Source organism: Halictus rubicundus, unplaced genomic scaffold (genome assembly GCF_050948215.1).
Source record: "Halictus rubicundus isolate RS-2024b unplaced genomic scaffold, iyHalRubi1_principal scaffold0039, whole genome shotgun sequence".
NCBI lineage: Eukaryota > Metazoa > Arthropoda > Insecta > Hymenoptera > Halictidae > Halictus > Halictus rubicundus.
This window is the reverse complement of record NW_027488580.1, coordinates 1,085,872-1,157,960: the sequence shown is the minus strand read 5'-3', so window position 1 is coordinate 1,157,960 and position 72,089 is coordinate 1,085,872.

Below are 72,089 nucleotides of genomic sequence, written 5' to 3'. Positions count from 1 at the left end.
TTATCCCCATGATGTTGTAGAGGAGAGATACCGATAGTTTACCTAAGGAGCTGTGGAGCCCCTAAAAACATTTTTTTTGTGCCATGCACAGCAGGGAACGTGTCAACGTGCTCTCGAAAGGCCATCTGGACGTTCAAAGTTATGGCCCCAACGACGTCGGGGCGACCCCGGAAAGATTTCGAGCACGAAGACCAATTCCTGACCGGCAAATTTCTAGCCCGTGTTCTTGAATCTGGCCGCCCAAACAACTTCGGCATCTTGCCCGTCTTGTCTGGGGCGACCTTTAACGACAGTTTGTTCGGACGGTGATCGAACAGTGATTGTAGCTTTTCAAAAATTCCCGAAACGGATAGCGATACGTTAGTTGATCGTGCTCGAAACCAGTTCAACGCCTTCCCTCTTAATCGTTGGTGGATCAACAGGCGCGTCGAATTTTCGTCTAATTCATACGTTTGCCTCAACAATTCTACTTGCCGCTTCCAATTGCCAAAATTGTCGCCATCACCCGAAAACTCATTCAGCAATTCGGCAATGTGGCGTATATTCACGGATCGTCCTGAAACATTACCGACTTCGGGTCGCGAAGGTTGGATCAAAAGTTCTTTTTCCCGTCGGAGGAGTTCGAATTCGCGAGCACTAACGGCATTGTTCTCTTGAACTGTTGCTTCCCCAATTAACAAAGATGTATTTTCCACTATATCGTCTCGTTCTGTTAAACCGTCTTCCCGCAATCCTTGGAGTTCTTCTACGTATTCTTGCAGGTGATCGTCACAATCTGGAATTTCGGTTTGTAGTCGTGTGAGCAGATCGTGCTTCCAACCTCCGCTTGCCAGATTTCTCGAACGTAGTAAGATTCTTAATTCCGAAACCGTGAAATCACTGATGGATTCTTTCAAAATTGGCAGTCTTGGCATTTTCGAAATATTCTCAATAACCAAAATAAGGCAAAGTCAAACAAAAGATGAAACACGCGAGAACACTGTTTCTTAAACAAAATTACCAAACGGATAAAAATTTCACAAAAGATTCTTTGTTCTAACCAGTCCAAAATATCCTGAAAATGACTATTGAAAACTTCCACTACTAACGAAATCAATACTAAACGGATAGCCCAAAATTTACGGACGCGCTAACTAAACTCGCGAACTGTTTCCAAAAAAAAAAGTTCAGTTATCCCACTTCTGATACTGTAGAGTGGAAGGGTCTTTTCAGGAAGTTAAATCGTGTAATTTAGAAAGATGCTTTATTAAATGTTCTCTGCCAAGTCTGAACGTGAACTGAACTCGCTTAACGGACAACTCAAAACGAAAACTAGTGTCGGTGGTTTTTCACTCTGACCTTATAGCTCGAGTCGTCGTCGATCAGTTATTGTGTCGAAAAACACGGGGCGACGACCGCGCGCCACAACATTGTCTGAGGAACGACAATCCTTCCTCGCGCAACGGACACACGCTTGTATACAAGGCAGCGCAAGGTGTTTCTTTTACAGTTGGTAGGATAGGATAGGATAGAGGATAGGATAGGATACAGGATAGGATAGGGTAGGATAGAGGATAGGATAGGATAGAGGTTAGAATAGGATAGGATAAAGGATAGGATAGGATAGAGGATAGGATAGGATAGGATAGAGGATAGAGGATAGAGGATAGGATAGGATAGACGATAGGATGGGATAGTGAATATAATAGATTAGATGATATTATTGGATAGAGGATACAATATGATAGAGGATAGGATAGGGGATTGGATCGGATAGAGGATAGGAGACGATAGACGATAGGATAGTATAGATGATATTATAGGAAAGAGGATAGGATATGATAGAGGATACGATATTATAGAGGATAGGATAGCATAAAGGATCGGATAGGATAGGATAGAGGATAGGATAGGGGATTGGATAGGATAGAGCATAGGAGACGATAGAGGATAGGATAGGGAATTTGATAGGATAGATGATAGGATAGGATAGAGGATACGATAAGATAGAGTATACCATATTAGAGGGGATAGGATAGTATAGAGGATATAGTCGGATAGAGGATAGGATAGGGGATTGGATAGGATAGAGGATACGATAGAGGATTTTATAGTATAAAGGAGTGGATAGGATTGTGGATAGGATAGGATTGAGGATAGGATAGTTAGTGGATAGGATAGGATAGAGCAGACGATAGAGGATAGGATAGGATAGAGGATAGGATATAATAGAGGATAGGATAGGATAGAGGATAGGATAGGATAGATGATAGAATAGGAAAGAGGATACGATAGGATAGTGAATAGGATAGGATAGATGTTAATATTGTATAGAGGATAGAATATGATAGAGGATATGATATTATAGATGATAGGATAGGGGATTGGATCGGATAGAGGATAGTATAGGATAAAGGATACGATATTATAGAGGATAGGATAGGATAGACGATAGGGTCGGATAGAGAATAGGATAGAGGATTGGATAGGATAGAGGATAGGATAGGATAGAGGATACGATATTATAGACGGTAGGATAGGATAGAGTATAGGATAGGATAGAGGATAGGATAGGATATTGGATGGGATAGGATAGGATAGAGGATAGGATAGAGGATTGGATAGGATAGAGGATAGGATAGGATAGAGGATAGGATAGGATAGATGATATTATAGGATAGAGGATAGGAGACGATAGAGGATAGGTTAGGATGGAGGATAGGGTAGGATAGACGATAGGATAGGATAGAGGATAGGATAGGATAGAGGATAGGATTGGATAGAGGATAGGATAGGATAGAGAATATGATACGATAGATGATATTATAGGATAGAGGATAGAATATGATAGAGGATACGATATTATAGAGGATAGGATAGCATAGAGGATCGGATAGGATAGGATACAGGATAGGATAGGGGATTGGATAGGATAGAGGACAGGAGACGATAGAGGATAGGATAGGATAGAGGATAGGATAGGGTAGAGGATAGGATAGGATAGAGGATAGGAGAGGATAGACGATAGGATAGGATAGAGGATAGGATAGGATAGAGGATAGGATAGGATAGAGGATAGGATAGGATAGAAGGTACGATATAATAGAGGATAGGATAGGATAGACGATAGCATCGGATAGAGAATAGGATAGGGCATTGGATAGGATAGAGGATAGGATAGGATAGAGGATACGATATTATAGACGGTAGGATAGGATAGAGTATAGGATAGGATAGAGGATAGGATAGGATATTGGATGGGATAGGATAGGATAGAGGATAGGATAGAGGATTGGATAGGATAGAGGATAGGATAGGATAGAGGATAGGATAGGATAGATGATATTATAGGATAGAGGATAGGAGACGATAGAGGATAGGTTAGGATGGAGGATAGGGTAGGATAGACGATAGGATAGGATAGAGGATAGGATAGGATAGAGGATAGGATAGGATAGAGCATAGGATAGGATAGAGGATAGGATAGGATAGAGGATAGGATAGGATAGAGGATAGGACAGGATAGATGATAGGATAGGATAGAGGATAGGGTAGGATTGAGGATAGGATAGGATAGTGGATATGATACGATAGAGCAGACGATAGAGGATAGGATAGAGAATAGGATGGGATAGATGATAGTATAGGATAGAGGATGGGATAGAGTATACGTTATTATAGAGGATAGGATAGGATAGAGGATTGGATAGGTGATTGGATAGGAGATAGGATAGGAGACGATAGAGGATAGTATAGGATAGAGGATAGGATAGGATAGAGAATAGTATAGGATAGATGATATTATAGGATAGATGATATTATAGGATAGAGGATAGGATAGGATAGAGGATAGGATCGGATAGAGGATAGGATAGGGGATTGGATTGGATAGAGAATAGGATAGGATAGAGAATAGGATAGGATAGAGGATAGGATCGTATAGAGGATAGGATAGGGGATTGGGTAGTATAGAGGAGAGGATAGGATAGAGGATAGGATAGGGTAGAGGATAGGATAGAGAATAGGATAGGATAGAGGATATGATAGGATAGAGGACAGGATCGGATAGAGGATAGGATACGATAGAGGATAGTATAGGATAGAGGATAGGATAGGATAGAGAATATTATAGGATACAGAATAGGATAGGATAGAGGATAGGATAGGATAGAGCATAGGATCGGATAGAGAATAGGATACGATAGAGGATAGTATAGGATAAAGGATAGGATAGGGGATTGGATAGGATAGAGGATAGGATACGATAGAGGATAGGATAGGATAGGATAGGATAGAGGATAGGATAGGGTAGAGGATAGGATCGTATAGAGGATAGGATAGTTGATTGGATAGGATAGTTGATTGGATAGGATAGAGGATAGGATAGGATAGAGGATAGGGTAGGATAGAGGATGGGATAGGATAGGATAGAGGATAGTATAGCATAGAGGATAGGATAGGATAGAGAATAGTATAGGATAGATGACATTAAAAGAAAGAGGATAGGATAGGATAGAGGATAGGATCGTATAGAGGATAGGATAGGTGATTGGATAGGATAGAGGATAGGATACGGTAGAGGATATTATAGAGGATAGGATAGGATAGAGGATAGGATAGGATAGAGTATACGATACAGAATAGGATAGGATAGAGCATAGGATAGGATAGAGGATAGGATCTGATAGAGGATAGGATACGATAGAGGATAGTATAGGATAGAGGATAGGATAGGATAGAGAATAGTATAGGATAAATGATATAATAGGGTACAGGATAGGATACGGTAGAGGATAGGATAGAGGATAGGATAGGATAGGGTAGAGTATAGGATACAGAATAGGATAGGATAGAGGATAGGATAGGATAGAGGATAGGATAGGATAGAGGATAGGATACGATGGAGGATATTATAGGATAGAGGATAGGATAGGATAGAGAATAGTATAGGATAGATGATATTATAGGATAGAGGATAGGATAGGATAGAGGATAGGATCGGATAGAGGATAGGATAGGGGATTGGGTAGTATAGAGGAGAGGATAGGATAGAGGATAGGATAGGGTAGAGGATAATATAGAGAATAGGATAGGATAGAGGATATGATAGGATAGAGGATAGGATCGGATAGAGGATAGGATACGATAGAGGATAGTATAGGATAGAGGATAGGATAGGATAGAGAATATTATAGGATACAGAATAGGATAGGATAGAGGATAGGATAGGATAGAGGATAGGATCGGATAGAGAATAGGATACGATAGAGGATAGTATAGGATAGAGGATAGGATAGGGGATTGCATAGGATAGAGGATAGGATACGATAGAGGATAGGATAGGATAGAGGATAGGATAGGGTAGAGGATAGGATAGGATAGGATAGAGGTAAGAATAGGGTAGAGGATAGGATAGGATAGGCTAGGATAGAGGATAGGATAGGGTAGAGGACAGAATCGTATAGAGGATAGGATAGTTGATTGGATAGGATAGAGGATAGGATAGGATAGAGGATAGGGTAGGATAGAGGATAGGATAGGATAGGATAGAGGATAGTATAGCATAGAGGATAGGATAGGATAGAGAATAGTATAGGATAGATGACATTAAAAGAAAGAGGATAGGATAGGATAGAGGATAGGATCGTATAGAGGATAGGATAGGTGATTGGATAGGATAGAGGATAGGATACGGTAGAGGATATTATAGAGGATAGGATACGATAGAGGATTGGATAGGATAGAGGATACGATATTATAGAGGATAGGATAGGATAGAGGATAGGATCGGATAGAGGATAGGATAGGGGATTGGATAGGATAGAGGATAGGATACGATAGAGGATAGGATAGGATAGAGGATAGGATAGGGTAGAGGATAGGATAGGATAGGATAGAGGATAGGATAGGATAGATGATAGTATAGGATGGAGGATAGGATAGGATAGAGGATAGGATCGGATAGAGGATAGGATACGATAGAGGATAGTATAGCATAGAGGATAGGATAGGATAGAGAATAGTATAGGATAGATGACATTAAAAGAAAGAGGATAGAATAGGATAGAGGATAGGATCGTATAGAGGATAGGATAGGTGATTGGATAGGATAGAGGATAGGATACGGTAGAGGATAGGATAGAGGATAGGATAGGATAGAGGATAGGATCGGATAGAGGATAGGATAGGGGATTGGATAGGATAGAGAATAGGATAGGATAGGGGATAGGATAGGATAGAGAATAGTATAGGATAGATGATATTAAAAGATAGAGGATAGGATAGGATAGAGGATTGGATCGTATAGAGGATTGGATAGGTGATTGGATAGGATAGAGGATTGGATAGGGTAGAGGATAGGATAGAGGATAGGATAGGATAGAGGATAGGATAGGATAGAGGATAGGATTAGGATAGAGGATAGGATACGATAGGATAGAGGATAGGATAGGATAGAGGATAGGATACGATGGAGGATATTATAGGATAGAGGATAGGATAGGATAGAGAATAGTATAGGATAGATGATATTATAGGATAGAGGATAGGATAGGATAGAGGATAGGATCGGATAGAGGATAGGATAGGGGATTGGGTAGTATAGAGGAGAGGATAGGATAGAGGATAGGATAGGGTAGAGGATAGGATAGAGAATAGGATAGGATAGAGGATATGATAGGATAGAGGACAGGATCGGATAGAGGATAGGATACGATAGAGGATAGTATAGGATAGAGGATAGGATAGGATAGAGAATATTATAGGATACAGAATAGGATAGGATAGAGGATAGGATAGGATAGAGGATAGGATCGGATAGAGAATAGGATACGATAGAGGATAGTATAGGATAGAGGATAGGATAGGGGATTGGATAGGATAGAGGATAGGATACGATAGAGGATAGGATAGGATAGGATAGGATAGAGGATAGGATAGGGTAGAGGATAGGATCGTATAGAGGATAGGATAGTTGATTGGATAGGATAGTTGATTGGATAGGATAGAGGATAGGATAGGATAGAGGATAGGGTAGGATAGAGGATGGGATAGGATAGGATAGAGGATAGTATAGCATAGAGGATAGGATAGGATAGAGAATAGTATAGGATAGATGACATTAAAAGAAAGAGGATAGGATAGGATAGAGGATAGGATCGTATAGAGGATAGGATAGGTGATTGGATAGGATAGAGGATAGGATACGGTAGAGGATATTATAGAGGATAGGATAGGATAGAGGATAGGATAGGATAGAGTATACGATACAGAATAGGATAGGATAGAGCATAGGATAGGATAGAGGATAGGATCTGATAGAGGATAGGATACGATAGAGGATAGTATAGGATAGAGGATAGGATAGGATAGAGAATAGTATAGGATAAATGATATAATAGGGTACAGGATAGGATACGGTAGAGGATAGGATAGAGGATAGGATAGGATAGGGTAGAGTATAGGATACAGAATAGGATAGGATAGAGGATAGGATAGGATAGAGGATATAATAGGATAGAGGATAGGATACGATGGAGGATATTATAGGATAGAGGATAGGATAGGATAGAGAATAGTATAGGATAGATGATATTATAGGATAGAGGATAGGATAGGATAGAGGATAGGATCGGATAGAGGATAGGATAGGGGATTGGGTAGTATAGAGGAGAGGATAGGATAGAGGATAGGATAGGGTAGAGGATAGGATAGAGAATAGGATAGGATAGAGGATATGATAGGATAGAGGATAGGATCGGATAGAGGATAGGATACGATAGAGGATAGTATAGGATAGAGGATAGGATAGGATAGAGAATATTATAGGATACAGAATAGGATAGGATAGAGGATAGGATAGGATAGAGGATAGGATCGGATAGAGAATAGGATACGATAGAGGATAGTATAGGATAGAGGATAGGATAGGGGATTGCATAGGATAGAGGATAGGATACGATAGAGGATAGGATAGGATAGAGGATAGGATAGGGTAGAGGATAGGATAGGATAGGATAGAGGTAAGAATAGGGTAGAGGATAGGATAGGATAGGCTAGGATAGAGGATAGGATAGGGTAGAGGACAGAATCGTATAGAGGATAGGATAGTTGATTGGATAGGATAGAGGATAGGATAGGATAGAGGATAGGGTAGGATAGAGGATAGGATAGGATAGGATAGAGGATAGTATAGCATAGAGGATAGGATAGGATAGAGAATAGTATAGGATAGATGACATTAAAAGAAAGAGGATAGAATAGGATAGAGGATAGGATCGTATAGAGGATAGGATAGGTGATTGGATAGGATAGAGGATAGGATACGGTAGAGGATAGGATAGAGGATAGGATAGGATAGAGGATAGGATCGGATAGAGGATAGGATAGGGGATTGGATAGGATAGAGAATAGGATAGGATAGGGGATAGGATAGGATAGAGAATAGTATAGGATAGATGATATTAAAAGATAGAGGATAGGATAGGATAGAGGATTGGATCGTATAGAGGATTGGATAGGTGATTGGATAGGATAGAGGATTGGATAGGGTAGAGGATAGGATAGAGGATAGGATAGGATAGAGGATAGGATAGGGGATTGGATAGTATAGAGGATAGGATAGGATAGAGGATAGGATAGGGGATTGGATAGTATAGAGGATAGGATAGGATAGAGGATAGGATAGGATAGAGGATCGGACAGAATAGAGGATAGGCTAGGGGATTGGATAGGATAGAGGACATGATACGATACGACATGAGGATAGGATAGGGTAGAGGATAGGATAGGATAGAGGATAGGATAGGGGATTGGGTAGTATAGAGGAGAGGATAGGAAAGAGGATAGTATAGGGTAGAGGATAGGATAGATAATAGTATAGGATAGAGGATAGGATAGGATAGAGGATAGGTTCGGATAGATGATAGGATAGGGAATTGGATAGAATAGAGGGTAGAATAGGATAGAGGATAGGATACGATAGAGGATAGTATAGGATAGAGGATAGGATTGGATAGAGGATATTATAGGATAGAGGATAGGATAGGATACAGGATAGGATAGGATAGAGGATAGGAGAGCATTCATGATAGGATAGGATTGAGGATCGGATAGGATAGTGGATAGGATACGATAGAGGATAGTATAGGATAGAGGATAGGATAGGATAGAGAATAGTATAGGATAGATGATATTATAGGATAGAGGATAGGATAGGATAGAGGATAGGATCGGATAGAGGATAGGATAGCGGATTGGGTAGTATAGAGGAGAGGATAGGATAGAGGATAGGATAGAGAATAGGATAGGATAGGATAGGATAGAGGATAGGATCGGATAGAGGATAGGATAGGGTAGAGTATAGGATACAGAATAGGAGAGGATAGAGGATAGGATAGGATAGAGGATAGGATCGGATAGAGGATAAGATAGCATAGAGGATAGGATAGTATAGAGGATAGGATCGTTTAGAGAATAGGATACGATAGAGGATAGGATAGAGGATAGGATCGAGGATTGGATAGGATAGAGGATAGGATACGATAGAGGATAGGATAGGGTAGAGTATAGGATACAGAATAGGATAGGATAGAGGATAGGATAGGATAAAGGATAGGATCGGATAGAGGATAAGATAGCATAGAGGATAGGATCGTATAGAGGATAGGATAGGGGATTGGGTAGTATAGAGGAGAGGATAGGATAGAGGATAGGATATAGTAGAGGATAGGATAGAGAATAGTATACGATAGAGGATAGGACAGGATAGAGGATAGGATAGGGGATTGGATAGGATAGAGGATAGGATAGGATAGAGGATAGGATAGGATAGAGGATAGGATAGGGTAGAGGATAGGATAGAGAATAGGATAGGATAGAGGATAGGATAGGGTAGAGGATAGGTTAGAGAATAGTATAGGATAGAGGATAGGACAGGATAGAGGATAGGATAGGGGATTGGATAGGATAGAGGATAGGATAGGATAGAGGATAGGATAGGATACAGGATAGGATAGGGGATTGGATAGGATAGAGGATAGGATAGGATAGAGAATAGGATAGAGAATAGGATAGGATAGGATAGGATAGAGGATAGGATCGGATAGAGGATAGGATAGGGTAGAGTATAGGATACAGAATAGGAGAGGATAGAGGATAGGATAGGATAGAGGATAGGATCGGATAGAGGATAACATAGCATAGAGGATAGGATAGTATAGAGGATAGGATCGTTTAGAGAATAGGATACGATAGAGGATAGGATAGAGGATAGGATCGAGGATTGGATAGGATAGAGGATAGGATACGATAGAGGATAGGATAGGGTAGAGTATAGGATACAGAATAGGATAGGATAGAGGATAGGATAGGATAAAGGATAGGATCGGATAGAGGATAAGATAGCATAGAGGATAGGATCGTATAGAGGATAGGATAGGGGATTGGGTAGTATAGAGGAGAGGATAGGATAGAGGATAGGATATAGTAGAGGATAGGATAGAGAATAGTATACGATAGAGGATAGGACAGGATAGAGGATAGGATAGGGGATTGGATAGGATAGAGGATAGGATAGGATAGAGGATAGGATAGGGTAGAGGATAGGATAGAGAATAGGATAGGATAGAGGAAAGGATAGAATAGAGGATAGGATCGGATAGAGGATAGGATACGATAGAGGATAGGATAGGGTAGAGTATAGGATACAGAATAGGATAGGATAGAGGATAGGATAGGATAAAGGATATGATAGCATAGAGGATAGGATAGTATAGAGGAGAGGATCGTTTAGGGGATAGGATACGATAGAGGATAGGATAGAGGATAGGATCGAGGATTGGATAGGAAAGAGGATAGGATACGATAGAGGATAGGATAGGGTAGAGTATAGGATACAGAATAGGATAGGATAGAGGATAGGATAGGATAAAGGATATTAACGGATAGAGGATAAGATAGCATAGAGGATAGGATCGTATAGAGGATAGGATAGGGGATTGGGTAGTATAGAAGGGAGGATAGGATAGAGGATAGGATATAGTAGAGGATAGGATAGAGAATAGTATACGATAGAGGATAGGACAGGATAGAGGATAGAATAGGGGATTGGATAGGATAGAGGATATGATAGGATAGAGGATAGGATAGGGTAGAGGATAGGATAGGATAGATTATAGGATAGGATAGAGGATAGGATAGGGTAGAGTATAGGATACAGAATAGGATAGGATAGAGGATAGGATCGGATAGAGGATAGGATAGGGGATTGGATAGGATAGGGGATTGGATAGGATAGAGGATAGGATAGGATAGAGGATAGGATAGGATACAGGATAGGATAGGGGATTGGATAGGATAGAGGATAGGATAGGATAGAGAATAGGATAGAGAATAGGATAGGATAGGATAGGATAGAGGATAGGATCGGATAGAGGATAGGATAGGGTAGAGTATAGGATACAGAATAGGAGAGGATAGAGGATAGGATAGGATAGAGGATAGGATCGGATAGAGGATAACATAGCATAGAGGATAGGATAGTATAGAGGATAGGATCGTTTAGAGAATAGGATACGATAGAGGATAGGATAGAGGATAGGATCGAGGATTGGATAGGATAGAGGATAGGATACGATAGAGGATAGGATAGGGTAGAGTATAGGATACAGAATAGGATAGGATAGAGGATAGGATAGGATAAAGGATAGGATCGGATAGAGGATAAGATAGCATAGAGGATAGGATCGTATAGAGGATAGGATAGGGGATTGGGTAGTATAGAGGAGAGGATAGGATAGAGGATAGGATATAGTAGAGGATAGGATAGAGAATAGTATACGATAGAGGATAGGACAGGATAGAGGATAGGATAGGGGATTGGATAGGATAGAGGATAGGATAGGATAGAGGATAGGATAGGGTAGAGGATAGGATAGAGAATAGGATAGGATAGAGGAAAGGATAGAATAGAGGATAGGATCGGATAGAGGATAGGATACGATAGAGGATAGGATAGGGTAGAGTATAGGATACAGAATAGGATAGGATAGAGGATAGGATAGGATAAAGGATATGATAGCATAGAGGATAGGATAGTATAGAGGAGAGGATCGTTTAGAGGATAGGATACGATAGAGGATAGGATAGAGGATAGGATCGAGGATTGGATAGGAAAGAGGATAGGATACGATAGAGGATAGGATAGGGTAGAGTATAGGATACAGAATAGGATAGGATAGAGGATAGGATAGGATAAAGGATATTAACGGATAGAGGATAAGATAGCATAGAGGATAGGATCGTATAGAGGATAGGATAGGGGATTGGGTAGTATAGAAGGGAGGATAGGATAGAGGATAGGATATAGTAGAGGATAGGATAGAGAATAGTATACGATAGAGGATAGGACAGGATAGAGGATAGAATAGGGGATTGGATAGGATAGAGGATAGGATAGGATAGAGGATAGGATAGGGTAGAGGATAGGATAGGATAGATTATAGGATAGGATAGAGGATAGGATAGGGTAGAGTATAGGATACAGAATAGGATAGGATAGAGGATAGGATCGGATAGAGGATAGGATAGGTGATTGGATAGGATAGAGGATAGGATAGGATAGAGGATAGGATTGAGAATAGGATAGGATAGGATAGAGGACAGGGTCGGATAGAGGATAGGATAGGGTAGAGTATAGGATACAGAATAGGATAGGATAGAGGATAGGATACCATAGAGGATAGGATAGGATAGAGGATAGGATAGGGTAGAGGATAGGATAGAGAATGGGATAGGATAGAGGATAGGATAGGATAGAGGATAGGATCGGATAGAGGATAGGATACGATAGAGGATAGGATAGGGTAGAGTATAGGATACAGAATAGGATAGGATAGAGGATAGGATAGGATAAAGTATATGATCGGATAGAGGATAAGATAGCATAGAGGATAGGATCGTAAAGAGGATAGGATAGGGGATTGGGTAGTATAGAGGATAGGATAGGATAGAGGATAGGATAGGATGGAGGATAGGATAGGCTAGAGGATAGGATAGAGAATAGGATAGGATAGAGGATAGGATAGGATAGATGATATTATAGGATAGAGGATAGGATAGGATAGAGGATAGGCTCGGATAGATGATAGGATAGGGGATTGGATAGAATAGAGGATAGGATAGGATAGAGGATAGGATAGGGGATTGGATAGGATAGAGGATAGGATAGGATAGAGGATAGGATAGAGAATAGGATAGGATAGGATAGGATAGAGGATAGGAACGGATAGAGGATAGGATAGGGTAGAGTATAGGATACAGAATAGGAGAGGATAGAGGATAGGATAGGATAGAGGATAGGATCGGATAGAGGATAAGATAGCATAGAGGATAGGATCGTATAGAGGATAGGATAGGGGATTGGGTAGTATAGAGGATAGGATAGGATAGAGGATAGGATAGGATAGAGGATAGGATAGGCTAGAGGATAGGATAGAGAATAGGATAGGATAGAGGATAGGATATAATAGATGATAGGATCGGATAGAGGATAGGATACGATAGAGGATAGGATAGGGTAGAGTATAGGATACAGAATAGGATAGGATAGAGGATAGGATAGGATAAAGGATATGATAGCATAGAGGATAGGATAGTATAGAGGAGAGGATCGTTTAGAGGATAGGATACGATAGAGGATAGGATAGATGATAGGATCGAGGATTGGATAGGATAGAGGATAGGATACGATAGAGGATAGGATAGGGTAGAGTATAGGATACAGAATAGGATAGGATAGAGGATAGGATAGGATGAAGGATAGGATCGTTTAGAGGATAGGATACGATAGAGGATAGGATAGGGTAGAGTATAGGATACAGAATAGGATAGGATAGTGGATAGGATAGGATAAAGGATAGGATCGGATAGAGGATAAGATAGCATAGAGGATAGGATCGTATAGAGGATAGGATAGGGGATTGGGTAGTATAGAGGATAGGATAGGATAGAGGATAGGATAGGATAGAGGATAGGATAGGCTAGAGGATAGGATAGGCTAGAGGATAGGATAGAGAATAGGATAGGATAGAGGATAGGATAGGATAGATGATAGGATCGGATAGAGGATAGGATACGATAGAGGATAGGATAGGGTAGAGTATAGGATACAGAATAGGATAGGATAGAGGATAGGATAGGATAAAGGATATGATAGCATAGAGGATAGGATAGTATAGAGGAGAGGATCGTTTAGAGGATAGGATAGGGTAGAGTATAGGATACAGAATAGGATAGGATAGAGGATAGGATAGGATGAAGGATAGGATCGGATAGAGGATAAGATAGCATAGAGGATAGGATCGTATAGAGGATAGGATAGGGGATTGGGTAGTATAGAAGGGAGGATAGGATAGAGGATAGGATATAGTAGAGGATAGGATAGAGAATAGTATACGATAGAGGATAGGACAGGATAGAGGATAGGATAGGGGACTGGATAGGATAGAGGATAGGATAGGATAGAGGATAGGATGGGGTAGAGGATAGGATAGGATAGATTATAGGATAGGATAGAGGATAGGATAGGGTAGAGTATAGGATACAGAATAGGATAGGATAGAGGATAGGATCGGATAGAGGATAGGATAGGTGATTGGATAGGATAGAGGATAGGATAGGGTAGAGGATAGGATAGAGAATAGGATAGGATAGAGGATATGATAGGATAGAGGATAGGATAGGATAATGGATATGATAGCATAGAGGATAGGATAGTATAGAGGAGAGGATCGTTTAGAGGATAGGATACGATAGAGGATAGGATAGATGATAGGATCGAGGATTGGATAGGATAGAGGATAGGATACGATAGAGGATAGGATAGGGTAGAGTATAGGATACAGAATAGGATAGGATAGAGGATAGGATAGGATGAAGGATAGGATCGGATAGAGGATAAGATAGCATAGAGGATAGGATCGTATAGAGGATAGGATAGGGGATTGGGTAGTATAGAAGGGAGGATAGGATAGAGGATAGGATATAGTAGAGGATAGGATAGAGAATAGTATACGATAGAGGATAGGACAGGATAGAGGATAGGATAGGGGACTGGATAGGATAGAGGATAGGATAGGATAGAGGATAGGATGGGGTAGAGGATAGGATAGGATAGATTATAGGATAGGATAGAGGATAGGATAGGGTAGAGTATAGGATACAGAATAGAGGATAGGATCGGATAGAGGATAGGATAGGGTAGAGGATAGGATAGAGAATAGGATAGGATAGGATAGAGGATAGGATCGGATAGAGGATAGGATAGGGTAGAGTATAGGATACAGAATAGGATAGGATAGAGGATAGGATACCATAGAGGATAGGATAGGATAGAGGATAGGATAGGGTAGACGATAGGATAGAGAATAGGATAGGATAGAGGATAGGATAGGATAGAGGATAGGATCGGATAGAGGATAGGATACGATAGAGGATAGGATAGGGTAGAGTATAGGATACAGAATAGGATAGGATAGAGGATAGGATAGGATAAAGTATATGATCGGATAGAGGATAAGATAGCATAGAGGATAGGATCGTATAGAGGATAGGATAGATGATAGTATAGGATGGAGGATAGGATAGGGTAGAGGATAGGATAGAGAATAGGATAGGATAGAGGATAGGATAGGATAGAGGATAGGATAGGGGATTGGGTAGTATAGAGGAGAGGATAGGATACAGGATAGGATATAGTAGAGGATAGGATAGAGAATAGTATACGATAGAGGATAGGACAGGATAGAGGATAGGATAGGGGATTGGATAGGATAGAGGATAGGATAGGATAGAGGATAGGATAGGATAGAGGATAGGATAGGGTAGAGGATAGGATAGAGAATAGGATAGGATAGAGGATAGGATAGAATAGAGGATAGGATCTGATAGAGGATAGGATACGATAGAGGATAGGATAGGATAGAGGATAGGATAGGATAGAGGATAGGATAGGGTAGAGGATAGGATAGAGAATAGGATAGGATAGAGGATAGGATAGAATAGAGGATAGGATCTGATAGAGGATAGGATACGATAGAGGATAGGATAGGGTAGAGTATAGGATACAGAATAGGATAGGATAGAGGATAGGATAGGATAAAGGATATGATAGCATAGATAATAGGATAGTATAGAGGAGAGGATCGTTTAGAGGATAGGATACGATAGAGGATAGGATAGATGATAGGATCGAGGATTGGATAGGATAGAGGATAGGATACGATAGAGGATAGGATAGGGTAGAGTATAGGATACAGAATAGGATAGGATAGAGGATAGGATAGGATGAAGGATAGGATCGGATAGAGGATAAGATAGCATAGAGGATAGGATCGTATAGAGGATAGGATAGGGGATTGGGTAGTATAGAAGGGAGGATAGGATAGAGGATAGGATATATTAGAGGATAGGATAGAGAATAGTATACGATAGAGGATAGGACAGGATAGAGGATAGGATAGGGGATTGGATAGGATAGAGGATAGGATAGGATAGAGGATAGGATAGGGTAGAGGATAGGATAGGATAGATTATAGGATAGGATAGAGGATAGGATAGGGTAGAGTATAGGATACAGAATAGGATAGGATAGAGGATAAGATCGGATAGAGGATAGGATAGGTGATTGGATGGGATAGAGGATAGGATAGGGTAGAGGATAGGATAGAGAATAGGATAGGATAGAGGATATGATAGGATAGAGGATAGGATAGGATAAAGGATATGATAGCATAGAGGATAGGATAGTATAGAGGAGAGGATCGTTTAGAGGACAGGATACGATAGAGGATAGGATAGATGATAGGATCGAGGATTGGATAGGATAGAGGATAGGATACGATAGAGGATAGGATAGGGTAGAGTATAGGATACAGAATAGGATAGGATAGAGGATAGGATAGGATGAAGGATAGGATCGGATAGAGGATAAGATAGCATAGAGGATGGGATCGTATAGAGGACAGGATAGGGGATTGGGTAGTATAGAAGGGAGGATAGGATAGAGGATAGGATATAGTAGAGGATAGGATAGAGAATAGTATACGATAGAGGATAGGACAGGATAGAGGATAGGATAGGGGATTGGATAGGATAGAGGATAGGATAGGATAAAGTATATGATCGGATAGAGGATAAGATAGCATAGAGGATAGGATCGTATAGAGGATAGGATAGGTGATTGGATAGGATAGAGGATAGGATAGTTTTGAGGATAGGATAGGATAGTGGATAGGATAGGATAGAGCAGACGATAGAGGATAGGATAGAGAATATGATAGGATAGATGATAGTATAGGATGGAGGATAGGATAGGATAGGGTAGAGGATAGGATAGGATAGGATAGAGGATAGGATAGGATAGATGATAGTATAGGATGGAGGATAGGATAGGATAGAGGATAGGATCGGATAGAGGATAGGTTACGATAGAGGATAGTATAGCATAGAGGATAGGATAGGATAGAGAATAGTATAGGATAGATGACATTAAAAGAAAGAGGATAGGATAGGATAGAGGATAGGATCGTATAGAGGATAGGATAGGTGATTGGATAGGATAGAGGATAGGATACGGTAGAGGATAGGATAGAGGATAGGATAGGATAGAGGATAGGATCGGATAGAGGATAGGATAGGGGATTGGATAGGATAGAGGATAGGATAGGATAGGGGATAGGATAGGATAGAGAATAGTATAGGATAGATGATATTAAAAGATAGAGGATAGGATAGGATAGAGGATTGGATCGTATAGAGGATTGGATAGGTGATTGGATAGGATAGAGGATTGGATACGGTAGAGGATAGGATAGAGGATAGGATCGAGGATTGGATAGGATAGAGAATAGGATACGATAGAGGATAGGATAGGGTAGAGTATAGGATACAGAATAGGATAGGATAGAGGATAGGATAGGATAAAGGATAGGATCGGATAGAGGATAAGATAGCATAGAGGATAGGATCGTATAGAGGATAGGATAGGGGATTGGGTAGTATAGAGGAGAGGATAGGATAGAGGATAGGATATAGTAGAGGATAGGATAGAGAATAGTATACGATAGAGGATAGGACAGGATAGAGGATAGGATAGGGGATTGGATAGGATAGAGGATAGGATAGGATAGAGGATAGGATAGGGTAGAGGATAGGATAGGATAGATTATAGGATAGGATAGAGGATAGGATAGGGTAGAGTATAGGATACAGAATAGGATAGGATAGAGGATAGGATCGGATAGAGGATAGGATAGGTGATTGGATAGGATAGAGGATAGGATAGGGTAGAGGATAGGATAGAGAATAGGATAGGATAGAGGATATGATAGGATAGAGGATAGAATAGGATAAAGGATATGATAGCATAGAGGATAGGATAGTATAGAGGAGAGGATCGTTTAGAGGATAGGATACGATAGAGGATAGGATAGATGATAGGATCGAGGATTGGATAGGATAGAGGATAGGATACGATAGAGGATAGGATAGGGGACTGGATAGGATAGAGGATAGGATAGGATAGAGGATAGGATGGGGTAGAGGATAGGATAGGATAGATTATAGGATAGGATAGAGGATAGGATAGGGTAGAGTATAGGATACAGAATAGGATAGGATAGAGGATAGGATCGGATAGAGGATAGGATAGGGTAGAGGATAGGATAGAGAATAGGATAGGATAGGATAGAGGATAGGATCGGATAGAGGATAGGTTACGATAGAGGATAGTATAGCATAGAGGATAGGATAGGATAGAGAATAGTATAGGATAGATGACATTAAAAGAAAGAGGATAGGATAGGATAGAGGATAGGATCGTATAGAGGATAGGATAGGTGATTGGATAGGATAGAGGATAGGATACGGTAGAGGATAGGATAGAGGATAGGATAGGATAGAGGATAGGATCGGATAGAGGATAGGATAGGGGATTGGATAGGATAGAGGATAGGATAGGATAGGGGATAGGATAGGATAGAGAATAGTATAGGATAGATGATATTAAAAGATAGAGGATAGGATAGGATAGAGGATTGGATCGTATAGAGGATTGGATAGGTGATTGGATAGGATAGAGGATTGGATACGGTAGAGGATAGGATAGAGGATAGGATCGAGGATTGGATAGGATAGAGGATAGGATACGATAGAGGATAGGATAGGGTAGAGTATAGGATACAGAATAGGATAGGATAGAGGATAGGATAGGATAAAGGATAGGATCGGATAGAGGATAAGATAGCATAGAGGATAGGATCGTATAGAGGATAGGATAGGGGATTGGGTAGTATAGAGGAGAGGATAGGATAGAGGATAGGATATAGTAGAGGATAGGATAGAGAATAGTATACGATAGAGGATAGGACAGGATAGAGGATAGGATAGGGGATTGGATAGGATAGAGGATAGGATAGGATAGAGGATAGGATAGGGTAGAGGATAGGATAGGATAGATTATAGGATAGGATAGAGGATAGGATAGGGTAGAGTATAGGATACAGAATAGGATAGGATAGAGGATAGGATCGGATAGAGGATAGGATAGGTGATTGGATAGGATAGAGGATAGGATAGGGTAGAGGATAGGATAGAGAATAGGATAGGATAGAGGATATGATAGGATAGAGGATAGAATAGGATAAAGGATATGATAGCATAGAGGATAGGATAGTATAGAGGAGAGGATCGTTTAGAGGATAGGATACGATAGAGGATAGGATAGATGATAGGATCGAGGATTGGATAGGATAGAGGATAGGATACGATAGAGGATAGGATAGGGGACTGGATAGGATAGAGGATAGGATAGGATAGAGGATAGGATGGGGTAGAGGATAGGATAGGATAGATTATAGGATAGGATAGAGGATAGGATAGGGTAGAGTATAGGATACAGAATAGGATAGGATAGAGGATAGGATCGGATAGAGGATAGGATAGGGTAGAGGATAGGATAGAGAATAGGATAGGATAGGATAGAGGATAGGATCGGATAGAGGATAGGATAGGGTAGAGTATAGGATACAGAATAGGATAGGATAGAGGATAGGATACCATAGAGGATAGGATAGGATAGAGGATAGGATAGGGTAGAGGATAGGATAGAGAATAGGATAGGATAGAGGATAGGATAGGATAGAGGATAGGATCGGATAGAGGATAGGATACGATAGAGGATAGGATAGGGTAGAGTATAGGATACAGAATAGGATAGGATAGAGGATAGGATAGGATAAAGTATATGATCGGATAGAGGATAAGATAGCATAGAGGATAGGATCGTATAGAGGATAGGATAGGTGATTGGATATGATAGAGGATAGGATAGTTTTGAGGATAGGATAGGATAGTGGATAGGAAAGGATAGAGCAGACGATAGAGGATAGGATAGAGAATATGATAGGATAGATGATAGTATAGGATGGAGGATAGGATAGGGTAGAGGATAGGATAGAGAATAGGATAGGATAGAGGATAGGATAGGATAGAGGATAGGATCGGATAAAGGATAGGATAGGGGATTGGATAGGATAGAGGATAGGATAGGATAGAGGATAGGATAGGGTAGAGGATAGGATAGGATAGAGGATAGGATAGGATAGAGGATAGGATAGGGTAGAGGATAGGATCGCATAGAGGATAGGTTCGGGGATTGGATAGGATAGAGGATAGGATAGGATAGAGGATATGATAGGGTAGAGGATACGATAGTATAGAGGATAGGATCGGATAGAGGATAGGATACGATAGAGGATAGGATACGATAGAGGATAGTATAGGATAGAGGATAGGATAGGATAGATGATAGGATCGGATAGAGGATAGGATAGAGGATAAGATAGGATAGAGGATAGGATCGGATAGAGGATAGGATACGATAGAGGATAGAATAGAGGATAGGATAGTGGATTGGATAGGATAGAGGATAGAATAGGATAGAGGATAGGATAGGGTAGAAGATAGGATCGGATAAAGGAGAGGATAGGGGATTGGATAGGATAGGGTAGAGTATAGGATACAGAATAGGATAGGGTAGAGGATAGGATAGGATAGAGGATAGGATAGGATAGAGGATAGGATAGGATAGAGGATAGGATAGGGTAGAGGATAGCATCGGATAGAGGATAGGTTCGGGGATTGGATAGGATAGAGGATAGGATAGGATAGAGGATATGATAGGGTAGAGGATACGATAGTATAGAGGATAGGATCGGATAGAGGATAGGATACGATAGAGGATAGGATACGATAGAGGATAGTATAGGATAGAGGATAGGATAGGATAGAGAATAGTATAGGATAGATGATAGGATAGGGTAGAGGATAGGATAGGATAGATTACAGGATAGGATAGAGGATAGGATAGGGTAGAGGATAGGATAGGATAGAGGATAGGATAGGATAGAGGATAGGATAGGGTAGAGGATAGGATCGCATAGAGGATAGGTTAGGGGATTGGATAGGATAGAGGATAGGATAGGATGGAGGATAGGATAGGTGGTTGGGGTAGGATATAGGATAGGATATTATTGAGGATAGGATAGGATAGTGGATTGGATAGGATAGAGCAGACGATAGAGGATAGGATAGAGAATTGGATAGGATAGATGATAGTATAGGATGGAGGATAGGATAGGGTAGAGGATAGGATAGAGAATAGGATAGGATAGAGGATAGGATAGGATAGAGGATAGGATCGGATAGAGGATAGGATAGAGGATAGGATAGGATAGAAGATAGGGTAGGGTAGAGTATAGGATACAGAATAGGATAGGATAGAGGATAGGATAGAGGATAGGATAGGATAGAGGATAGGATCGGATAGAGGATAGGATACGATAGAGGATAGTATAGGATAGAGGATAGGATAGGATAGAGAATAGTATAGGGTAAATGATATTATAGGATAGAGGATAGGATAGGGTAGAGGATAGGATAGAGAATAGGATAGGATAGAGGATAGGATAGTATAGAGGATAGGATCGGATAGAGGATAGGATACGATAGAGGATAGAATAGAGGATAGGATAGTGGATTGGATAGGATAGAGGATAGAATAGGTTAGAGGATAGGATAGGGTAGAGGATAGGATCGGATAAAGGAGAGGATAGGGGATTGGATAGGATAGGGTAGAGTATAGGATACAGAATAGGATAGGGTAGAGGATAGGATAGGATAGAGGATAGGATAGGATAGAGGATAGGATAGGGTAGAGGATAGCATCGGATAGAGGATAGGTTAGGGGATTGGATAGGATAGAGGATAGGATAGGATAGAGGATATGATAGGGTAGAGGATACGATAGTATAGAGGATAGGATCGGATAGAGGATAGGATACGATAGAGGATAGGATACGATAGAGGATAGTATAGGATAGAGGATAGGATAGGATAGAGAATAGTATAGGATAGATGATAGGATATGGTAGAGGATAGGATAGGATAGATTACAGGATAGGATAGAGTATAGGATAGGGTAGAGTATAGGATACAGAATAGGATAGGATAGAGGATAGGATAGGTGATTGGATAGGATAGAGGATAGGATAAGGTAGAGGATAGGATAGAGAATAGGATAGGATAGGATAGAGGATAGGATCGGATAGAGGATAGGATAGGGTAGAGTATATTATACAGAATAGGATAGGATAGAGAATAGGATAGGATAGGATAGGATAGAGGATAGGAACGGATAGAGGATAGGATAGGGTAGAGTATAGGATACAGAATAGGAGAGGATAGAGGATAGGATAGGATAGAGGATAGGATCGGATAGAGGATAAGATAGCATAGAGGATAGGATAGTATAGAGGATAGGATAGGGGATTGGGTAGTATAGAAGGGAGGATAGGATAGAGGATAGGATATAGTAGAGGATAGGATAGAGAATAGTATACGATAGAGAATAGGACAGGATAGAGGATAGGATAGGGGATTGGATAGGATAGAGGATAGGATAGGATAGAGGATAGGATAGGGTAGAGGATAGGATAGGATAGATTATAGGATAGGATAGAGGATAGGATAGGGTAGAGTATAGGATACAGAATAGGATAGGATAGAGGATAGGATCGGATAGAGGATAGGATAGGTGATTGGATAGGATAGAGGATAGGATAGGGTAGAGGATAGGATAGAGAATAGGATAGGATAGAGTATAGGATAGGATAAAGGATATGATAGCATAGAGGATAGGATAGTATAGAGGAGAGGATCGTTTAGAGGATAGGATACGATAGAGGATAGGATAGATGATAGGATCGAGGATTGGATAGGATAGAGGATAGGATAAGATAGAGGATAGGATAGGGTAGAGTATAGGATACAGAATAGGATAGGATAGAGGATAGGATAGGATGAAGGATAGGATCGGATAGAGGATAAGATAGCATAGAGGATAGGATCGTATAGAGGATAGGATAGGGAATTGGGTAGTATAGAAGGGAGGATAGGATAGAGGATGGGATATAGTAGAGGATAGGATAGAGAATAGTATACGATAGAGGATAGGACAGGATAGAGGATAGGATAGGGGATTGGATAGGATAGAGGATAGGATAGGATAGAGGATAGGATGGGGTAGAGGATAGGATAGGATAGATTATAGGATAGGATAGAGGATAGGATAGGGTAGAGTATAGGATACAGAATAGGATAGGATAGAGGATAGCATCGGATAGAGGATAGGATAGGTGATTGGATAGGATAGAGGATAGGATAGGGTAGAGGATGGGATAGAGAATAGGATAGGATAGGATAGAGGATAGGATCGGATAGAGGATAGGATAGGGTAGAGTATGGGATACAGAATAGGATAGGATAGAGGATAGGATACCATAGAGGATAGGATAGGATAGAGGATAGGATAGGGTAGAGGATAGGATAGAGAATAGGATAGGATAGAGGATAGGATAGGATAGAGGATAGGATCGGATAGAGGATAGGATACGATAGAGGATAGGATAGGGTCGAGTATAGGATACAGAATAGGATAGGATAGAGGATAGGATAGGATAAAGTATATGATCGGATAGAGGATAAGATAGCATAGAGGATAGGATCGTATAGAGGATAGGATAGGTGATTGGATAGGATAGAGGATAGGATAGTTTTGAGGATAGGATAGGATAGTGGATAGGATAGGATAGAGCAGACGATAGAGGATAGGATAGAGAATATGATAGGATAGATGATAGTATAGGATGGAGGATAGGATAGGGTAGAGGATAGGATAGAGAATAGGATAGGATAGAGGATAGGATAGGATAGAGGATAGGATCGGATAAAGGATAGGATAGGGGATTGGATAGGATAGAGGATAGGATAGGATAGAGGATAGGATAGGGTAGAGGATAGGATAGGATAGAGGATAGGATAGGATAGAGAATAGGATAGGGTAGAGTATAGGATCGGATAGAGGATAGGTTAGGGGATTGGATAGGATAGAGGATAGGATAGGATGGAGGATAGGATAGGTGGTTGGGGTAGGATATAGGATAGGATATTATTGAGGATAGGATAGGATAGTGGATTGGATAGGATAGAGCAGACAATAGAGGATAGGATAGAGAATTGGATAGGATAGATGATAGTATAGGATGGAGGATAGGATAGGGTAGAGGATAGGATAGAGAATAGGATAGGATAGAGGATAGGATAGGATAGAGGATAGGATCGTATAGAGGATAGGATAGGGGATTGGATAGGATAGAGGATAGGATAGGATAGAGGATATTATAGGATAGTGGATAGGATAGGATAGAGGATAGGGTAGGGTAGAGTATAGGATACAGAATAGGATAGGATAGAGGATAGGATAGATGATAGGATAGGATAGAGGATAGGATCGGATAGAGGATAGGATACGATAGAGGATAGTATAGGATAGAGGATAGGATAGGATAGAGAATAGTATAGGGTAAATGATATTATAGGATAGAGGATATTATAGGATAGAGGATAGGATAGGGTCGAGGATAGGATAGAGAATAGGATGGGATAGAGGATAGGATAGTATAGAGGATAGGATCGGATAGAGGATAGGATACGATAGAGGATAGAATAGAGGATAGGATAGTGGATTGGATAGGATAGAGGATAGAATAGGATAGAGGATAGGATAGGGTAGAGGATAGGATCGGATAAAGGAGAGGATAGGGGATTGGATAGGATAGGGTAGAGTATAGGATACAGAATAGCATAGGGTAGAGGATAGGATAGGATAGAGGATAGGATAGGGTAGAGGATAGGATCGGATGGAGGATAGGTTAGGGGATTGGATAGGATAGAGGATAGGATAGGATAGAGGATATGATAGGGTAGAGGATAGGATAGTATAGAGGATAGGATAGGATAGAGGATAGGATAGGGTAGAGGATAGGATACGATAGAGGATAGGATACGATAGAGGATAGTATAGGATAGAGGATAGGATTGGATAGAGAATAGTATAGGATAGATGATAGGATAGGGTAGAGGATAGGATAGGATAGATTACAGGATAGGATAGAGTATAGGATAGGGTAGAGTATAGGATACAGAATAGGATAGGATAGAGGATAGGATAGGATAAAGTATATGATCGGATAGAGGATAAGATAGCATAGAGGATAGGATCGTATAGAGGATAGGATAGGTGATTGGATAGGATAGAGGATAGGATAGTTTTGAGGATAGGATAGGATAGTGGATAGGATAGGATAGAGCAGACGATAGAGGATAGGATAGAGAATATGATAGGATAGATGATAGTATAGGATGGAGGATAGGATAGGGTAGAGGATAGGATAGAGAATAGGATAGGATAGAGGATAGGATAGGATAGAGGATAGGATCGGATAAAGGATAGGATAGGGGATTGGATAGGATAGAGGATAGGATAGGATAGAGGATAGGATAGGGTAGAGGATAGGATAGGATAGAGGATAGGATAGGATAGAGGATAGGATAGGGTAGAGGATAGGATCGGATAGAGGATAGGTTAGGGGATTGGATAGGATAGAGGATAGGATAGGATGGAGGATAGGATAGGTGGTTGGGGTAGGATATAGGATAGGATATTATTGAGGATAGGATAGGATAGTGGATTGGATAGGATAGAGCAGACGATAGAGGATAGGATAGAGAATTGGATAGGATAGGATAGAGGATAGGATCGGATAGAGGATAGGATAGGGTAGAGTATATTATACAGAATAGGATAGGATAGAGAATAGGATAGGATAGGATAGAGGATAGGATCGGATAGAGGATAGGATAGGGTAGAGTATATTATACAGAATAGGATACGATAGAGGATAGGATAGGGTAGAGGATAGAATAGAGAATAGGATAGGATAGAGGATAGGATAGGATAGAGGATAGGATCGGATAGAGGATAGGATACGATAGAGGATAGGATACGATAGAGGATAGTATAGGATAGAGGATAGGATAGGATAGAGAATAGTATAGAATAGATGATATTATAGGATAGAGGATAGGATAGGATAGAGGATAGGATAGAGGATAGGATAGGGTAGAGGATAGGATAGGATAGAGGATAGGATAGGATGGAGGATAGGATAGGATAGAGGATAGGATCGGATAGAGAATAGTATAGGATAGATGATATTATAGGATATAGGATAGGATAGGATAGAGGATAGGAACGGATAGAGGATAGGATAGGGGATTGGATAGGATAGAGGATAGGATATGATAGAGGATAGGATAGGATAGAGGATAGGATAGGGTAGAGGATAGGATAGGATAGAGGATAGGATAGGGGATTGGATAGGATAGAGGATAGGATAGGATAGAGGATAGGATAGGGTAGAGGATAGTGTAGGATAGAGGATAGGATAGGATAGGGTACAGGATAGGATACAGAATAGGATAGGATAGAGGATAGGATAGGATAGATGATAGGATCGGATAGAGGATAGGATGGGTGATTGGATAGTATAGAGAATAGGATAGGATAGAGGATCGGATAGGATAGAGGATAGGATAGGATAGGATAGAGGATAGGTTAGGATAGAGGATAGGTTAGGATAGGATAGAGGATAGGATAGGTTTGAGGATAGGATAGAGGATAGGATAGGATAGGGTAGAGTATATTATACAGAATAGGATACGATAGAGGATAGGATAGGGTAGAGGATAGAATAGAGAATAGGATAGGATAGAGGATAGGATAGGATAGAGGATAGGATCGGATAGAGGATAGGATACGATAGAGGATAGGATACGATAGAGGATAGTATAGGATAGAGGATAGGATAGGATAGAGAATAGTATAGAATAGATGATATTATAGGATAGAGGATAGGATAGGATAGAGGATAGGATAGAGGATAGGATAGGGTAGAGGATAGGATAGGATAGAGGATAGGATAGGATGGAGGATAGGATAGGATAGAGGATAGGATCGGATAGAGAATAGTATAGGATAGATGATATTATAGGATATAGGATAGGATAGGATAGAGGATAGGAACGGATAGAGGATAGGATAGGGGATTGGATAGGATAGAGGATAGGATATGATAGAGGATAGGATAGGATAGAGGATAGGATAGGGTAGAGGATAGGATAGGATAGAGGATAGGATAGGGGATTGGATAGGATAGAGGATAGGATAGGATAGAGGATAGGATAGGGTAGAGGATAGTGTAGGATAGAGGATAGGATAGGATAGGGTACAGGATAGGATACAGAATAGGATAGGATAGAGGATAGGATAGGATAGATGATAGGATCGGATAGAGGATAGGATGGGTGATTGGATAGTATAGAGAATAGGATAGGATAGAGGATCGGATAGGATAGAGGATAGGATAGGATAGGATAGAGGATAGGTTAGGATAGAGGATAGGTTAGGATAGGATAGAGGATAGGATAGGTTTGAGGATAGGATAGAGGATAGGATAGGATAGGGTAGAGTATAGGATACAGAATAGGATAGGATAGAGGATAGGATAGGATAGATGATAGGATCGGATAGAGGATAGGATAGGATAGAGGATAGGATCGTATAGAGGATAGGATAGGCGATTGGATAGGATACAGGATAGGATAGGATTGAGGATAGGATAGGATAGTGGATATGATACGATAGAGGATAGTATAGCGTAGAGGATAGGATAGGATAGAGAATAGTATAGTATAGATGATATTAAAAGATAGAGGATAGGATAGGATAGAGGATAGGATCGTATAGAGGATAGGATAGGATAGAGGATAGGATCGTATAGAGGATAGGATAGGGGATTGGATAGTATAGAGGATAGGATAGGATAGAGGATAGGATAGGATAGAGGATCGGATAGGATAGAGGATAGGATAGGATAGGAAAGAGGATAGGATAGGGTTGAGGATAGGATAGGATTGAGGATAGGATAGGATAGTGGATAGGATAGGGGATTGGATAGAATAGAGGATAGGATAGGATAGGATAGATGATAGTATAGGATAGAGAATAGGATACGATAGCTGATAGTATAGGATGGAGGATAGGATAGGGTACAGGATAGGATAGAGAATAGGATAGGATAGAGGATGAGAGCGAATCGAAATCTCACCGAGCAAACATCGTAAGAGAGTATAGAAACGCGAAAATTTCAACCGCACTCGCGAGTTTTACTTTAATTTATTCCTACTCGATAGAATTAGTATGAGTACGTATAAAAGTAAAAAGTGAGTGGAAAGTTTAAAGTCAAAAGGATTATAAAAGCCGAAAAGTGAAAAAAGACGCGAGTTACACGGAAACCGGGTCAAAAGCCCCTCAGGGGCGGATAAACTGCCTTAATTCGAAATTAAATAATTGAATAACAATTGTATAATTCGTAAGAAAATAGCAGATCATTAAGTATAGAAACTCGAAAAACCAAACGCGAATACCTGAAAAAGAAAAAGAATAGATTAAACTCTTAAAATATAAAAACAGGAATACTTACGTGAAAAAAGATACTTTCAGCAAAATCCGGGTAACGGGAGTGCCGAAAAGCCGAAAAACTGCAACTCTTCGGGTAAAATAGCACCGTGCATCTACCTCGGGAACAGCTATACCTGAAAAGAAATAAAAAAGATTAGAAACTCGTTAAAAATAATAGAAATTTCAATTAGATTCGAAAAATTAATAATTAATTAAAACCAGTGAAAAAGGTGTAGAAAAAACGACCAAGTACACTCGAGACATAGTTACCAAGAACTTTCAAGTGTCTAGTGACGTGAGAGAGAGAGAGAGAGAGAGAGAGAAAGACAAAGAACAATAGAGGATAGAGAACACCCGAAAGGCCCGGCGGTAAAGGTCCACACACAACGTGAGGGGTCGGTCTAACGGTCAATCTAAAAGTAAGGTAGGAATTAGAAAGAACTTATACCACAGAGGGATAGCCAGGGTAATAAGTACACCGGATATAAAGTTTTAGAATATCGGACAGAAACGGGTGGAACTCGAAAATAGGCCGATCATAATAAAATTTTAGGAGGGTCTATTTCGGAGGGTGGCGAGTCGAAGGGGGCCGGAAAGGAGAAGTTATTCTCCCCCCTGAAAACCTTTTTGCTCTACACCCACCCATTTCGGAGATATAGCGATTAGCAGGCTTATTTCACGGAATTTAGGGAAACGGACCAGACGAAAGTAAAGTGCTCGCCCGTACCTTTACAACGAGCCGCTGAACGCCGGAATCGGTTATAGTTTAAAATTAGCGTGCATACCGGGTGACCAAATAATTTCGGATCAGAAAAAATTCTGAGTACGTGGGTCGACTCGGTAGGAGTGTGTAAGGGGTGTTTTTGATCTGGGGAAAGCGACTCCCCAAGGCAAAAAATTTTTTCGAAACCCCCCCCCCCCCTTTTCGAGATAACAGCACTGACAAGGGGAAGGAGCCGATTTTCGAAAAAACTTTCAACGAGGCAAATTACGCATTCAGCGAGGGCTTTACAACCATATAAGAATAAGTGGGGGTTAACTATCCAAAAACCCCCACTTCCCTCTTGCGAAATCCTGAATTTAGCAGAATTTTAGCATTTTTTAGCGTTTTTTCGTCACGTTCAGACGACTGCAGACAAGTCGAAGCGTTTTTAGAATTTTTCCCGTCGATCGCACGAGATTTTTCCAAAAATTCTAACAATTTTGCGAAATTCGTCAAATTTCCGAAGTTAGCAGGCAGAGAGAACTTTGCAGCCGTGAAGTAGATTTCTGCGGACCTCGGCGATTCTGTGCGATTTGTAGATAACATAGGTTAGGTTAATATAGAAAAATTAGAATTACAACTGTTTGCGTTAGTTTTTTGGTTTTTAGTTTATAGGTTTAGCTAGTAAAGTATTAGAGTTTAGGTTTTAGATTTGTAATCCTAGTGTTAATCTCGAGTCTAGGTACTTTAAGTGTTAGTATATATATAAAATAGATGAAGTCTAAGCGAATCGATTAGAGTAAATTAAATTAAGTACATGCGTAACCAGCGATAATAGATTTTTAACGATTTTTGTAGAAATTGAAAAGTCAAATAGAGGCAAATACCTTTAATTCTCCGTGTCTTCCGACTTACTGCCTTCCCCTACCTACAAATAATACAAATAAAATGTAATAAAATAAAATAAACAATAAAATACAATAGCTTAATAAAATTAAAAACAAGAAATCAGTAATAGAAATAGTATTAAAATCAAATCATAATAGCTTCGCTCTCTATTAGTAATAAAAAAGCAACAAATTGTCAGATAAATCACCCTTCAAAAGACAAGATAGTAGATAAAAACAAGATAGTAGTAGTTATACAAAATAAAATAAATAAAAAAGTTAGCAAAAATAATATACTAATAGCAGAAAAAGATACTAATAGCAGAAAACATTCGTAGTTAAAAGCTAAAATACAAAATTTAAAGTCTTATAGATACAAAAACAGGAAAAAAGGCATTAAGGAAAGAGAGGAAAGGTAAAGGGTTGGTTAAAAGACGCCGGGAAAACGATAGGTACAGAAGGGTAGAGCCAGGGGGGGTTTAAGATACCGAACCGTAACGGCCGACCCCGAGCGAAAGCGAGAGGACAAAGTAAGAGACAGCCTAACACAATAACACGCCCCGAGGACGGTAACGACCGCCACCACGGACACCCACAAACAAAGACACACATACAGCATTCACTTGACACATACGTTAGCACAAACAGACAATACGGTTTCAAATCAATATGACAGTAAAAGAAAAATAGCATACCGAAAAGAAAACGAAAGAAAGAGAGAACAAAATAAGTAAGAAGATGGATGAGGAAGAAAAGTTCCTCACACCAATGCAACCAGCAGCAAAAAGCAATGTCTTTAAGAAAAGCTCTAAAATAAAGCATAGCGCGGAAAAGGAAAAGGATAGATCCTTGATTAAAAGACCAAGAGAAAACTAAGAGGAAACCGACACAGACTCGGTAATCTCGGACGTAATCCTGGTCGGAAGTACGGCTTTAAAAAAGAAACGACTAGAAGATATAACTCTCTACGCAATCAACCAGACCGACGACGAAGAGAAGGATGAGGAAGACGACGTATTAAAACTAATAGGGCAACTAATAAAAATCCTCAAAAAAAACTAAAAATTCAACACGCGAGGTTAAAAATTATTGTGCGGACCCACTAACGGAGGTAAAAAACGTGACGAAATGTCACGCCAGCCAAGCAGACAGACAACTCGAAGAGGCGATCACCAAGCTAAAAAATATTGAACTTTTAATAGAAAATAAACAACTCAAAAATAGTATACTGCATAGAGAAATGGGAACCCAATGCTCCTTAGCTAAAAACGAAAATAATGTTCCACCGAAACCCGAAAAGCATAAAAAGACAGCAGAAGGACTGAAGAAAAGATTAATGTATGAAAGTGAAGCGGAAGAAGCAAGCGGCAAATTGAACAAGGAAATCGACCATGATAAAGAGAAAGAAAACGAATGGAAGACAGTCGAGAATAGAAATAAAAACGAGGAGAAGAAAGCTTTAAGGAAAAAGAAGAAAGAAGAGGAAGAAGCAGCAGAAGCAGAGAAAAGGAAACGGGAACAAGAAAAGGAACGAGAAAAAAGAAACAAGCTTCCTCCGCCTCCAAAATCGGAAGCTATAATCATTAAAACATCAGAAACAAGGACCTTCGCGGATTTATTTAAGCAACTAAAGGCCAATGCTGGAGATAGATTGAATGGAATTCATACAGTAATAAAGTCCAGGGGAGGAGATCTCGTTATAGAGATGGAAAAGGGTACCACTGGCGGAGATCTGGAAAAATTCGCGAAGGACACCCTAGGGGGAGATTGCAAAATCAGGAGAATGGCCCCCAAGGTAGTGTACGAAATAAAAGATCTCGATCCAACAATCGACAGAGGGGAACTCCAGGAGGAACTCGAAAAAATTCTAGGAATTCAGAAGGATGAAATAGAGGTAAAAAATATCCGATTCGGATACGGAGGAACTCGGATGGCCATAGTTGCCCTTCCGGCTAAAATATTGGAAAAATTGGGACAGGAAAATAAATTAAAAATCGGCTTTACAAACTGCAGAGTCAAAAGGACTCAGAACATTCTAAGATGCTACAAGTGCCACGCTTTCGGGCACTTATCGTACAACTGCACGTTAGATCTGAAGGGTCAAGAACTCTGCAGGAGATGCGGGGCAATAGGACACCAAATTAATGGCTGTGAGGCAATAAGATGCTGTGTCCTCTGCATCCGAGAAGGGATACACGCATCGAAGGCCGAACATGTTGCGGGGGCGGTAAACTGCCCGCAATATAAAAAATTTTTGGAGCAATCAGCTAGGAGTAACGCATAAAATTCAATTTAAAATTATTGCAAATTAATCTGAACCATTGTAGGCTCGCTCACTGCTTGCTAACACAAACAGTCGCAGAAACGGGGGTGGACATCGTTCTGATTTCAGAGCCACTTTACAATCCAGGAAACTGGATTTACTCAACTGGAAATTCAGCAGCAATCTGGGTCACTAATACAAACGGCTTTAAAAGACAAGAGGACGGAGACAGGGTACAGGAAGACTACGTTGCGGTAAGAATTGATAACCTCACGATAGTAAGTACCTACATTTCTCCAAATATCTCTACGGATCTCTACACATACAAAATAAAGAAACTAATGCAGTTTGTCGACCAGGAACGCCTGGAAGGAAAAAGAATTTTGTTAGGAGGAGACTTTAATGCTAAATCCCCAGCCTGGGGATCTGTAGAACAGAATCTTAAAGGAACTATATTATTGGAAGAAATGCTAAGGATAAACATCTTCCCCTGTATCCCTGAGGGAGGACACACCTTTGAGAGAGGGAAATCCACCTCAAATCTGGATTTCATAGCAACTACCCGGGACCTACAAGAAAAAGACAACAAAATCATTAATAAAGTACTTAATAAAGAAACAGCATCCGATCACAAATATTTGTTCACAGAGATTCAAACTAAGGACGAGATGCAAAGGAACAAGGGAAGTCAAAGCAATAAATGGAAATTAACGAGAACAGGACTCCTCAGGCTGGGGACGGCGCTGCAAAGATCTATCATAGAGGAAGGACTCAACGAAGCAAACTATTTTAATAAAGACGAGGAAACTAAGTTTCTAAACAATATTTATAAAATCTGCGACGAAGAGCTAGATAAACCCGAATCAACGTATAGAAAGGTTAAAAGTAATATCTGGTGGACTCCTGAGTTAAAGAAAGAAAGAGATAAAACCCAGAAACTTAGAAGGTCAGTCCAAAAAGCGAGGAGGAAGGGTAAGGACGACGAAAGGGAGGCCTTAACCTTCCTATACAAACGAGCTAAGAAGAACCTACAAAGACTAATTTCCAAACAGAAAGAGATATCATGGAACGAACTATGCGAAACTATTAATAAGGACATATGGGGCAAGCCCTATAAAATAATCATAAGACAGGTTAAAAAAGACAATCCTCCAGCCTCTCTCTCAGCAGAGTGTGCAGCAAACGTGATGGAGGGATTATTCCCACAAGATTTTAGACAACCTGACGAGCAACCAAGTGGAAACAACGGAAGCGAGAACAATGAGACAGAAAGGGAAAATAGCCTGAGAAACCAGAGGAGACAATCGGAAGAAACATACCCGAGGTTACCTCGGAAGAAATCATAGCTGCTTCCAAATTGCTGAAATCCGGAAAAGCCCCGGGAAAAGACGGCATGCAACCTGAAATTATAAAACTATTAGCAGAAACAAGGCCGGACAGATTTGCTGCCCTCTTCAAGGGCATTCTAATTAGAGGGAGTATACCACAGCAATGGAAAGTAGCAAGAACAATTCTTCTTAGAAAAGAAGGTAAGGACCCTTCCTCCCACTCTGCCTACAGACCAATTTGTATTCTAGATGCTGTGGCCAAGCTCCTGGGATATGTCATCCGGGCGAGATTACATGGAGAGCTAGGAGAAAGACCTTTCAGCTCAAATCAATTCGGATTCACTAAGGGAACATCAACCATACATGCAATGGAAATCGTCAGGAAAGCGGCAATTGAGGCCTCGGCAAAAAACAGATTTGCGGTCATGATCGCCCTTGACGTAAAAAACGCCTTTAACTCTTTGAGCTGGAAGGCAATCGACAACGAATTAAAAAACAGGAAAGTATCCGAGTATCTCGTCCGGATAATAAGTGACTATTTCAGGGGCAGAATGGTAGAATACGAAGCATCGGAAAAATCAATAGAACTGAATATGAAAATGGGAGTCCCTCAAGGCTCAGTCCTCAGCCCTTTTTTGTGGAATTTGGTGTACGATGGACTTCTAAATAGATCGACACCGCCGATGACACAAAAGATTGCCTTTGCAGACGACTTGGCCATTATTATTCAGGCTTCTACCACCAATAGACTCAAGCTGAGAGCAGAAGAAATCGCTGAGGACACCAAACAGTGGATGACCACGGCCGGACTGTCCCTAGCGGAAGACAAAACAGAAATCATGTGGCTGAATTGTAAATATGTTGACCCGAACCTTTGTTTCAGAATAGGAGACGCTGAGATAATACCGAAGAATGAATTGAAATACCTCGGAATAATCTTCGAATCCAATAAAAGTTTTAAAAAACAAATCGAGAAGGCAACTAATAAGGCCATAAGAACGATGTCTGCCCTCAGCAGGATTATGACAAATAAAATGAAGACTAGACAAACAGGAAGAAAGCTGTACTTTATGACTATGGAATCGATCGTGTTATACGGAGCACCAATATGGGCCGAAGCTGCGGAAAAAATTTTCTTTAGAAGATTACTCAGAAAAACGCAAAAAATGGGGCTTACAAGAGTAGTAGCAGCCTATAGATCGGTACCGTTAGAAACTTTAGCAGTCTTAGCGGGGATCCCCCCCTGGGATCTCAAAGTATTGGAAAGAAGAAGAATCTTCGAGGAAGAAAAAGATATGACGTCATTTTTGAGAGAACATGGGCCTAACGCCGCGGAGAATAGAGGACAAAATCCACCACCAACTACTGGCATAGAGGAAGAAACTACGGAAGAAATAGTTGAATTAGCAATTTCCAGGTTCAAAAAACAAATCAGGAAACAAAATAAAGAAATCACTCTCCAAAAGTGGCAAGATGAATGGAACCACAACGTTGTAGGCCGATGGACACACAAACTTATTCCTGATATAGATAAATGGGTAAATAGGAAACACGGCGAGTTGAACTTTTACCTAACACAAGCCCTTACCGGGCACGGAGTCTTCAATTTGTTTAGAAAACGCATTGGCAAAACCGAATCAGATGAGTGCTGGTTCCATCCGGGAACCACTGACACACCGGAACACACTATTGTCTCATGCCAGAGATGGACGGAGGAGAGGAAGCCGCTCTTGGAAGCCCTACGAACCGATGCGGAATCTCTGTCTACGGAGAAAATAATGGACGGTATCCTAGAGAGCGAACCTACTTGGAAAATATTTATGGTCCTCTGCAGAAACATCCTAAGCACGAAGGAAGAAGAGGAAAGAAGAAGAGAGAAAGAGCTGATAGACAATCTGATAATAAGAGGTACAGACGAAGATCTGGAATCTGCCGATGCCGAAATCATGGGAGACCTCTAGATAAGTATTAATCAGATCCTAATTTGCGACTAGTAAAAATAAATATTAGAAAGTATGATACTCGCTAAAATAAATGTAATCTCTCTGTGTTGCAGCGCTTCCCGGGGGCGGGGGGGGGGGCGAGGAGCGGAGGACATCGCGGGAAAAGGAGGCCTCAATAGACGATGGAGGATGCCGAAGGTCAACCGACGCCTGTGAAGAAGCGAATACGCGGGACCAGGCTAGGGCGACAACAAGGAGATCAACCACCGCTAAGTAGAGGGAGAAACTTCCAAGCTCAACGCAGACAACCCTTCAACATCTCGGCTCCCCCCTTGGCCCCTCCACCCTCCCCCGGGGACGCTGTAGCACGGAGCAGACGGTGGAAGGCATTGAAGCTAAAGGACCAGCGGCGTATTACTTGCGGCTCCGGTTGCAGCTCCCCAGGCGCCACTTACCGACTCCGGGCAGAGCGCGACACCGCGAAAAGTAGGATAAAGTAGGAATCGCGCGAGAAAGCGAAGATAGCGAGCGAGAAGTGAGAGAGAGAGAGAGAGAGAGAGAGACAAGGTAAATCAGGGGCATACTCCCAGCGGCGTATTGCTTAGCACCAAGCGACAAGATGGCGGACGACGCTATCAACACGTGGCGAATTTTATTTCATTAAATTATAAGTGTTAGGGGAACTTTTAACGTGCCAAATTGTAAACCCGACGTTTTTTTGGAAACGGCGAATCTTCTGATATAGAAAAAACAACTGAAAAGGGTCTATTTTAAAAGATATTTTCAAGAGGGGGGGGGCCAAAAAATTAAGATGAAAACAAAAATTTGCACCTTTCTAAATGCCCTCAAAAAATTTGACCAGATAAAATATTAAAAATCTTGATTTTATAATTAAAAGGAATTTCGTGAAGAACAGAATACGCGGCTCAGGCCGCGGTAATAGTATAATATGTACATAGCCGATTCCAGAACACGGGCGGGTCGCGCGAAGAAAGTTTATCAGGAGGAAAGTATTAACCGGATAGCATAGAATATATTCTAAAATTAGACAGTTAGGCAAAATATTAACCGAAAATAGAAGAAGAAATAGGACACTTGCCCCTCTGTTTCTATACCACAAGGGTAAAACTGGAAAAAATTATAAGACGAGGACGTTAACGTTAGAACAGACCAGGTCAAAGCCCCCCCCGGATGGGGGCGGAGAGGGTAGGGAGGGCGCGGGGGTCTCCCCCGCGTCAACGTGTGCCCCCGGTTGTGGGGGGCGGAGTGGGGCTGGCGCGGGGAGTCTCCCCGCGCCCTGTTATGCCCCCACAACTGGGGGCGGTGAACTCGGGGGCCCGGGGTGTGAGCTGACCCGGGCCCCCGGGGGGGAGCATAGCTCCCCCCGTGATAGGCCGGCACCCCCCGGGTTAGTTTCCCGGTGTAGGGGGGTGTCGGTCCGTCCCTCCCCGATTGGGGAGGGGGATCCGTGGGGGGTACTGGGTGAGGAAGGGTCGGGGCGTGCCGGATCACGCCTCCGACGGCCCTTCCTTCCGGTGGCGGCGTCTTCTTGCCCCGGCCGGGGCTGGTTCCTTCGGGATACCGGCCCCGAGCGGGACACGAAGACTCCGGGAGCTGTGGGTGGACCGAGCTGGGGCTCGGGAAGCCCAATCCGAAGGCTCCAGGGATGGGGACACCGGGCGGGTCCCTCCGCCCGGGGTCTTATAGCGTAGGCAGTGGGGGAGGCTAACCCCCTCCCCCGGGGTGGCATGTATTAGCTGGGAGGTGTCCTGTTGAGTACTCGCGTGATCCAGGCACCTCCCATGTAGCTTAGGTGGGCGTGAGGTTTTAGTGGGTAGTCTCCGGGGGCTCCGCCCCCCGGAGAGAATCCCACATAACCCCGGCTTCCCCCAGGGAGCCGGGGTATGTATAAAACATTTCCTCACGATAAAAAAAAAAAAAAAAAAGACCAGGTCAAAGCAATCAAAATATCAAAATTTTGAAATGATGGGGTTACTCGAGTTCAACTACATTGTCTCGGCGTAACACAACACGCCACGACCGAAAAACGCTCGGAGAAACGGGTAAGGAGGGGGAAAGTCACCGAGGCCTCCCGTGCCCCAGGATCGAATTTGAAAAGCAGAGCGAATCGAAATCTCACCGAGCAAACATCGTACGAGAGTATAGAAACGCGAAAATTTCAACCGCACTCGCGAGTTTTACTTTAATTTATTCCTACTCGATAGAATTAGTATGAGTACATATAAAAGTAAAAAGTGAGTGGAAAGTTTAAAGTCAAAAGGATTATAAAAGCCGAAAAGTGAATAAAGACGCGAGTTACACGGAAACCGGGTCAAAAGCCCCTCAGGGGCGGATAAACTGCTTTAATTCGAAATTAAATAATTGAATAACAATTGTATAATTCGTAAGAAAATAGCAGATCATTAAGTATAGAAACTCGAAAAACCAAACGCGAATACCTGAAAAAGAAAAAGAAAAGATTAAACTCTTAAAAGATAAAAACAGGAATACTTACGTGAAAAAAGATACTTTCAGCAAAATCCGGGTAACGGGAGTGCCGAAAAGCCGAAAAACTGCAACTCTTCGGGTAAAATAGCACCGTGCATCTACCTCGGGAACAGCTATACCTGAAAAGAAATAAAAAAGATTAGAAACTCGTTAAAAATAATAGAAATTTCAATTAGATTCGAAAAATTAATAATTAATTAAAACCAGTGAAAAAAGGTGTAGAAAAAACGACCAAGTACACTCGAGACATAGTTACCAAGAACTTTCAAGTGTCTAGTGACGTGAGAGAGAGAGAGAGAGAGAGAGAAAGACAAAGAACAATAGAGGATAGAGAACACCCGAAAGGCCCGGCGGTAAAGGTCCACACACAACGTGAGGGGTCGGTCTAACGGTCAATCTAAAAGTAAGGTAGGAATTAGAAAGAACTTATACCACAGAGGGATAGCCAGGGTAATAAGTACACCGGATATAAAGTTTTAGAATATCGGACAGAAACGGGTGGAACTCGAAAATAGGCCGATCATAATAAAATTTTAGGAGGGTCTATTTCGGAGGGTGGCGAGTCGAAGGGGGCCGGAAAGGAGAAGTTATTCTCCCCCCTGAAAACCTTTTTGCTCTACACCCACCCATTTCGGAGATATAGCGATTAGCAGGCTTATTTCACGGAATTTAGGGAAACGGACCAGACGAAAGTAAAGTGCTCGCCCGTACCTTTACAACGAGCCTCTGAACGCCGGAATCGGTTATAGTTTAAAATTAGCGTGCATACCGGGTGACCAAATAATTTCGGATCAGAAAAAATTCTGAGTACGTGGGTCGACTCGGTAGGAGTGTGTAAGGGGTGTTTTTGATCTGGGGAAAGCGACTCCCCAAGGCAAAAAATTTTTTCGAAACCCCCCCCCCTTTTCGAGATAACAGCACTGACAAGGGGAAGGAGCCGATTTTCGAAAAAACTTTCAACGAGGCAAATTACGCATTCAGCGAGGGCTTTACAACCATATAAGAATAAGTGGGGGTTAACTATCCAAAAACCCCCACTTCCCTCTTGCGAAATCCTGAATTTAGCAGAATTTTAGCATTTTTTAGCGTTTTTTCGTCACGTTCAGACGACTGCAGACAAGTCGAAGCGTTTTTAGAATTTTTCCCGTCGATCGCACGAGATTTTTCCAAAAATTCTAACAATTTTGCGAAATTCGTCAAATTTCCGAAGTTAGCAGGCAGAGAGAACTTTGCAGCCGTGAAGTAGATTTCTGCGGACCTCGGCGATTCTGTGCGATTTGTAGATAACATAGGTTAGGTTAATATAGAAAAATTAGAATTACAACTGTTTGCGTTAGTTTTTTGGTTTTTAGTTTATAGGTTTAGCTAGTAAAGTATTAGAGTTTAGGTTTTAGATTTGTAATCCTAGTGTTAATCTCGAGTCTAGGTACTTTAAGTGTTAGTATATATATAAAATAGATGAAGTCTAAGCGAATCGATTAGAGTAAATTAAATTAAGTACATGCGTAACCAGCGATAATAGATTTTTAACGATTTTTGTAGAAATTGAAAAGTCAAATAGAGGCAAATACCTTTAAAAAAAAAAAAAAAAAAAGGATAGGATAGAGGATAGGATAGGATAGATGATAGGATTGGATAGAGGATAGGATAGGGGATTGGATAGGATAGAGGATAGGATAGGATAGAGGATAGGATAGGATAGATGATAGGATTGGATAGAGGATAGGATAGGGTAGAGGATAGGATAGGATAGAGGATAGGATAGAATAGAGGATAGGATAGGGTACAATATAGGATACAGAATAGGATAGGATAGAGGATAGGATACGATAGAGGATAGGATCGGATAGAGAATAGTATAGGATAGATGATATTATAGCATAGAGGATAGGATAGGGTAGAGGATAGGAACGGATAGATGATAGGATAGGGGATTGGATAGAATAGAGGATAGGATAGGATAGAGGATAGGATACGATGGAGGATAGTATAGGATAGAGGATAGGATAGGATAGAGGATAGGATACGATGGAGGATAGTATAGGATAGAGGGTAGGATAGGATAGAGAATAGTATTGGATAGATGATATTATAGGATAGAGGATATTATAGGATAGAGTATAGGATAGGATAGAGGATAGGATCGGATAGAGGATAGGATAGTGGATTGGGTAGTATAGAGGAGAGAATAGGATAGAGGATAGGATAGGGTAGAGGATAGGATAGAGAATAGGATAGGATAGAGGATAGGATAGAGGATAGGATCGGATAGAGGATAGGATACGATAGAGGATAGTATAGGATAGAGGATAGGATAGGATAGAGAATATTATAGGATAGAGGATAGGATAGGATAGAGGAAACGATATTATAGAGGATAGTGGATAGGACAGGCGATTTGATAGGATAGAGGATAGGATAGGATAGGATAGATGATAGTATAGGATAGAGGATAGGATAGGATTGAGGATAGGATAGGATAGTGGATAAGATAGGATAGAGTATAGGATACAGAATAGGATAGGATAGGATAGAGAATAGTATAGGATAGATGATATTATAGGATAGAGGATGGGATAGGATAGAGAATAGTATAGAATAGATGATATTAAAGGATAGAGGATAGGATAGGAGAGAGGATAGGATAGAGGATTGGATAGAGGATAGGATAGGATAGAGGATAGGATAGAGGATAGGATGGAGATGGCTCTTTTGCGCACAGACGATTGCGCACGACGGCATGGCACACGGTTCTTTTGGATACGGTATTATTGGACACACGGTTCTTTTGGACACAGTAACATTGGACACAGTGGGTTAGGGTTAGGGTTAGGGTTAGGAAAGAGGAAAACCCACTGTGTCCAAGGTTACTGTGTCCAAAAGAACCCTGTGTCCAATAATACCGTGTCCAAAAGGACCGTGTGCCATGCCGTCGTGCGCAATCGTCTGTGCGCAAAAGATGGCCTCTCGGATAGGATAGGGTAGAGTATAGGATACAGAATTTGGATAGGATTGAGGATAGGATAGGATAGAGCAAACGATAGAGGATAGGATAGAGAATATGATAGGATAGATGAGAGTATAGGATGGAGGATAGGATAGAGAATAGGATAGGATAGAGGATAGGATAGGATAGAGTATAGGATCGGATAGAGGATAGGATAGGGGATTGGATAGGATAGAGGATAGGATAGGATAGAGGATAGGATAGGGTAGAGGATAGGATAGGATAGAGGATAGGATAGAATAGAGGATAGGATAGGGTACAATATAGGATACAGAATAGGATAGGATAGAGGATAGGATACGATAGAGGATAGGATCGGATAGAGAATAGTATAGGATAGATGATATTATAGCATAGAGGATAGGATAGGGTAGAGGATAGGAACGGATAGATGATAGGATAGGGGATTGGATAGAATAGAGGATAGGATAGGATAGAGGATAGGATACGATGGAGGATAGTATAGGATAGAGGATAGGATAGGATAGAGGATAGGATACGATGGAGGATAGTATAGGATAGAGGATAGGATAGGATAGAGAATAGTATTGGATAGATGATATTATAGGATAGAGGATATTATAGGATAGAGTATAGGATAGGATAGAGGATAGGATCGGATAGAGGATAGGATAGTGGATTGGGTAGTATAGAGGAGAGAATAGGATAGAGGATAGGATAGGGTAGAGAATAGGATAGAGAATAGGATAGGATAGAGGATAGGATAGAGGATAGGATCGGATAGAGGATAGGATACGATAGAGGATAGTATAGGATAGAGGATAGGATAGGATAGAGAATATTATAGGATAGAGGATAGGATAGGATAGAGTATAGGATACAGAATAGGATAGGATAGGATAGAGAATAGTATAGGATAGATGATATTATAGGATAGAGGATAGGATAGGATAGAGAATAGTATAGAATAGATGATATTAAAGGATAGAGGATAGGATAGGAGAGAGGATAGGATAGAGGATTGGATAGAGGATAGGATAGGATAGAGGATAGGATGGAGATGGCTCTTTTGCGCACAGACGATTGCGCACGACGGCATGGCACACGGTTCTTTTGGATACGGTATTATTGGACACACGGTTCTTTTGGACACAGTAACATTGGACACAGTGGGTTAGGGTTAGGGTTAGGGTTAGGAAAGAGGAAAACCCACTGTGTCCAAGGTTACTGTGTCCAAAAGAACCCTGTGTCCAATAATACCGTGTCCAAAAGGACCGTGTGCCATGCCGTCGTGCGCAATCGTCTGTGCGCAAAAGATGGCCTCTCGGATAGGATAGGGTAGAGTATAGGATACAGAATTTGGATAGGATTGAGGATAGGATAGGATAGAGCAAACGATAGAGGATAGGATAGAGAATATGATAGGATAGATGAGAGTATAGGATGGAGGATAGGATAGAGAATAGGATAGGATAGAGGTTAGGATAGGATAGAGTATAGGATCGGATAGAGGATAGGATAGGGGATTGGATAGGATAGAGGATAGGATAGGATAGAGGAAAGGATAATATAGAGGATCGGATAGGATAGAGGATAGGATAGGATAGGATAGATGATAGTATAGGATAGAGAATAGGATACGATAGATGATAGTATAGGATGGAGGATAGGATAGGGTAGAGGATAGGATAGAGAATAGGATAGGATAGAGGATAGGATAGGATAGAGGATAGGATCGTATATAGGATAGGATAGGGGATTGGATAGTATAGAGGATAGGATAGGATAGAGGATAGGATAGGATAGAGGATCGGACAGAATAGAGGATGGGCTAGGGGATTGGATAGGATAGAGGACATGATACGATAGGACATGAGGATAGGATAGGGTAGAGGATAGGATAGGATAGAGGATAGGATAGGGGATTGGGTAGTATAGAGGAGAGTATAGGATAGATAATAGGATAGGGTAGAGGATAGGATAGAGAATAGTATAGGATAGAGGATAGGATAGGATAGAGGATAGGTTCGGATAGATGATAGGATAGGGAATTGGATAGAATAGAGGGTAGGATAGGATAGATTATAGGATACGATAGAGGATAGTATAGGATAGAGGATAGGATACGATAGAGGATATTATAGGATAGAGGATAGGATAGGATACAGGATAGGATAGGATAGAGGATAGGAGAGGATTCATGATAGGATAGGATTGAGGATCGGATAGGATAGTGGATAGGATAGGATAGATGATATTATAGGATAGAGGATAGGATAGGATAAAGGATAGGCTCGGATAGATGATAGGATAGGGGATTGGATAGAATAGAGGATAGGATAGGATAGAGGATAGGATAGGATAGAGAATAGTATAGGATAGATGATATTATAGGATAGAGGATAGGATAGGATAGAGGATAAGATAGCATAGAGGATAGGATCGTATAGAGGATAGGATAGGGCATTGAGTAGTATAGAGGAGAGGATAGGATAGAGGATAGGATATAGTAGAGGATAGGATAGAGAATAGTATACGATAGAGGATAGGACAGGATAGAGGATAGGATAGGGGATTGGATAGGATAGAGGATAGGATAGGATAGAGGATAGGATAGGGTAGAGGATAGGATAGGATAGATTATAGGATAGGATAGAGGATAGGATAGGGTAGAGTATAGGATACAGAATAGGATAGGATAGAGGATAGGATAGAGAATAGGATAGGATAGAGGATAGGATAGGATAGAGGATAGGATAGGGTAGAGGATATGATAGAGAATAGGATAGGATAGAGGATGGGATAGGATAGGGGATTGGATAGGATAGAGGATAGGATACGATAGAGGATAGGATAGGATAGAGGATAGGATAGGGTAGAGGATAGGATAGGATAGGATAGAGGATAGGATAGGGTAGAGGATAGGATCGGATAGAGGATAGGATAGGGGATTGGATAGGATAGAGGATAGGATAGGATAGAGGATAGGATACGATAGAGGATAGTATAGGATAGAGGATAGAATAGGATAGAGGATATTATAGGATAGAGGATAGGATAGGATACAGGATAGGATAGGATAGTGGATAGGAGAGGATTCATGATAGGATAGGATTGAGGATCAGATAGGATAGTGGATAGGATAGGATAGATGATATTATAGGATAGAGGATAGGATAGGATAAAGGATAGGATAGGATAGATGATAGGATAGGGGATTGGATAGAATAGAGGATAGGATAGGATAGAGCATAGGATACGATAGAGGATAGTATAGGATAGAGGATAGGATAGGATAGAGAATAGTATAGGATAGATGATATTATAGGATAGAGGATAGGATAGGATAGAGGATAAGATAGCATAGAGGATAGGATCGTATAGAGGATAGGATAGGGGATTGGGTAGTATAGAGGAGAGGATAGGATAGAGGATAGGATATAGTAGAGGATAGGATAGAGAATAGTATACGATAGAGGATAGGACAGGATAGAGGATAGGATAGGGGATTGGATAGGATAGAGGATAGGATAGGGTAGAGTATAGGATACAGAATAGGATAGGATAGAGGATAGGATAGGATAAAGGATAGGATCGGATAGAGGATAAGATAGCATAGAGGATAGGATCGTATAGAGGATAGGATAGGGGATTGGATAGGATAGAGGATAGGATAGGATAGATGATAGGATCGGATAAAGGATAGGATAGGGGATTGGATAGGATAGAGCATAGGATAGGATAGAGAATAGGATAGGGTAGAGGATAGGATAGTATAGAGGATAGGATCGGATAGAGGATAGGATACGATAGAGGATAGGATAGAGGATTGGATAGGATAGAGGATAGGATAGGATAGAGGATAGGATAGGATAGAGGATAGGTTCGGATAGAGGATAGGATACGATAGTGGATAGGAACGGATAGAGGATAGGATAGGGGATTGGATAGGATAGAGGATAGGATACGATAGAGGATAGGATAGGATAGAGGATAGGATAGGGTAGAGGATAGGATAGGATAGAGGATAGGATAGGGTAGAGGATAGGATAGGATAGGATAGAGGATAGGATAGGGGATTGGATAGGATAGAGGATAGGATAGGATGGAGGATAGAATAGGGTAGAGGATAGGATAGGATAGAGGATAGGATAGGATAAGGTAGAGTATAGGATACAGAATAGGATAGGATAGAGGATAGGATAGGATAGATGATAGGATCGGATAGAGGATAGGATACGATAGAGGATAGGATAGAGGATAGGATAGGATAGAGGATAGGATCGGATAGAGGATAAGATAGCATAGAGGATAGGATAGTATAGAGGATAGGATCGTTTAGAGGATAGGATACGATAGAGGATAGGATAGAGGATAGGATCGAGGATTGGATAGGATAGAGAATAGGATACGATAGAGGATAGGATAGGGTAGAGTATAGGATACAGAATAGGATAGGATAGAGGATAGGATAGGATAAAGGATAGGATCGGATAGAGGATAAGATAGCATAGAGGATAGGATCGTATAGAGGATAGGATAGGGGATTGGGTAGTATAGAGGAGAGGATAGGATAGAGGATATTATATAGTAGAGGATAGGATAGAGAATAGTATACGATAGAGGATAGGACAGGATAGAGGTTAGGATAGGGGATTGGATAGGATAGAGGATAGGATATGATAGAGGATAGGATAGGGTAGAGGATAGGATAGGATACAGGATAGGATAGGATAGAGGATAGGAGAGGATTCATGATTGGATAGGATTGAGGATCGGATAGGATAGTGGATAGGATAGGATAGATGATATTATAGGATAGAGGATAGAATAGTATAGAGGATAGGATCGTTTAGAGGATAGGATACGATAGAGGATAGGATAGAGGATAGGATCGAGGATTGGATAGGATAGAGAATAGGATACGATAGAGGATAGGATAGGGTAGAGTATAGGATACAGAATAGGATAGGATAGAGGATAGGATAGGGTAGAGGATAGGATAGTATAGAGGATAGGATCGGATAGAGGATAGGATACGATAGAGGATAGGATAGAGGATAGGATAGGATAGAGGATAGGATCGGATAGAGGATAAGATAGCATAGAGGATAGGATAGTATAGAGGATAGGATCGTTTAGAGGATAGGATACGATAGAGGATAGGATAGAGGATAGGATCGAGGATTGGATAGGATAGAGGATAGGATACGATAGAGGATAGGATAGGGTAGAGTATAGGATGCAGAATAGGATAGGATAGAGGATAGGATAGGATAAAGGATAGGATCGGATAGAGGATAAGATAGCATAGAGGATAGGATCGTATAGAGGATAGGATAGGGGATTGGGTAGTATAGAGGAGAGGATAGGATAGAGGATATTATATAGTAGAGGATAGGATAGAGAATAGTATACGATAGAGGATAGGACAGGATAGAGGTTAGGATAGGGGATGGGATAGGATAGAGGATAGGATATGATAGAGGATAGGATAGGGTAGAGGATAGTATAGGATAGAGGATAGGATAGGATAGAGGATAGTATAGGAAAAATGATATTATAGGATAGAGGATAGGATAGGGTAGAGGATAGGAGAGAGAATAGGATAGGATGGAGGATAGGATAATATAGAGGATAGGATCGGATAGAGGATAGGATACGATAGAGGATAGGATAGAGGATTGGATAGGATAGAGGATAGGATACGATAGAGGATAGTATAGGATAGAGGATAGGATAGGATAGAGAATAGTATAGAATAGAAGATATTATAGGATAGAGGATAGTTTCGGATAGATGATAGGATAGGGGATTGTATAGAATAGAGGATAGGATAGGATAGAGGATAAGATACGATAGAGGATAGTATAGGATAGAGGATAGGATAGGATAGAGAATAGTATAGGATAGCTGATATTATAGGATAGAGGATAGGATAGGATAGAGGATAGGTTCGGATAGATGATAGGATAGGGGATTGGATAGAATAGAGGGTAGGATAGGATAGAGGATAGGATACGATAGAGGATAGTATAGGATAGACGATAGGATAGGATAGAGAATAGTATAGGATAGATGATATTATAGGATAGAGGATATTATAGGATAGAGGATAGGATAGGATAGAGGATAGGATCGGATAGAGGATAGGATAGGGGATTGGGTAGTATAGAGGAGAGGATAGGATAGAGGATAGGATAGGGTAGAGGATAGGATAGAGAATAGTATAGGATACAGGATAGGATAGGATAGAGGATAGGAGAGGATTCATGATAGGATAGGATTGAGGATCGGATAGGATAGTGGATAGGATAGGATAGATGATATTATAGGATAGAGGATAGGATAGGATAGAGGATAGGCTCGGATAGATCATAGGATAGGGGATTGGATAGAATAGAGGATAGGATAGGATAGAGGATAGGATAGGGGATTGGATAGGATAGAGGATAGGATAGGATAGAGGAGAGGATAGAGAATAGGATAGGATAGGATAGAGGATAGGATCGGATAGAGGATAGGATAGGGTAGAGTATAGGATACAGAATAGGATAGGATAGAGGATAGGATAGGGTAGAGGATAGGATAGTATAGAGGATAGGATCGGATAGAGGATAGGATACGATAGAGGATAGGATAGAGGATAGGATAGGATAGAGGATAGGATCGGATAGAGGATAAGATAGCATAGAGGATAGGATAGTATAGAGGATAGGATCGTTTAGAGGATAGGATACGATAGAGGATAGGATAGAGGATAGGATCGAGGATTGGATAGGATAGAGGATAGGATAGGATAGAGGATAGGATAGGATAGAGGATAGGATAGGGTAGAGGATAGGATAGGATAGGATAGAGGATTGGATAGCATAGAGGATAGGATAGGATAGAGGATAGGTTCGGATAGAGGTTAGGATACGATAGAGGATAGTATAGGGTAGAGTATAGGATACAGAATAGGATAGGATAGAGGATAGGATAGGATAGAGGATAGGATCGGATAGAGGATAGGATACGATAGAGGATAGTATAGGATAGAGGATAGGATAGGATAGAGGATAGTATAGGATAAATGATATTATAGGATAGAGGATAGGATAGGGTAGAGGATAGGATAGAGGATAGGATAGGATAGAGGATAGGATCGGATAGAGGATAGGATACGATAGAGGATAGTATAGGATAGAGGATAGGATAGGATAGAGGATAGTATAGGATAAATGATATTATAGGATAGAGGATAGGATAGAGTAGAGGATAGGATAGAGAATAGGATAGGATGGAGGATAGGATAGGATAGAGGATAGGATCGGATAGAGGATAGGATACGATAGAGGATAGGATAGAGGATTGGATGGGATAGAGGATAGGATACGATAGAGGATAGTATAGGATAGAGGATAGGATAGGGTAGAGAATAGTATAGAGTAGAAGATATTATAGGATAGAGGATAGGATAGGATAGAGGATAGTTTCGGATAGATGATAGGATAGGGGATTGTATAGAATAGAGGATAGGATAGGATAGAGGATAAGATACGATAGAGGATAGTATAGGATAGAGGATAGGATAGGATAGAGAATAGTATAGGATAGCTGATATTATAGGATAGAGGATAGGATAGGATAGAGGATAGGTTCGGATAGATGATAGGATAGGGGATTGGATAGAATAGAGGGTAGGATAGGATAGAGGATAGGATACGATAGAGGATAGTATAGGATAGACTATAGGATAGGATAGAGAATAGTATAGGATAGATGATATTATAGGATAGAGGATATTATAGGATAGAGGATAGGATAGGATAGAGGATAGGATCGGATAGAGGATAGGATAGGGGATTGGGTAGTATAGAGGAGAGGATAGGATAGAGGATAGGATAGGGTAGAGGATAGGATAGATAATAGTATAGGATAGAGGATAGGACAGAATAGAGGATAGGCTAGGGGATTGGATAGGATAGAGGACATGATACGATAGGACATGAGGATAGGATAGGGTAGAGAATAGGATAGGATAGAGGATAGGATAGGGGATTGGGTAGTATAGAGGAGAGGATAGGATAGACGATAGGATAGGGTAGAGGATAGGATAGAGAATAGTATAGGATAGAGGATAGGATAGGATAGAAGATAGGTTCGGATAGATGATAGGATAGGGAATTGGATAGAATAGAGGGTAGGATAGGATAGAGGATAGGATACGATAGAGGATAGTATAGGATAGAGGATAGGATAGGATAGAGGATAGGATCGGATAGAGGATAGGATCGGATAGAGGATAGGATAGGGGATTGGGTAGTATAGAGGAGAGGATAGGATAGAGGATAGGATAGGGTAGAGGATAGGATAGAGAATAGTATAGGATAGAGGATAGGACAGGATAGAGGATAGGATAGGGGATTGGATAGGATAGAGGATAGGATATTATAGAGGATAGGATAGGATAGAGAATAGGATAGGATAGAGGATAGGATAGGATAGAGGATAGGTTCGGATAGATGATAGGATAGGGAATTGGATAGAATAGAGGGTAGGATAGGATAGAGGATAGGATACGATAGAGGATAGTATAGGATAGAGGATAGGATAGGATAGAGGATAGGATCGGATAGAGGATAGGATAGGGGATTGGGTAGTATAGAGGAGAGGATAGGATAGAGGATAGGATAGGGTAGAGGATAGGGTAGAGAATAGTATAGGATAGAGGATAGGACAGGATAGAGGATAGGATAGGGGATTGGATAGGATAGAGGACATGATACGATAGGACATGAGGATAGGATAGGGTAGAGAATAGGATAGGATAGAGGATAGGATAGGGGATTGGGTAGTATAGAGGAGAGGATAGGATAGAGGATAGGATAGGGTAGAGGATAGGATAGAGAATAGTATAGGATAGAGGATAGGATAGGATAGAAGATAGGTTCGGATAGATGATAGGATAGGGAATTGGATAGAATAGAGGGTAGGATAGGATAGAGGATAGGATACGATAGAGGATAGTATAGGATAGAGGATAGGATAGGATAGAGGATAGGATCGGATAGAGGATAGGATCGGATAGAGGATAGGATAGGGGATTGGGTAGTATAGAGGAGAGGATAGGATAGAGGATAGGATAGGGTAGAGGATAGGATAGAGAATAGTATAGGATAGAGGATAGGACAGGATAGAGGATAGGATAGGGGATTGGATAGGATGGAGGATAGGATAGGATGGAGGATAGGATAGGATAGAGGATAGGATAGGATAGAGAATAGGATAGGATAGAGGATAGGATAGGATAGAGGATAGGTTCGGATAGATGATAGGATAGGGAATTGGATAGAATAGAGGGTAGGATAGGATAGAGGATAGGATACGATAGAGGATAGTATAGGATAGAGGATAGGATAGGATAGAGGATAGGATAGGATAGAGGATAGGAGAGGATTCATGATAGGACAGGATAGAGGATAGGATAGGGGATTGGATAGGATAGAGGATAGGATAGGATAGAGGATAGGATAGAGAATAGGATAGGATAGGATAGAGGATAGGATCGGATAGAGGATAGGATAGGGTAGAGTATAGGATACAGAATAGGATAGGATAGAGGATAGGATAGGATAGAGGATAGGATCGGATAGAGGATAAGATAGCATAGAGGATAGGATAGTATAGAGGATAGGATCGTTTAGAGGATAGGATACGATAGAGGATAGGATAGAGGATAGGATCGAGGATTGGATAGGATAGAGGATAGGATAGTATAGAGGATAGGATAGGATAGAGAATAGTATAGGATAGATGATATTATAGGATAGAGGATAGGATAGGATAGAGGATAGGATCGGATAGAGGATAGGATAGGGGATTGGGTAGTATAGAGGAGAGGATAGGATAGAGGATAGGATAGGATAAAGGATAGGATAGGATAGAGGATAGGATAGGGTAGAGTATAGGATACAGAATAGGATAGGATAGAGGATAGGATAGGATAGAGGATATTATAGGATAGAGGATAGGATAGGATACAGGATAGGATAGGATAGAGGATAGGAGAGGATTCATGATAGGATAGGATTGAGGATCGGATAGGATAGTGGATAGGATAGGATAGATGATATTATAGGATAGAGGATAGGATAGGATAGAGGATAGGCTCGGATAGATAATAGGATAGGGGATTGGATAGAATAGAGGATAGGATAGGATAGAGGATAGGATAGGATAGAGGATAGGTTAGGGGATTGGATAGGATAGAGGATAGGATAGGATAGAGGATAGGATAGGGTAGAGGATAGGATAGTATAGAGGATAGGATCGGATAGAGGATAGGATACGATAGAGGATAGGATAGAGGATTGGATAGGATAGAGGATAGGATAGGATAGAGGATAGGATAGGGTAGCGGACAGGATAGAGAATAGGATAGGATAGAGGATAGGATAGGATAGAGAATAGGATAGGATAGAGGATAGGATAGGATAGAGGATAGGTTCGGATAGAGGATAGGATACGATAGAGGATAGGATAGGGTAGAGTGTAGGATACATAATCGGATAGGATAGAGGATAGGATAGGATAGAGGATAGGTTCGGATAGAGGATAGGATACGATAGAGGATAGGATAGGGTAGAGTGTAGGATACATAATAGGATAGGATAGAGGATAGGATAGAGGATTGGATAGGATAGAGGATAGGATAGGTTAGAGGATAGGATAGGGTAGAGTATAGGATACATAATAGGATAGGATTGAGGAGAGGATAGGATAGAGGATAGGATCGGATAGAGGACAGGATACGATAGAGGATAGGATAGGATGGAGGATAGGATAGGTGTTTGGGGTAGGCTATAGGATAGGATATTATTGAGGATAGGATAGGATAGTGGATAGGATAGGATAGAGCAGACGATAGAGGAGAGGATAGAGAATTGGATAGGATAGATGATAGTATAGGATGGAGGATAGGATAGGGTAGAGGATAGGATAGAGAATAGGATAGGATAGAGGATAGGATAAGATAGAGGATAGGATCGGATAGAGGATAGGATAGGGGATTGGATAGGATAGAGGATAGGATAGGATAGAGGATATTATAGGATGGAGGATAGGATAGGATAGAGGATAGGATAGGGTAGAGTATAGGATACAGAATAGGATAGGATAGAGGATAGGATAGGATAGAGGATAGGATCGGATAGAGGATAGGATACGATAGAGGATAGTATAGGATAGAGGATAGGATAGGATAGAGAATAGTATAAGGTAAATGATATTATAGGATAGAGGATAGGATCGTATAGAGGATAGGATAGGGGATTGGGTAGTATAGAGGAGAGGATAGGATAGAGGATAGGATATAGTAGAGGATAGGATATAGAATAGTATACGATAGAGGATAGGACAGGATAGAGGTTAGGATAGGGGATTGGATAGGATAGAGGATAGGATATGATAGAGGATAGGATAGGGTAGAGGATAGTATAGGATAGAGGATAGGATAGGATAGAGGATAGTATAGGATAGCTGATATTATAGGATAGATGATAGGATAGGATAGAGGATAGGTTCGGATAGATGATAGGATAGGGGATTGGATAGAATAGAGGGTAGGATAGGATAGAGGATAGTATAGGATAGACGATAGGATAGGATAGAGAATAGTATAGGATAGATGATATTATAGGATAGAGGATATTATAGGATAGAGGATAGGATAGGATAGAGGATAGGATCGGATAGAGGATAGGATAGGGGATTGGGTAGTATAGAGGAGAGGATAGGATAGAGGATAGGATAGGGTAGAGGATAGGATAGAGAATAGTATAGGATAGAGGATAGGACAGAATAGAGGATAGGCTAGGGGATTGGATAGGATAGAGGACATGATACGATAGGACATGAGGATAGGATAGGGTAGAGGATAGGATAGGATAGAGGATAGGATAGGGGATTGGGTAGTATAGAGGAGAGGATAGGATAGAGGATAGGATAGGGTAGAGGATAGGATAGGGAATAGTATAGGATAGAGGATAGGGTAGGATCGAGGATAGGTTCGGATAGATGATAGGATAGGGAATTGGATAGAATAGAGGGTAGGATAGGATAGAGGATAGGATACGATAGAGGATAGTATAGGATAGAGGATAGGATAGGATAGAGGATATTATAGGATAGAGGATAGGATAGGATACAGGATAGGATAGGATAGAGGATAGGAGAGGATTCATGATAGGATAGGATTGAGGATCGGATAGGATAGTGGATAGGATATAATAGATGATATTATAGGATAGAGGATAGGATAGGATAAAGGATAGGCTCGGATAGATGATAGGATAGGGGATTGGATAGAATAGAGGATAGGATAGGATAGAGGATAGGATACGATAGAGGATAGTATAGGATAGAGGATAGGATAGGATAGAGAATAGTATAGGATAGATGATATTATAGGATAGAGGATAGGATAGGATAGAGGATAGGATCGGATAGAGGATAGGATAGGGGATTGGGTAGTATAGAGGAGAGGATAGGATAGAGGATAGGATAGGATAGAGGATAGGATACGATAGAGGATAGGATAGGATAGAGGATAGGATAGGGTAGAGTATAGGATACAGAATAGGATAGGATAGAGGATAGGATAGGATAGAGGATATTATAGGATAGAGGATAGGATAGGATACAGGATAGGATAGGATAGAGGTTAGGATAGGGGATTGGATAGGATAGAGGATAGGATATGATAGAGGATAGGATAGGGTAGAGGATAGTATAGGATAGAGGATAGGATAGGATAGAGGATAGTATAGGATAGCTGATATTATAGGATAGAGGATAGGATAGGATAGAAGATAGGTTCGGATAGATGATAGGATAGGGGATTGGATAGAATAGAGGGTAGGATAGGATAGAGGATAGGATACGATAGAGGATAGTATAGGATAGACGATAGGATAGGATAGAGAATAGTATAGGATAGATGATATTATAGGATAGAGGATATTATAGGATAGAGGATAGGATAGGATAGAGGATAGGATCGGATAGAGGATAGGATAGGGGATTGGGTAGTATAGAGGAGAGGATAGGATAGAGGATAGGATAGGGTAGAGGATAGGATAGAGAATAGTATAGGATAGAGGATAGGACAGAATAGAGGATAGGCTAGGGGATTGGATAGGATAGAGGACATGATACGATAGGACATGAGGATAGGATAGGGTAGAGGATAGGATAGGATAGAGGATAGGATAGGGGATTGGGTAGTATAGAGGAGAGGATAGGATAGAGGATAGGATAGGATAGAGGATAGGATCGGATAGAGGATAAGATAGCATAGAGGATAGGATAGTATAGAGGATAGGATCGTTTAGAGGATAGGATACGATAGAGGATAGGATAGAGGATAGGATCGAGGATTGGATAGGATAGAGGATAGGATACGATAGAGGATAGGACAGGGTAGAGTATAGGATACAGAATAGGATAGGATAGAGGATAGGATAGGGTAGAGGATAGGATAGTATAGAGGATAGGATAGGATAGAAAATAGTATAGGATAGATGATATTATAGGATAGAGGATAGGATAGGATAGAGGATAGGATCGGATAGAGGATAGGATAGGGGATTGGGTAGTATAGAGGAGAGGATAGGATAGAGGATAGGATAGGGTAGAGGATAGGATAGAGAATAGTATAGGATAGAGGATAGGACAGGATAGAGGATAGGATAGGGGATTGGATAGGATAGAGGATAGGATGGGATAGAGGATAGGATAGGATAAAGGATAGGATAGGGTAGAGTATAGGATACAGAATAGGATAGGATAGAGGATAGGATAGGATAGAAGATATTATAGGATAGAGGATAGGATAGGATACAGGATAGGATAGGATAGAGGATAGGAGAGGATTCATGATAGGATAGGATTGAGGATCGGATAGGATAGTGGATAGGATAGGATAGATGATATTATAGGATAGAGGATAGGATAGGATAGAGGATAGGCTCGGATAGATAATAGGATAGGGGATTGAATAGAATAGAGGATAGGATAGGATAGAGGATAGGATAGGATAGAGGATAGGATAGGATAGAGGATAGGATAGGGTAGAGGATAGGATAGTATAGAGGATAGGATCGGATAGAGGATAGGATACGATAGAGGATAGGATAGAGGATTGGATAGGATAGAGGATAGGATAGGATAGAGGATAGGATAGGGTAGCGGACAGGATAGAGAATAGGATAGGATAGAGGATAGGATAGGATAGAGAATAGGATAGGATAGAGGATAGGATAGGATAGAGGATAGGTTCGGATAGAGGATAGGATACGATAGAGGATAGGATAGGATAGAGGATAGGTTCGGATAGAGGATAGGATACGATAGAGGATAGGATAGGGTAGAGTGTAGGATACATAATAGGATAGGATAGAGGATAGGATAGGATAGAGGATAGGTTCGGGTAGAGGATAGGATACGATAGAGGATAGGATAGGGTAGAGTGTAGGATACATAATAGGATAGGATAGAGGATAGGATAGGATAGAGGATAGGATAGAGGATTGGATAGGATAGAGGATAGGATAGGATAGAGGATAGGATAGGGTAGAGTATAGGATACATAATAGGATAGGATTGAGGAGAGGATAGGATAGAGGATAGGATCGGATAGAGGACAGGATAGGATAGAGGATAGGATAGGATGGAGGATACGATAGGTGGTTGGGGTAGGATATAGGATAGGATATTATTGAGGATAGGATAGGATAGTGGATAGGATAGGATTGAGCAGACGATAGAGGAGAGGATAGAGAATTGGATAGGATAGATGATAGTATAGGATGGAGGATAGGATAGGGTAGAGGATAGGATAGAAAATAGGATAGGATAGAGGATAGGATAGGGTAGAGGATAGGATACGATAGAGGATAGGATAGGGTAGAGTATAGGATGCAGAATAGGATAGGATAGAGGATAGGATAGGATAAAGGATAGGATCGGATAGAGGATAAGATAGCATAGAGGATAGGATCGTATAGAGGATAGGATAGGGGATTGGGTAGTATAGAGGAGAGGATAGGATAGAGGATATTATATAGTAGAGGATAGGATAGAGAATAGTATACGATAGAGGATAGGACAGGATAGAGGTGAGGATAGGGGATGGGATAGGATAGAGGATAGGATATGATAGAGGATAGGATAGGGTAGAGGATAGTATAGGATAGAGGATAGGATAGGATAGAGGATAGTATAGGAAAAATGATATTATAGGATAGAGGATAGGATAGGGTAGAGGATAGGAGAGAGAATAGGATAGGATGGAGGATAGGATAATATAGAGGATAGGATCGGATAGAGGATAGGATACGATAGAGGATAGGATAGAGGATTGGATAGGATAGAGGATAGGATACGATAGAGGATAGTATAGGATAGAGGATAGGATAGGATAGAGAATAGTATAGAATAGAAGATATTATAGGATAGAGAATAGTTTCGGATAGATGATAGGATAGGGGATTGTATAGAATAGAGGATAGGATAGGATAGAGGATAAGATACGATAGAGGATAGTATAGGATAGAGGATAGGATAGGATAGAGAATAGTATAGGATAGCTGATATTATAGGATAGAGGATAGGATAGGATAGAGGATAGGTTCGGATAGATGATAGGATAGGGGATTGGATAAAATAGAGGGTAGGATAGGATAGAGGATAGGATACGATAGAGGATAGTATAGGATAGACGATAGGATAGGATAGAGAATAGTATAGGATAGATGATATTATAGGATAGAGGATATTATAGGATAGTGGATAGGATAGGATAGAGGATAGGATCGGATAGAGGATAGGATAGGGTAGAGTATAGGATACAGAATAGGATAGGATAGAGGATAGGATAGGATAGAGGATAGGATCGGATAGAGGATAAGATAGCATAGAGGATAGGATAGTATAGAGGATAGGATCGTTTAGAGGATAGGATACGATAGAGGATAGGATAGAGGATAGGATCGAGGATTGGATAGGATAGAGGATAGGATAGTATAGAGGATAGGATAGGATAGAGAATAGTATAGGATAGATGATATTATAGGATAGAGGATAGGATAGGATAGAGGATAGGATCGGATAGAGGATAGGATAGGGGATTGGGTAGTATAGAGGAGAGGATAGGATAGAGGATAGGATAGGATAAAGGATAGGATAGGATAGAGGATAGGATAGGGTAGAGTATAGGATACAGAATAGGATAGGATAGAGGATAGGATAGGATAGAGGATATTATAGGATAGAGGATAGGATAGGATACAGGATAGGATAGGATAGAGGATAGGAGAGGATTCATGATAGGATAGGATTGAGGATCGGATAGGATAGTGGATAGGATAGGATAGATGATATTATAGGATAGAGGATAGGATAGGATAGAGGATAGGCTCGGATAGATAATAGGATAGGGGATTGGATAGAATAGAGGATAGGATAGGATAGAGGATAGGATAGGATAGAGGATAGGATAGGGTAGAGGATAGGATAGGATAGAGGATCGGATAGGATAGAGGACAGGATACGGTAGAGGATAGGATCGGATAGAGGATAGGTTAGGGGATTGGATAGGATAGAGGATAGGATAGGATAGAGGATAGGATAGGATAGAGGATAGGATAGGATAGAGGATAGGTTCGGATAGAGGATAGGATACGATAGAGGATAGGATAGGGTAGAGTGTAGGATACATAATAGGATAGGATAGAGGATAGGATAGGATAGAGGATAGGATAGAGGATTGGATAGGATAGAGGATAGGATAGGTTAGAGGATAGGATAGGGTAGAGTATAGGATACATAATAGGATAGGATTGAGGAGAGGATAGGATAGAGGATAGGATCGGATAGAGGACAGGATACGATAGAGGATAGGATAGGATGGAGGATAGGATAGGTGTTTGGGGTAGGATATAGGATAGGATATTATTGAGGATAGGATAGGATAGTGGATAGGATAGGATAGAGCAGACGATAGAGGAGAGGATAGAGAATTGGATAGGATAGATGATAGTATAGGATGGAGGATAGGATAGGGTAGAGGATAGGATAGAGAATAGGATAGGATAGAGGATAGGATAGGATAGAGGATAGGATCGGATAGAGGATAGGATAGGGGATTGGATAGGATAGAGGATAGGATAGGATAGAGGATAGGATAGGATAGAGGATAGTATAGGATAGCTGATATTATAGGATAGATGATAGGATAGGATAGAGGATAGGTTCGGATAGATGATAGGATAGGGGATTGGATAGAATAGAGGGTAGGATAGGATAGAGGATAGTATAGGATAGACGAAAGGATAGGATAGAGAATAGTATAGGATAGATGATATTATAGGATAGAGGATATTATAGGATAGAGGATAGGATAGGATAGAGGATAGGATCGGATAGAGGATAGGATAGGGGATTGGGTAGTATAGAGGAGAGGATAGGATAGAGGATAGGATAGGGTAGAGGATAGGATAGAGAATAGTATAGGATAGAGGATAGGGCAGAATAGAGAATAGGATAGGATAGAGGATAGGATAGGATAGAGGATAGGTTCGGATAGAGGATAGGATACGATAGAGGATAGGATAGGGTAGAATGTAGGATACATAATAGGATAGGATAGAGGATAGGATAGGATAGAGGATAGGTTCTGATAGAGGATAGGATACGATAGAGGATAGGATAGGGTAGAGTGTAGGATACATAATAGGATAGGATAGAGGATAGGATAGGATAGAGGATAGGATAGAGGATTGGATAGGATAGAGGATAGGATAGGATTGAGGATAGGATAGGATAGAGGATAGGATAGGATAAAGGATATTATAGGATGGAGGATAGGATAGGATAGAGGATAGGATAGGGTGGAGTATAGGATACATAATAGGATAGGATTGAGGAGAGGATAGGATAGAGGATAGGATCGGATAGAGGATAGGATAGGGTAGAGTGTAGGATACATAATAGGATAGGATAGAGGATAGGATAGGATAGAGGATAGGATAGAGGATTGGATAGGATAGAGGATAGGATAGGATTGAGGATAGGATAGGATAGAGGATAGGATAGGATAAAGGATATTATAGGATGGAGGATAGGATAGGATAGAGGATAGGATAGGGTGGAGTATAGGATACATAATAGGATAGGATTGAGGAGAGGATAGGATAGAGGATAGGATCGGATAGAGGACAGGATAGGATAGAGGATCGGATAGGGTGGAGGATAGGATAGGTGGTTGGGGTAGGATATAGGATAGGATATTATTGAGGATAGGATAGGATAGTGGATAGGATAGGATAGAGGATAGGATGGGATAGAGGATAGGATCGGATGGAGGATAGGATAGGGGATTGGATAGGATAGAGGATAGGATAGGATAGAGGATATTATAGGATGGAGGATAGGATAGGATAGAGGATAGGATAGGGTAGAGGATAGGATAGAGAATAGTATAGGATAGAGGATAGGGCAGAATAGAGAATAGGATAGGATAGAGGATAGGATAGGATAGAGGATAGGTTCGGATAGAGGATAGGATACGATAGAGGATAGGATAGGGTAGAATGTAGGATACATAATAGGATAGGATAGAGGATAGGATAGGATAGAGGATAGGTTCTGATAGAGGATAGGATACGATAGAGGATAGGATAGGGTAGAGTGTAGGATACATAATAGGATAGGATAGAGGATAGGATAGGATAGAGGATAGGATAGAGGATTGGATAGGATAGAGGATAGGATAGGATTGAGGATAGGATAGGATAGAGGATAGGATAGGATAAAGGATATTATAGGATGGAGGATAGGATAGGATAGAGGATAGGATAGGGTGGAGTATAGGATACATAATAGGATAGGATTGAGGAGAGGATAGGATAGAGGATAGGATCGGATAGAGGATAGGATAGGGTAGAGTGTAGGATACATAATAGGATAGGATAGAGGATAGGATAGGATAGAGGATAGGATAGAGGATTGGATAGGATAGAGGATAGGATAGGATTGAGGATAGGATAGGATAGAGGATAGGATAGGATAAAGGATATTATAGGATGGAGGATAGGATAGGATAGAGGATAGGATAGGGTGGAGTATAGGATACATAATAGGATAGGATTGAGGAGAGGATAGGATAGAGGATAGGATCGGATAGAGGACAGGATAGGATAGAGGATCGGATAGGGTGGAGGATAGGATAGGTGGTTGGGGTAGGATATAGGATAGGATATTATTGAGGATAGGATAGGATAGTGGATAGGATAGGATAGAGGATAGGATGGGATAGAGGATAGGATCGGATGGAGGATAGGATAGGGGATTGGATAGGATAGAGGATAGGATAGGATAGAGGATATTATAGGATGGAGGATAGGATAGGATAGAGGATAGGATAGGATAGAGAATAGTATAGGGTAAATGATATTATAGGATAGAGGATAGGATCGTATAGAGGATAGGATAGGGGATTGGGTAGTATAGAGGAGAGGATAGGATAGAGGATAGGATATAGTAGAGGATAGGATATAGAATAGTATACGATAGAGGATAGGACAGGATAGAGGTTAGGATAGGGGATTGGATAGGATAGAGGATAGGATATGATAGAGGATAGGATAGGGTAGAGGATAGTATAGGATAGAGGATAGGATAGGATAGAGGATAGTATAGGATAGCTGATATTATAGGATAGATGATAGGATAGGATAGAGGATAGGTTCGGATAGATGATAGGGTAGGGGATTGGATAGAATAGAGGGTAGGATAGGATAGAGGATAGGATACGATAGAGGATAGTATAGGATAGACGATAGGATAGGATAGAGAATAGTATAGGATAGATGATATTATAGGATAGAGGATATTATAGGATAGAGGATAGGATAGGATAGAGGATAGGATCGGATAGAGGATAGGATGGGATAGATGATAGGATGGTATAGAGGATAGGATAGGTGATTGGATAGGATAGAGGATAGGATAGGGTAGAGGATAGGATAGAGAATAGGATAGGATAGAGGATAGGATAGGATAGAGAATAGTATAGGGTAAATGATATTATAGGATAGAGGATAGGATCGTATAGAGGATAGGATAGGGGATTGGGTAGTATAGAGGAGAGGATAGGATAGAGGATAGGATAGGGTAGAGGATAGGATAGGGAATAGTATAGGATAGAGGATAGGGTAGGATCGAGGATAGGTTCGGATAGATGATAGGATAGGGAATTGGATAGAATAGAAGGTAGGATAGGATAGAGGATAGGATACGATAGAGGATAGTATAGGATAGAGGATAGGATAGGATAGAGGATATTATAGGATAGAGGATAGGATAGGATACAGGATAGGATAGGATAGAGGATAGGATAGGGTAGAGGATAGGATAGGATAGAGGATAGGATAGGATACAGGATAGGATAGGGTAGAGTATAGGATACAGAATAGGATAGGGTAGAGGATAGGATAGGATAGAGGATAGGATAGGATAGAGGATAGGATCGGATAGAGGATAGGATAGGATATTGGATAGGATAGAGGATAGGATAGGGTAGAGGATAGGATAGGATAGAGGATAGGATAGGATACAGGATAGGATAGGATAGAGGATAGGATAGGATAGAGGATAGGATAGGGTAGAGGATAGGATAGGATAGAGGATAGGATAGGATAGAGGATAGGATCGGATAGAGGATAGGATAGGGTATTGGATAGGATAGAGGATAGGATAGGATAGAGGATAGGATAGGGTAGAGGATAGGATAGGATAGAGGATAGGATAGGATACAGGATAGGATAGGGTAGAGTATAGGATACAGAATAGGATAGGATAGAGGATAGGATGGGATAGATGATAGGATGGTATAGAGGATAGGATAGGTGATTGGATAGGATAGAGGATAGGATAGGGTAGAGGATAGGATAGAGAATAGGATAGGATAGAGGATAGGATAGGATAGAGGATAGGATCGGATAGATTATAGAATAGGGGATTGGATAGTATAGAGGATAGGATAGGATAGAGGATAGGATAGGGTAGAGGATAGGATAGGATAGAGTATAGGATAGGATAGAGGATTGGATAGGATAGAGGATAGGATACGATAGAGGATAGTATAGGATAGAGGATAGGATAGGGTAGAGAATAGTATAGAATAGAAGATATTATAGGATAGAGGATAGGATAGGATAGAGGATAGTTTCGGATAGATGATAGGATAGGGGATTGTATAGAATAGAGGATAGGATAGGATAGAGGATAAGATACGATAGAGGATAGTATAGGATAGAGGATAGGATAGGATAGAGAATAGTATAGGATAGCTGATATTATAGGATAGAGGATAGGATAGGATAGAGGATAGGTTCGGATAGATGATAGGATAGGGGATTGGATAGAATAGAGGGTAGGATAGGATAGAGGATAGGATACGATAGAGGATAGTATAGGATAGACGATAGGATAGGATAGAGAATAGTATAGGATAGATGATATTATAGGATAGAGGATATTATAGGATAGAGGATAGGATAGGATAGAGGATAGGATAGGATAGAGGATAGGATAGGGTAGAGGATAGGATAGAGAATAGTATAGGATAGAGGATAGGACAGAATAGAGGATAGGCTAGGGGATTGGATAGGATAGAGGACATGATACGATAGGACATGAGGATAGGATAGGGTAGAGAATAGGATAGGATAGAGGACAGGATAGGGGATTGGGTAGTATAGAGGAGAGGATAGGATAGAGGATAGGATAGGGTAGAGGATAGGATAGAGAATAGTATAGGATAGAGGATAGGATAGGATAGAAGATAGGTTCGGATAGATGATAGGATAGGGAATTGGATAGAATAGAGGGTAGGATAGGATAGAGGATAGGATACGATAGAGGATAGTATAGGATAGAGGATAGGATAGGATAGAGGATAGGATCGGATAGAGGATAGGATCGGATAGAGGATAGGATAGGGGATTGGGTAGTATAGAGGAGAGGATAGGATAGAGGATAGGATAGAGTAGAGGATAGGATAGAGAATAGTATAGGATAGAGGATAGGACAGGATAGAGGATAGGATAGGGGATTGGATAGGATAGAGGATAGGATAGGATAGAGGATAGGATAGGATAGAGAATAGGATAGGATAGAGGATAGGATAGGATAGAGGATAGGTTCGGATAGATGATAGGATAGGGAATTGGATAGAATAGAGGGTAGGATAGGATAGAGGATAGGATACGATAGAGGATAGTATAGGATAGAGGATAGGATAGGATAGAGGATAGGATCGGATAGAGGATAGGATAGGGGATTGGGTAGTATAGAGGAGAGGATAGGATAGAGGATAGGATAGGGTAGAGGATAGGATAGAGAATAGTATAGGATAGAGGATAGGACAGGATAGAGGATAGGATAGGGGATTGGATAGGATAGAGGACATGATACGATAGGACATGAGGATAGGATAGGGTAGAGAATAGGATAGGATAGAGGATAGGATAGGGGATTGGGTAGTATAGAGGAGAGGATAGGATAGAGGATAGGATAGGGTAGAGGATAGGATAGAGAATAGTATAGGATAGAGGATAGGATAGGATAGAAGATAGGTTCGGATAGATGATAGGATAGGGAATTGGATAGAATAGAGGGTAGGATAGGATAGAGGATAGGATACGATAGAGGATAGTATAGGATAGAGGATAGGATAGGATAGAGGATAGGATCGGATAGAGGATAGGATCGGATAGAGGATAGGATAGGGGATTGGGTAGTATAGAGGAGAGGATAGGATAGAGGATAGGATAGGGTAGAGGATAGGATAGAGAATAGTATAGGATAGAGGCTAGGACAGGATAGAGGATAGGATAGGGGATTGGATAGGATAGAGGATAGGATAGGATAGAGGATAGGATAGGATAGAGAATAGGATAGGATAGAGGATAGGATAGGATAGAGGATAGGTTCGGATAGATGATAGGATAGGGAATTGGATAGAATAGAGGAGAGGATAGGATAGAGGATAGGATAGGGTAGAGGATAGGATAGAGAATAGTATAGGATAGAGGATAGGACAGGATAGAGGATAGGATAGGGGATTGGATAGGATAGAGGATAGGATAGGATAGGACATGAGGATAGGATAGGGTAGAGAATAGGATAGGATAGAGGATAGGATAGGGGATTGGGTAGTATAGAGGAGAGGATAGGATAGAGGATAGGATAGGGTAGAGGATAGGATAGAGAATAGTATAGGATAGAGGATAGGATAGGATAGAAGATAGGTTCGGATAGATGATAGGATAGGGAATTGGATAGAATAGAGGGTAGGATAGGATAGAGGATAGGATACGATAGAGGATAGTATAGGATAGAGGATAGGATAGGATAGAGGATAGGATCGGATAGAGGATAGGATCGGATAGAGGATAGGATAGGGGATTGGGTAGTATAGAGGAGAGGATAGGATAGAGGATAGGATAGGGTAGAGGATAGGATAGAGAATAGTATAGGATAGAGGCTAGGACAGGATAGAGGATAGGATAGGGGATTGGATAGGATAGAGGATAGGATAGGATAGAGGATAGGATAGGATAGAGAATAGGATAGGATAGAGGATAGGATAGGATAGAGGATAGGTTCGGATAGATGATAGGATAGGGAATTGGATAGAATAGAGGAGAGGATAGGATAGAGGATAGGATAGGGTAGAGGATAGGATAGAGAATAGTATAGGATAGAGGATAGGACAGGATAGAGGATAGGATAGGGGATTGGATAGGATAGAGGATAGGATAGGATAGAGGATAGGATAGGATAGAGGATAGGATAGGATAGAGGATAGGATAGGATAGAGGTTAGGATAGGGTAGAGTATAGGATACAGAATAGGATAGGATAGAGGATAGGATAGGATAGAGGATATTATAGGATAGAGGATAGGATAGGATACAGGATAGGATAGGATAGAGGATAGGAGAGGATTCATGATAGGACAGGATAGAGGATAGGATAGGGGATTGGATAGGATAGAGGATAGGATAGGATAGAGGATAGGATAGAGAATAGGATAGGATAGGATAGAGGATAGGATCGGATAGAGGATAGGATAGGGTAGAGTATAGGATACAGAATAGGATAGGATAGAGGATAGGATAGGATAGAGGATAGGATCGGATAGAGGATAAGATAGCATAGAGGATAGGATAGTATAGAGGATAGGATCGTTTAGAGGATAGGATACGATAGAGGATAGGATAGAGGATAGGATCGAGGATTGGATAGGATAGAGGATAGGATAGTATAGAGGATAGGATAGGATAGAGAATAGTATAGGATAGATGATATTATAGGATAGAGGATAGGATAGGATAGAGGATAGGATCGGATAGAGGATAGGATAGGGGATTGGGTAGTATAGAGGAGAGGATAGGATAGAGGATAGGATAGGATAAAGGATAGGATAGGATAGAGGATAGGATAGGGTAGAGTATAGGATACAGAATAGGATAGGATAGAGGATAGGATAGGATAGAGGATATTATAGGATAGAGGATAGGATAGGATACAGGATAGGATAGGATAGAGGATAGGAGAGGATTCATGATAGGATAGGATTGAGGATCGGATAGGATAGTGGATAGGATAGGATAGATGATATTATAGGATAGAGGATAGGATAGGATAGAGGATAGGCTCGGATAGATAATAGGATAGGGGATTGGATAGAATAGAGGATAGGATAGGATAGAGGATAGGATAGGATAGAGGATAGGATAGGGTAGAGGATAGGATAGGATAGAGGATCGGATAGGATAGAGGACAGGATACGGTAGAGGATAGGATCGGATAGAGGATAGGTTAGGGGATTGGATAGGATAGAGGATAGGATAGGATAGAGGATAGGATAGGATAGAGGATAGGATAGGATAGAGGATAGGTTCGGATAGAGGATAGGATACGATAGAGGATAGGATAGGGTAGAGTGTAGGATACATAATAGGATAGGATAGAGGATAGGATAGGATAGAGGATAGGATAGAGGATTGGATAGGATAGAGGATAGGATAGGTTAGAGGATAGGATAGGGTAGAGTATAGGATACATAATAGGATAGGATTGAGGAGAGGATAGGATAGAGGATAGGATCGGATAGAGGACAGGATACGATAGAGGATAGGATAGGATGGAGGATAGGATAGGTGTTTGGGGTAGGATATAGGATAGGATATTATTGAGGATAGGATAGGATAGTGGATAGGATAGGATAGAGCAGACGATAGAGGAGAGGATAGAGAATTGGATAGGATAGATGATAGTATAGGATGGAGGATAGGATAGGGTAGAGGATAGGATAGAGAATAGGATAGGATAGAGGATAGGATAGGATAGAGGATAGGATCGGATAGAGGATAGGATAGGGGATTGGATAGGATAGAGGATAGGATGGGATAGAGGATAGGATAGGATAGAGGATAGTATAGGATAGCTGATATTATAGGATGGAGGATAGGATATGATAGAGGATAGGATAGGGTGGAGTATAGGATACATAATAGGATAGGATTGAGGAGAGGATAGGATAGAGGATAGGATCGGATAGAGGACAGGATAGGATAGAGGATAGGATAGGATGGAGGATAGGATAGGTGGTTGGGGTAGGATATAGGATAGGATATTATTGAGGATAGGATAGGATAGTGGATAGGATAGGATAGAGCAGACGATAGAGGAGAGGGTAGAGAATTGGATAGGATAGATGATAGTATAGGATGGAGGATAGGATAGGGTAGAGGATAGGATAGAGAATAGGATAGGATAGAGGATAGGATAGGATAGAGGATAGGATCGGATGGAGGATAGGATAGGGGATTGGATAGGATAGAGGATAGGATAGGATAGAGGATATTATAGGATGGAGGATAGGATAGGATAGAGGAAAGGATAGGGTGGAGTATAGGATACAGAATAGGATAGGATAGAGGATAGGATAGGATAGAGGATAGGATCGGATAGAGGATAGGATACGATAGAGGATAGTATAGGATAGAGGATAGGATAGGATAGAGAATAGTATAGGGTAAATGATATTATAGGATAGAGGATAGGATCGTATAGAGGATAGGATAGGGGATTGGGTAGTATAGAGGAGAGGATAGGATAGAGGATAGGATATAGTAGAGGATAGGATATAGAATAGTATACGATAGAGGATAGGACAGGATAGAGGTTAGGATAGGGGATTGGATAGGATAGAGGATAGGATATGATAGAGGATAGGATAGTGTAGAGGATAGTATAGGATAGAGGATAGGATAGGATAGAGGATAGTATAGGATAGCTGATATTATAGGATAGATGATAGGATAGGATAGAGGATAGGTTCGGATAGATGATAGGATAGGGGATTGGATAGAATAGAGGGTAGGATAGGATAGAGGATAGGATACGATAGAGGATAGTATAGGATAGACGATAGGATAGGATAGAGAATAGTATAGGATAGATGATATTATAGGATAGAGGATATTATAGGATAGAGGATAGGATAGGATAGAGGATAGGATCGGATAGAGGGTAGGATAGGGGATTGGGTAGTATAGAGGAGAGGATAGGATAGAGGATAGGATAGGGTAGAGGATAGGATAGGGAATAGTATAGGATAGAGGATAGGGTAGGATCGAGGATAGGTTCGGATAGATGATAGGATAGGGAATTGGATAGAATAGAGGGTAGGATAGGATAGAGGATAGGATACGATAGAGGATAGTATAGGATAGAGGATAGGATAGGATAGAGGATATTATAGGATAGAGGATAGGATAGGATACAGGATAGGATAGGATAGAGGATAGGATAGGGTAGAGGATAGGATAGGATAGAGGATAGGATAGGATACAGGATAGGATAGGGTAGAGTATAGGATACAGAATAGGATAGGGTAGAGGATAGGATAGGATAGAGGATAGGATAGGATAGAGGATAGGATCGGATAGAGGATAGGATAGGGTATTGGATAGGATAGAGGATAGGATAGGGTAGAGGATAGGATAGGATAGAGGATAGGATAGGATACAGGATAGGATAGGATAGAGGATAGGATAGGATAGAGGATAGGATAGGGTAGAGGATAGGATAGGATAGAGGATAGGATAGGATAGAGGATAGGATCGGATAGAGGATAGGATAGGGTATTGGATAGGATAGAGGATAGGATAGGATAGAGGATAGGATAGGGTAGAGGATAGGATAGGATAGAGGATAGGATAGGATACAGGATAGGATAGGGTAGAGTATAGGATACAGAATAGGATAGGATAGAGGATAGGATGGGATAGATGATAGGATGGTATAGAGGATAGGATAGGTGATTGGATAGGATAGAGGATAGGATAGGGTAGAGGATAGGATAGAGAATAGGATAGGATAGAGGATAGGATAGGATAGAGGATAGGATCGGATAGATTATAGAATAGGGGATTGGATAGTATAGAGGATAGGATAGGATAGAGGATAGGATAGGGTAGAGGATAGGATACGATAGAGTATAGGATAGGATAGAGGATAGGATAGGGTAGAGTATAGGATACAGAATAGGATAGGATGGAGGATATTATAGGATAGAGGATAGGATAGGATAGGGGATAGGATAGGGTAGAGTATGGGATACAGAATAGGATAGGATAGAGGATAGGATAGGATAGAGAATAGTATAGGGTAATTGATATTATAGGATAGAGGATAGGATAGGGTAGAGGATAGGATAGAGAATAGGATAGGATAGAGGATAGGATAGTATAGAGGATAGGATCGGATAGAGGATTGGATACGATAGAGGATAGGATAGAGGATAGGATAGAGGATTGGATAGCATAGAGGGTAGGATAGGATAGAGGATAGGATAGGGTAGAGGATAGGATAGAGAATAGAATAGGATAGAGGATAGGATCGGGTAGAGGACAGGATAGGGGATTGGATAGGATAGAGGATAGGATAGGATAGAGGATAGGATAGGGTAGAGGATAGGACAGGATAGGCGATTGGATAGGATAGAGGATAGGATAGGATAGGGTAGAGGATAGGATAGGATAGGGGATTGGATAGGATAGAGCATAGGATAGGATAGAGGATAGGATAGGGTAGAGGATAGGATAGGGTAGAGGATAGGATAGGATAGGATAGAGGATAGGATAGGTTAGAGGATAGGATCGGATAGAGGATAGGATAGAGGATTGGATAGGATAGAGGATAGGATAGGATAGAGGATAGGATAGGGTAGAGGATAGGATAGGATAGAGGATAGGATAGGATACAGGATAGGATAGGATACAGGATAGGATAGGGTAGAGTATAGGATACAGAATAGGATAGGATAGAGGATAGGATAGGATAGAGGATAGGATCGGATAGAGGATTGGATACGATAGTGGATAGTATAGGATAGAGGATAGGATAGGATAGAGAATAGTATAGGATAGATGATATTATAGGATAGAGGATATTATAGGATAGAGGATAGGATAGGATAGAGGATAGGATCGGGTAGAGGATAGGATCGCATAGAGGATAGGATAGGGGATTGGGTAGTATAGAGGAGAGGATAGGATAGAGGATAGGATAGGGTAGAGGATAGGATAGAGAATAGTATAGGATAGAGGATAGGACAGAATAGAGGATAGGCTAGGGGATTGGATAGGATAGAGGACATGATACGATAGGACATGAGGATAGGATAGGGTAGAGGATAGGATAGGATAGAGGATAGGATAGGAGATTGGGTAGTATAGAGGAGAGGATAGGATAGAGGATAGGATAGGGTAGAGGATAGGATAGGGAATAGTATAGGATAGAGGATAGGATAGGATAGTGGATAGGTTCGGATAGATGATAGGATAGGGAATTGGATAGAATAGAGGGTAGGATAGGATAGAGGATAGGATACGATAGAGGATAGTATAGGATAGAGGATAGGATAGGATAGAGGATATTATAAGGTAGAGGATAGGATAGGATACAGGATAGGATAGGATAGAGGATAGGAGAGGATTCATGATAAGATAGGATTGAGGATCGGATAGGATAGTGGATAGGATAGGATAGATGATATTATAGGATAGAGGATAGGATAGGATAAAGGATAGGCTCGGATAGATGATAGGATAGGGGATTGGATAGAATAGAGGATAGGATAGGATAGAGGATAGGATCGGATAGAGGATAGGATAGGGGATTGGGTAGTATAGAGAAGAGGATAGGATAGAGGATAGGATAGGATAGAGGATAGGATAGGGTAGAGGATAGGATAGGATAGAGGATAGGATAGGATACAGGATAGGATAGGATACAGGATAGGATAGGGTAGAGTATAGGATACAGAATAGGATAGGATAGAGGATAGGATATGATAGAGGATAGGATCGGATAGAGGATTGGATACGATAGTGGATAGTATAGGATAGAGGATAGGATAGGATATAGAATAGTATAGGATAGATGATATTATAGGATAGAGGATATTATAGGATAGAGGATAGGATAGGATAGAGGATAGGATAGGATAGAGGATAGGATCGGATAGAGGATAGGATAGGGGATTGGGTAGTATAGAGGAGAGGATAGGATAGAGGATAGGATAGGGTAGAGGATAGGATTGAGAATAGTATAGGATAGAGAATAGGACAGAATAGAGGATAGGCTAGGGGATTGGATAGGATAGAGGACACGATACGATAGGACATGAGGATAGGATAGGTTAGAGAATAGGATAGGATAGAGGATAGGATAGGGGATTGGGTAGTATAGAGGAGAGGATAGGATAGAGGATAGGATAGGGTAGAGGATAGGATAGAGAATAGTATAGGATAGAGGATAGGATAGGATAGAGGATAGGTTCGGATAGATGATAGGATAGGGAATTGGATAGAATAGAGGGTAGGATAGGATAGAGGATAGGATAGGATAGAGGATAGGATAGGGTAGAGTATAGGATACAGAATAGGATAGGATAGAGGATAGGATAGGATAGAGAATAGTATAGGGTAAATGATATTATAGGATAGAGGATAGGATAGGGTAGAGGATAGGATAGAGAATAGGATAGGATAGAGGATAGGATAGTATCGAGGATAGGATCGGATAGAGGATAGGATACGATAGAGGATAGGATAGAGGATAGAATAGGATAGAGGATACGATAGGGTAGAGGATAGGATAGAGAATAGAATAGGCTAGAGTATAGGATAGGATAGAGGATAGGATCGGATAGAGGATAGGATAGGGTAGAGGATAGGATAGGATAGGGGATTGGATAGGATAGAGGATAGGATAGGATAGAGGATAGGATAGGGTAGAGGATAGGATAGGGTAGAGGATAGGATAGGATAGGATAGAGGATAGGATAGGTTAGAGGATAGGATCGGATAGAGGATAGGATAGAGGATTGGATAGGATAGAGAATAGGA